This window comes from Pinus tabuliformis, chromosome 4_2 (assembly GCF_031772625.1).
Source record: "Pinus tabuliformis cultivar Carrire ecotype Pingquan chromosome 4_2, CPIR1, whole genome shotgun sequence".
Taxonomy (NCBI): domain Eukaryota; kingdom Viridiplantae; phylum Streptophyta; class Pinopsida; order Pinales; family Pinaceae; genus Pinus; species Pinus tabuliformis.
Genome location: NC_142304.1, coordinates 527,859,710 through 527,931,798, shown reverse-complemented (window position 1 = coordinate 527,931,798; position 72,089 = coordinate 527,859,710). Strand labels below are relative to the sequence as shown.

At 38.8% G+C, this 72,089-nt stretch overlaps 1 pseudogene; it reads right to left on the bottom strand.

Moving 5' to 3' along the window:
• Positions 1-50,862: 50,862 nt before the first annotated feature.
• On the bottom strand, positions 50,863-62,049 carry LOC149170333 (glucan endo-1,3-beta-glucosidase 3-like; annotated as a pseudogene).
• Positions 62,050-72,089: the final 10,040 nt, after the last annotated feature.

Here is a 72,089-nt window from a genome sequence, read left to right as displayed (position 1 = left end):
TTGTTTTATCTATTTTTTAGTAGTTTTCCATTACATTTTAACAATAATAATCCAGAACAAAAAAAGATGACAAACCTTGGAGATTGGTAAATGGTTATGGTTTCCCTTCTGCTACACTTTTTGACTAATTGTCAAATTTTAGTGGGGATAAATATTTGTGCTTTGATTTTCTATTTTGTGTTTTTGTTATTTTAAATTATAGGTTTGCTTCCATAAGAAAAGACAAAAAAAATGTGAAAGTAGAAAACAAAAAAAATTCCTCTCAATCCTTTCTTTTTATACAAATATTATATTAGTTTCATTTCTATTATGGTTGAGGAGGCTTCCTCGAGAAATAATGCCTCAATCTAACCATGTGAATGACACTTGACATTTCGTTTTAATGCAATTTTGATTTCATATATACTAGGGGTCAAATCCAAGGATTGTTCAATTAAGGAGTTCCCTATATGAATTGGCATTCGTAGTACCAAAGTTAGTATTCCCTTGTCTCTTGAATTTTCTGAACCAATTTGGTCACCTTTAGCCTGGCGTCTCTTAAAAAGTGTTGATTAACTACCTTAGGAATATCCAATCTTTCAAATGCCTATTCATATCAAGCAAACGCAAATCAAAAAAAATTGTTCAAACATTCCTCTGAATTGCACAAGGCACTACCACCTCCCAATCACTTTGTTCTCTTCATTTAAAATGTTGAAGCTAAAGGATGATACTACATAATAGAATTTTGTTCCGCATATGAAAAAGTGTTGTGCCAACTGAAAAGTAACTTTAAAACAACATGATTTTCCATACTACTTCCTTGTAAATAAAAATATAAAACTTCATAAACGTAAATAATGTCAATGTCTTAAGAAGTTGTTCACTAATCCACCTCATGAAATTTTTCTGGTAAGATTTTGAAAATCCTCTTCTTAGATTTCCAAATAACACAATTTTGTCGCAATTTGCTTGATTTTCAATCATATGGGATACAAAAAAATGACTAAAACACATATTTTTTGAAACACCAAGTCAATTGTTTTCCATTTGCACTCTATTTTATTAATCAAATGTCAGTAAGATATCTTTTCATGTCGAATCATGTTGTTAAAATTGTCATTTTGAGCACCAAACAATTGTTCACATTTTCTTAAAACAATTACAAACTAAAGAAAACCTAGCATTGAAACCCATATAATTTTTTGTTTCAAATTGTGGTATGAAAAACTCATTTTGTATGTTCTAACAACACTTTCAACACATAAAGTTGGTTGTCCCAATGAAATGTTTAACCCAACTTAACTATATTTCCCCCAATTGACTACTATAAGGACCTAGGGCATAAAAAAGTCAAAATGGATTCTTGTTTTCATTTTTCAATGTTATTTGCACGTTTCAGCTATGACATTTTGGATTTTTCATATCAATCAAATCTTTCCAAAGTGTATGTTATGTTATGATCCATGGGGAGATTTTTGGCATTATGGTGTGCATGGATCTAACTAGCTGATGTTGGCATGAGTTCATGATGGCAGCTAGCTCATGTTGGAATTGATGTCAACCACTTGTAGCCTAGCCTAGATTATGTGTAGATGTCATCCATTGTGGCATAATTGCAACTAGTTGTGTTGGCATTGGGATGATTGTGTTGGCATTTTTTTCAACCTTATGATATCAACCTTATGAGGTAATGCACTTATGTCAAACTCATGATGATGTATCTTGATGGTAGCATGATGGTCATGGGGAAGTTGGAATGTGTTGGCGTGTGCATTGATGACCTTATGCCTGATGATGGTAAACTTGATGACACACTTGATGGAACACTCGATTACATGTGATGGAGATGGTTGATGGCACACTAGTTGAGTTGCAAACTAGGTCTTCATTAGGTCTTCATGTCTATGCTTATGAGGATGGACAGTTGTAGTGATGTGATGGCTTGATGATGGTTCTACAAAAGTGTTTGTAGATCTGTCAGAGGTGTTGCAGGTTGTGGAGATGATTGTTTGAGAGTGGAGGACTTGTTGGCACTCTTGCCAACCTTGTTTGTTGGCCTTTGTAGGTCAAATTGGCAGTGACACTTGGGAGACATGTTTGATCTACTTGCAAATGTGTCAAAGGCCATGTCAGAGGTTTGGAGGCTAGTACAGATGCTGGAGAAGAGGATCCAACTAATGACAAAGGTTCAGGACTGAAGATCCATTGGTTTCCTACTCCTTAGTCACAGTTGCATGGAGCCAAGCCTATGGGTGTGATTGAAAGGCTCCAGTCGTTGGCATACAAGCCTATGGGAGTGACTATATCTCTTAGTTGCATGGACCAATGTCATGCATGTGACTGAGGGATTTGACGAGATTATCTCTACATTCCTCGTGCTGATCGGAAGTAAATTAGCTTGCAAATTCCTAGAGGCTTCCAGAATTGTTTGAAAAGGTCAAAAATGGTTTCAAAAAGTCTTCCAATGATGTGAATTAATTTAGTGCACAAGTAGTGGCCTTAGTGGATTGGTTTGGTCTAATTTTTGCACCTTTGATCCTAGCCCCAAGCTCGATTTCGCCCTACAGGCTTTATATTCTTATCTTGTCAACTTTGTGGTTGTTGATTGTGAGTAAAACGAATGTGTATGTGAGTGATAAGGTTGCAGAGAATTAGTGTATGCTTTAGACCTATTGGAGAGTGTAGATGCTTCAGTCTATGAGTGTTAATTGTTGCATAATGGGAAGATTTAAAGCATGATTAAGAATAGTTCAGAATTGAAGTTGTTGGAGTAGAGATTCATTTGGAGAGTTTTGTATGTTGCTAGAGTATATGTTAGTGATTCTCGCATTTATTTGCAGGAGTTGCTAATGCATTTGGCACATAGCCATAGTGTCTCATGATGTTATTTGTATTATGTAGCATTTTATTGTTGTGAGGGTTTAATTATATTCATATTTGTTGTGGCCATTTTTTTCTAGTTTGGAGAGTTTTTGCTTGTGGTGTTTACATTTTATTTGATGATGAGATGTTGTTGTTGAGAGCATGTTTGCAGAGCTAAATTCTTGTTGAGCAGAGCATCTTGGATCCAATTTGAAAATAGATGAAAAGAGGTCTACATAGTGTAGAGGAGCAGTGACTTCATGAGAGAGGAGCACCGATATTGAAGCTTCAACAAAAAGAATAGTTTCTCAATCCAATGGTAATTGGATAGTCCAATCAGAGTTCATGAGGATTAATTGATCGTGGTGGCTTTAAGTAGATAGTATTTCATAGATCCATGTGAGAACAGATTCTTCTAAGCTGATCAGGAGAATCGACTCTCCTAGCCAATCCGTGTTCGCATATTGTATATGAGGTTGAGTCTCCATGTTGATGGGATTCAACTAGCTATGTAAATGACAAATTTCTTGAAATAATAGATATTCAAAGCAGAGCACTAGTTGCAAGGGTGGTTTTTCTCTCGAAAGGGTTTCCACCAGAAATATTGTGTCTTATGTGTGATTGATGTGATGTGCATGTTTATTATTTTGTAGTTTCTTATGATTTTCAGTTATGCTTATGTGATGCACATGCTATGATGTTTATTAGTTGTTGGTTAACATATATGTGATTTAGTAATTGAAGTTTAAATTGGTAAAAATCAGATATATATCACATTATTGATTCACCTACCCCCCCCCATCAGTAGTTCTCAAAGGTTTCCAACAATTGGTATCAAAGCAGGGCTCTTGGTTGCAGCTTGATCCCTGGAGAGTAGATCTAAGGTTTGTTGGCAAAATTTATTTATTTTATTTATTATTTATTTTTATTTTTACTTATTTATTTATTTATTATTTATTTATTTTATTTTTAATTAATTAATTAATTTATATTATTTATTTATTTATTTATTTTTCAGAATGGTTGTCCTCATTGCTACAAATTACAAGGTATGGCACAAAAATGTAAAATCTCAATTATGATGTTGTGGATCTAACATTTTGAAATTAGTATGTGAAGGTTGTGGCAAGGATATAATTGCAGAAGAAGTTTTTTAGAAGGATGCACAAGCTATATGCATAATCTACAATAATCTTCATGATGATGATATGAAGAAACTAGTGGGTTTGAAACATGTCAAAGAAATGTGGGACAAGCTAGAATCCATATTTGGTGATGGTAGCATTAGCAATAAGAAAAATGAGAAGAAGATCAACAAAAATAAGAACAATAACAAGGGCCTTCAAAAGTAAGAAGCTCGGCCACAAGAGTCTCATTCTTCTAGTGCACATGATTCAGTAGATGATGAGAAGAGATCAGAAAATATTGAATCCAAAGGTATAAAATTAATGATTTTCTTTTGAGTTTTAATTTTGATGATTCAAATTTAGATTATATTGAAGAACATAATGAAGATGAGAATGTTATTAAGGGTCTTAGAGCTGATATTTCTAGTCTAACAGTTACATGCAAGGATTAAGAAAAATTGTTGCAAATTTGTGATGATAAGGAGGCAAAGCTCAAAGAAGAGATTGTTAGCTTAAAGATTAAGTTGGAAGAATAAAAAAAAGTTGAGGAAGAAATATCAAGTGAAGGTAGAATAGGTTGAGAGATTAGAAGCTGAAGTTACTTCCTTGAGAAAGCAACGAAAGATGGAGAAGAGTGTGGTAGCATTAGATAATTTTCTTGAGATCCAAACATCAACATTGGATAAATTTGGCTTTGGATTTCAAAAGGGTGAGCCTAGTTTGCATGCATGTAAAAACACTAAAGAAGAAACCAAGAAACCTATAGCAAACAACACCAACAACAAAAGTGAGATTCAATGAAACAAGAAGCATATCTAACAGCTGAATAGAAAACAAAAGGACCAATAAAAACAGAAATTAATCAAACAGCAAAACCAGTAGTAGAAAAGAAAATCTCAAGGAGCACCTACATTCATAATATATTTTTCTCCTAGATATGATCATGACAGATTTGTAAATTTTCAAAGGAATCAGAGTCCTTTTGTTTCTTTTTTGCATGATGTAGAATGTTACAACTATAACAAGTTTGGGCATATTGCAACAAATTGTTGGAGCAGAACGTACATTCCAAATCAGCAGAGATTCCAACAATATTAGTAGCCAAGGATAATGGATAACAGGTATACTTGTGATTTGTATGGTTATTCTACTCATGTCACATGTTTGGACATAAGGCAATAGATTGAAGGCCTAACCATTGGAAGAGAGACACATTGAATGAAAGTTTTAGATTTGGCATGAACAGAAGAAATTTTGATCCTCTTGGCCATGTGGAGTGCTATATATTCCATAGATTTGGCCATGTGGAAATATATAGTTTGTTACCTCGTTATTAAAGCCAAAATCGACCAAAGCAAAAAAAACAAGAGGACATACCAAAAAGCCAATGAAGGAAGAAAAGAAGCAATCAAAGATTGTGTGGAGAAAGAAGGAGCAGAAACTCTTCAAGTAGTGAAGAGAATCCCCTCCTACAGTCCATGGTTATTTCTTGCATACTTATGGAGGAATACATAATTCATGAGAGGTGCACAACCTTAGGGGGAGCACTTTATCTCTTGATGAGTTTGAGATCATTGCAAGATCATATGCTGAGTTAATTTGAGACTCATGCACTTTCAAGTCCACGGGATTAGCATGTCTTTTGGAGGTATATTGAGCTCAAGGGGAGCTATGTATGGTATGGATTTACATGTGATATTTAGCATTTTATTCATTTCTTTTCACTCAGCCATTTGTGGAAGATGTATATGTTTTTTCATGAGTGGAAAGTAGCATTGTTTCATCCATGTATATGCTTTTGGTTTCCTCTAACAATTGATTGAAAAGGTGTGCAACCATGCATAGGTTTTGATCATTACTCTAGCTATGTATTGAGATGACATGACACATGGACCAGCCATGTATGAGTTGTTGTATGATGATTACTACAACCATGTAATTGATATTGTATCATCATTATGTATTGATTGAGAGTCCAGTCTTTACTATGATGAATCATCATGGTGATAGGCTAGTTATGGAGAAGTATCACGAGTCTATTTTGAAGCCACATGTATGGGCTAATGATGATGTAATAATCATGATGCGTCATGCTTTTGAGTCATTGTTCCATAGGAGATTATCATAGCAACTATGTATTTCATTGAAAATTTATGTAAATTGCTCATTAAGCCATGTACTTGTATTGTACGATCCATTGGGTCTTATATTCATGAGTCATGAGGTCATGTTATGTCTATATGAGCTATGTATGAGGTCTTATGTGACTGCTACAGCCATTTATGTATCATTGTATATGTCATTTGTGTCATAGTCATGTGGAGTCTCAGTACATATGGTGCTTTTATTTGTCAAAGGAAGCATTGTTGTAGTGGAAGCGGCTCACTACATCTATGCAGTGATGTTGGAGATGGCATGTGTTTAGGAGGAGAATTATTTGTTCCTATTTGCTTCAGCCATACATTGTTGGCATTATGATCTGCTTGGAGATGTCATGATGTGCCTCATACTATGCTATGACAGTTCAGGTTTTTGGCCTCATGTGATGAGATATTTTGGTAGTTGTTGTTATGTAGTTGTGGAGGAGATTGTGTGTGGTTACCTCATGTGGATGTTATACTTGATGTTGCTCACATTTTCTATTATGATGATGTTTTTTATGGTTTCCTTATGTTGGCATATCGTTGATTGTTGCTAGAGCTTGATTGGTTGGTATTCTGCTTTGGATAATGATTCGTATATTTGTTGCTTATTGTTTCTAATATGTGGAGAGATAGAGGATGATGATAGGAGGCATGGATGATCTTTGATATGCATTATATTTCAGCTATGTAGAGATGTATTCCTCCAGTATTTGTGGTTCAGTTCTTGTTTCCTTATCATATGGAGTTGGCCTTTTGCCATTGATGTCAAAGGGGAAGAGATAGAAGATGATGGTTTGGAGTTTGTGCGTGGCTTCCATCAATGCCAAAGGTGGATATTTTTGGCATTTATGGGGATATTTTTGGCGTTATGGTGTGCATGGATCCAGCTAGTTGATGTTAGCATGATTTCACGATGGAAACTAACTCATGTTGACATTAATTTCAACCAATTTTATTCTAGCTTATGTGTAGATGCCATTTGTTGTAGCATGATTGAAGCTAGTTGTGTTGGCATTGGGATGATTGTGTTGCCATTGTTTTCAACCTTGTGATGTCAATATTATGAGGTAATGCACTTATGTCAACCTCATGTTGATGTAGCTTGATGGTAGCATGATGTTCATGGGGAAGTTGGCATGTGCATTGATGGCCTTATGTCTGATGATGGTACACTTGATTACACACTCATGATGGTCATCTTTTGGCATTGATTTGGATGATGCAGACTACATGTGATGGAGATGGTTGATGGAACACTAGTTGAGTTGTCAACTAGGTATTCATTAGGTCTTCATGTTTATGCTTATGAGGATGGCTTGTTGTAGTGTTGTGACAACTTGATGATGGTGCTATAGAAGTGTTTGTAGTTTTGTTAGAGGTTTTGCAGCTTGTGGAGATGATTGTTGGAGAGTGGAGGAAGTGGAGGACTTGTTGGCACTCTTTCCAACCTTGTTTGTTGGCCCTTGTAGGTCAATTGGCAGTGAAACTTGGGAGACATGTTTGATCTACTTGCATATGTGTCAGAGGCCATTTCAGAGGTTTGGAGGCTAGTACAGATGCTGGAGAAGAGGATCCAACTGATGGTAGATGTTTTGGACTGAAGATCCATGGTTTTCATGATCCTTAGCCACAGTTGCATGGAGTCAAGACTATCGGAGCGACTGAAAGGCTTCAGTCACTGGAAGACAAGCCTATGGGAGAGACTATATATTTCAATCACATGGAGCCAGTGTCATGCATATGACTGAGGGATTTGATGAGATTTTCTTTTCATTCCTCATGGTTATTGGAAACAAATTAGCTTGGAAATTCCTAGAGGCTTCCATAATTGTTTGAAAAGGTTGGAAATGGTTTGAAAAAGTCCTCCAATGATGTGAATGTATTTAGTGCACAAGTAGTGGCCTTAGTGGATTGATTTGGTCCAATTTTTTCACCTTGGATCCTAGCCCCAAGCTCAATTTCGCCCTACAGGTTTTATATTCTTGTCTTATGAGATTTGTGGTTGTTAATTGTGAGTAGAAGGAATGTATATGTGAGTGAGAAGGATGCAGAGAAGTAGTGTATGCTTTAGACCTATGAGTGTTAATTGTTGCATAATGAGCAAATCTGAGGCATGATTCATAATAGTTCAGAATTGAAGTCGTTGGAGTAGAGATTGATTTGAATAGTTTTATATGTTGATGGAGTATATGTTGGTGATCCTCACATTTGTTTTTTATGAGCTTATAATGCATTTGGCACATATCCATAGTGTCTCATTCATGATGTTATTTGTATTATGCATCATTTTATTGTTGTGAGAGTGTGATTGTATTCAGATTTGTTGTGGCCACTATTGTTCTAGTTTAGAGAGATTTTTCTTGTGGTGTTTACATTTTATTTGATGATGAGATCTTGTTTTTGAGAGCATGTTTGCAAAGATGAATTCTTGTTGAGTAGAGCATCTTGGATCCATTTTGAATAAATATGAAAGGAGGTTTGCATAGTGTAGAGAAGCAATGAGTTCATGAGAGAGAAGCAGTGATATCAAAGCTTCAGTGAAAGGAACAATTTCTCAATCCAATGGTGTTTGGATTGTCCAATCAGAGTTGGGTGAGTATCAATTGATCGTGGTGTCTTTCAGAAAATGATAGTCTGTAGATCCATGTGAGAATAGAGTATTTTGATTTGATCAGTAGAATCGAGTCTCCTAGCTAATTGGTGTTGGCATATTGTATATGAGGTCGAGTCTCCATGCTGATGGGATTCAACTAGCTATGTAAAAGAAAAATTACTTGACATAATAGGAATTTAGAGCAGAGTAGCAACGACAAGGGTGGTTTTTTTTACCGGAAGGGTTTCCACCATAAATCTTGTGTCTTATGTGTGATTGATGTGATGTTCATGTTTATTGTTTTGTAGCTGCTTATGATTTTTAGTTATGCTTATGTGATGCACATGCTATGATGTTTATAAGTTGTTGGATAACATATATGTGATTTTAAGTAATTGACGTTTAAATTGGTAAAAGTCATGTATAGATCACACTACTAATTCACCCACCTCCCCCTTTCAGTAGTTCTCAAAGGTTTCCAACATGTTAGTAGAGAGATCATAATACCATTTAGGTGGCACTATGAGAGCATGTAAAAAATGTTTCTCCTATTTTTAGTTATTCAGGAAACACAAATATGCGAAATGATGGCAGTTTGTCTCTTTCTTGAGGAAATTGGGCTACCAAGGGTAATCTAACTAGATTACAGGATTTGCATTGTTGTTAGATAAGATGAATTTTCCACTTACCGCAAATTTATTCTATAACACCTCTTTTTTCATATATGCAAAGGTCTCAAATAAACTCAAATATTGTTTTATAAGTGGCCTCAATTTAATTAATAAAATATCCTTATATACTAGGAAGATCTTAAAAACCCTCAATCTAATTTCAAAACAACATCATGTTTTTGGTGAAAGTGTAGCTCCCTATGGTGCAAGAAATGCCCCCCCTTATTGAGATGAAACAATGCCTCTTTTTGGTTCAAAGAGGTATCTAATTGTTATAATATTGGGCCTCATTTTGAAACAAAAGAACTCTCTTTGTTGACTCATACAAAATTCTCCTTTGGTATAAATAACCTCCCATTATGAAAAATATGGCCTCTAGTTGGGCTTAAAATAGTTAAAATTGGCTTCAAACAAATACCTTTTCATTACGATATCCTACCTTTTGGTTTTTATATATAAATGTATATATAATATTAGAACTTTGAAGAAATTGGAATAATAGTTTCTATGTTGGTTCATGGGGAGAAAGGGTGGTGGAAGGAGTTTATAGGAGTTGGAAGGGTGGCATAAGGCATGAAAACAAGATGATAAATAGGGCTTTTAAGTTAAAATGTAATGGAAAGAGGGTTGGAGGGGAGGAAGACACTACCAATGGTGGTAGTGGAGTAATGGAGGGATGATTATATAAACAAAGAAGGGGATGAAAAGGTAGGAGTTGATTCTCTTGGTGGTTGTATGGTATAAATACGAAATATTAGGAGCTCAAAGGACAACAAGGGATGAGTGCATGTGGAGTGGATGGTGCAAGCTAAAATGTGTGAAAATCAAGTTGTTTACTTACTTTTCTTTGTAGTTTTCATAGAAATCAACTTTTTTAACAATGTTTAGTAGTAGAGAGGTAAATACACATTCAAGTCATCCCAAGAGAGCTTGTAAACAAGTTTTTTCCTCTCTTTTCTTTATCTTTCCAATCCAAAATATGACCATCTAAAATGCGCGTAATCTTAGAATCTTTTTAATTTTCCTTAGGGATATATTGTTCTTTGCTTTGATAATTGCATTTCTTCATTAGCACATCACATTTTCCCCATAACATCATAACATTATTCAGATTTACATCATTATTCATCAGCATATGCAATTATATAGAAATAAAAATATCATCATCATTAATGCAGCAAAACATAAAGGAACAATAGAAGAAAATCATTTACACATAGAGACACCAAGATTGGTTGGAGACCAGGGAAAAACCCACTATGGGGAAAACCATTTAAAATTCTTCTTCTTATTAGATTTTTATAAAATGATTCAACAAAAGAGAGTAAAATGATCCATAGCTTCATCCATAAAAATATAACTACACAATAACCATGAAAAGAACCTAATAATGTGTATACTCAAAATTCTAATTCTGAAGCTTGTAATGAACTGTCCTTATTTGTGGTCAATTACCGAACATTGTGGTCACTGAGTGAAATATTAGAACAACTTAAATTCCATCAGTTAGGTCCTAGCCACATGGCAGAGTAGTCATGTGTGCGCCTGGGAAGCTTCCAGTCACTCTTTGAAGCCTACAAGTGAGCAATTGCAGTTTGCAATTGAGATTTTGAAACCCTATATGTCAGTCACATGGAGGATGAGTTGTCATGCCACTGGGATTATTTAGTCCCATGGATGAGCCTGGTAGAAAGTGACTATATTCGATATCTCTCTCTCTCTTGTACCTGCGACTGAGGCCCAAAACCCTAAAACAGAAATGTGAGTTTCAGACCCTGCAATTTCATCTTTGAGTGAACCTGTTCTTCCACATATGAGCCTCAAATTTGTGTGAGCCAAAAACCAAGATAGAAGAGTGTCTCATGATGATCTCTAAATGAGGTAGATTTCACTTGTATTTATACCCTTCCAAGGGTTTCCATAGTACTTTAGGGTCGACCTTATCAAATATGCACATGTGGGCTTTTCTTCATAAGTACACTTTCCCTTATCTATTTTGAGTGATATTTAGGTCAATTTTGGTCCTCTCGAAAAGAGGAATTCAGTGAAATCATAATCTCCATAAAATGAGCTATCCAAAGTGGAATTTGACTGTAGTTTCATATTTTAACGCTCCTTCTCAACTAGGGAGAATTCCACTTGTATCAGGTCATGTGTATCCTGTCATCAAATCATATCAATTACAAGTATCTCATCATCACATATCATCATTGTTCATCTTGATTCCTCTCTTTCTTATTCTTTCTTATCTCTTGATTATCCCTGCTCATATTCTAAACATTTTTAAATCTAAAAGAATAAGAATTTTGACATCGGAGGGTAGGTAAATTTACTACCCTCTATCCATCGAGGAGCCACTGCTACCACCCGGAATCTATGACAGTGGGGAGCCCAATGCTACCACCTAGGAAACATTAGCAGGTAGCTAAATCTATGACCTGCATCATCATTAGAGAACATGTCATCAGGGAGCACATATCAACCTAGAACCACATCAGGGAGCATATATCAACCCATAATCTCATGGGGGAGATAAACATCTACGATCCCATATTGAGTAATAGGTAATATAAGGGAGCTACTATTCAACCCATCCAATTGCCTACCAATCTGCCCAATAATGATCCTCAATATTCATGTGGTAGAAAACTTGCATCATAATCAGAGCTTGGGCGAGATAACCAACTTACCAAAAGGTAAGGATCACAAGCCCCCAAGCCTCCTCAACCTGTTGGCCAGACCCGGAGGGACAATACCAATAAGCCCAACTTGTGGGTATGATGCCAACTAGGGTATACTATGCAAAGAACAAGATAGGGTGAGCTACTACTCCAACCCTATGGGCAACAGATAGGGGTGACAACCTATTGTACATAGTTCCCTCAACTCCGAGAGCCCTCCATCTCAATTCCACACCCTGTGAGCTCAAACAAGGGTGGAAGAGTTGGCTCAGTGTCCTCAATCGATGATGCTCTCTATAGATCAGTAACATATCATCGTGATTATATTTGGTAATCATCATGTCTCAGTTGTAGTTGCCTCATGTTCATATAGGACATCAAATAAAATATCATATTAGAAATATATATATATATATATATATATATATATATATATATATATATATATCACAAAAAGGATACCATAGTCATCCTCCCTCTCAAGGAGGTGCCAATCACAAGCCTAATCTTGTCTCGTACATCAACACTATCTCAATATATGAAGGTATTTCAGTCCCAGCTATATATGGTATTCTTTGCCAATTAGATCCCACTCTTTTTCATCATAATGTATCCATGTCATATCCAAAACTTTCTCAAACATCTCTCCAAAAATCTTCTTCATCCTGTCTCATAGCTAGCCATGCTAGCAACCTTGTTGGCTTATTGGGGCCTAGCCCAGGTTCTGAAATGTTTAGCCAAACAAATCCCAAAACTACTGGCCCTTTCGACAATAGTCCGTGGAGCACAGACTGAGGTCTCACCCGAGGTAGTATGGGAGCATGCTGGAACCAAGTTTCCGCACCCCATGGACGTCTTGATGAGGTCTGGACGTTCGTGGACCAATCCTATGCGTTACGCTAATCTTGCGCAACCGTCTGTTAAGAGTACCACCTTTTGCGGGAATACAAGCGTGAGTGCTAATTATCTTTATTGTGATTAATATTATTATAGATCTTAAATTACTTAAGACGGTGCAATGCTTCAGTTACCAATTAACACAACAGACATACGCGCAATCATAAACCATAAACAGATGCATAAACAAGAATCTAGAACAGATACACGATATTTCAAAACCAACTTATCTTTATTAATGCCTTTATCCAGTTACAATCCACTTCCTACCCTGTGCACACAGCTGCAGGGGTCCGCGCACTCAGCTGCAGACTCTAACCAGGCCTCCACGCACACAGCTGCGGACTCTAACTAGGCCTCTGCGCACACAGCTACGAAGCCTCTACCTCCTATTACAACCCAAACTTTGGACTTACAGACTCAGATCTAATGTCACCTTCAGATGCCATATTACTTCTTACCTTAAAAAAATTGTCCTTTACAATTAGAACCTTGCTCTTATTTATACATTCCCATGGTTCGCGGACCATGGGTAGGCCGACACATTCTAGATTGATTTACAATATTTTAGGGTGGACTCTCCTTATACTCGACTTATTACAATTCATGCTCTGCGCGCTTCGCGGAGCTTTTACAATACAATACCCAAAAATGTGGGCTTTAAGCCCCAAAACCATTGCATGGGGGATCTGCTACCCAACAAGCCCCCAACACAATCATCGTGACTCATCCCTAGTCACCTGGCTAGTGCAGTAATCTTCGCGTGAAGTTCATCTAGTAATCTATGCACTTCGCTTACATCCGCAACACATTCCTCCGCTGTCTGCTATATCCGTTGTATGCGTATCTCTGATGTTTCGTTAGCAGGCACAAGTCCTTGCCTGAGTGCATATACAGCCTGCATGTGTGCTAGCTTTCTCTCAATCTTGGTGGTGACCGTGAATGCTTCCTCGAGCAAAGGATGGATGCGTTCTTTAAGCATGCCTCTTTCTGATGCGCAACATCCACCTGGGCCTTTAGGGCCTGGGCCTCTTTCAACTTTTCCAACCACTAAGTAATGGAAATCATCTGTGTGTTCCCCCTAACATTGTCGTAAGCCTACTGCAACTCCTGCGCTTTGGTCTCTAGTTGTTGGAGCATCGGGTCTTCCTACAGTGAACTAAGAGTGACAAGTGACTGATCTAGCAAGCTAGTGCATTCCTGTATGGCATGCTCTATTGTTTGCAATCCTACTTAAATGGCTTGGTATCATTGCTCTTGAACCTCTAACGGCATAGAGGGTTGCGCCTTTAGCCTCAGCTCTGTGATCTATGAGTTGAGGTCCAACTAGATCCTCGGGGCTTCCTCCTTTGCCTCACGGAATCCACTGGTCAATTTGTGGATCTGTATGCCTACTGGTAAGTTGACTGCAATCTCAAGCTCGGGGGTGTGACGACATGCTTCCTCGATGATTTGTTCCAACTACTGATTCTGTGCTACTGCTTCATCGCATTGGAGGCTTAGTTGCTCGATGTTGATTCGTTGTTCGTTGAGCATCTGTACTACGCATCCTTCCCTAGCGCGGAGCTCTGTCGTCACTCCATCCTATAGCTGGTATAATATTTCTCATGGGAGGGTAGCCAAGTTTAGTCCAAGTCCCTTGAGCCGGCCTATTACGGCTTTGTCCTCTGCATTGTCTGCTATCAGTGCTTCTTCCAGTACTGCGACAGTGTTAGCCATTTTGGCCTGAAACAACTACTCGGTTGCTAAGGTACCCGTAGCCCCATAGATGGATATCCTTCCCTACTGTGGGGGTCGCACCTAAAGTTCCTGAAGTTGCATTTTGAGTGCACCCAACATAGTCTGTTGCTCCATCATTGCCTCCTGGAGCACCTCCCAAGCGACTTCACAAACTATATCACTAATGTGACATAAGTCACCCTCGGTCAGTGTGATAGGCTCCCCATCCAACTTAGACGCCTTGGTGTCATGCGGAAAGAGTCGTTAGTGCGGACACAACCGACCTCCCTAGAAGCAAAAGCTTTCTAGTGACAAACAAGACAAATAAAGCTACCTTTCTCTAAACATGCATTGCAAATACAAGTAATCCGGGGATCTTTAACATACCTTTAGTCCAACGCTTTGTAGTAGTCCAGCCTCGCCGATCCGGATGAGCTCCTCCTTCTCTTCGAAACCTGCATTCACTAACAAGCCAAAAGATTAAATAGCATCTGATAAACTCATAAAACAATACATATCTATCATATAGACCAAGGAGTATATGAAACAAACCATGAATAACAATCTGTTGAGAAAAATAAGTTCATTTGCATTAAAAGGTAACAAAAGGAACCATTACAACCTGAGCCTGAGTGTTGTGCAAGTCCCTCCTAGGGTCCAGCAAGAGTTTTCCTTTACTTTGATCAGCTCACCCACTCTCAAATAAGGCTAGGAAAGGATGGGAATCTCTCCTCTCAAGCTTTACAAGGGAGTCCTAATTCCAGCAGCATCTACCCTTAGGAATGTTCAGCTTTCAACCTCCCTCCCTTTGGCCCAATGCCTGTATTTATAGTGCTCTAGAGGAAGTTATTCAGGTCCACCATCAATGGGATAAGCCCCTCTTTGGATGGGATAGCTCCCCTCTTGTGGGATAAGTTCCTCTTTGGTAGGGATACATGAACCATCTGGAGGCGCTTCATACATGTCAAACAAGCTTCTAGAAGGCTCTAGAAATGACCACAAGTAACTTTTTTGGAGTGAAACTTGTGCCTTTTGACCTTTACAGGAGTACGCACCCATTGATTTACATACAGAGCGTACAAGTACGCAGGTATTGTGAACTTGGAGTGCGTACACGCAGGTGAGGCTAAGAGAAACTGCGTACCCAGAGATATATAGATTTTTAATGACTTTCTCTCTTTCTTGGAGTTTGACATGGAGAGCAGAGGTATGAGGCTTGCCAAGGAGGATAGTATGATAGTTGATGGAGCCATACTAACTGCAAATATTCATGGTGACAAATTTTAGTGTAACAGATTGCCCCCTAAAGTGCGAAGCCTGTAGTAGATTAGGGTTTCATATTTTCTAGGAAGGGTGAAGTACTTTATCATTTCAAGGATTATCTTGTGGAGAGCCCAGTCGGAACCTGCAAGTATTCAACACAAAATACATATATATGATCATATCATCGCTGAGGTAGGCATTCCCATACTCAGATTGAAAATTTTAACTAATTGACTATCTACTGCTCTGATATAGGAATGATTCTGCAGTACATCATAATCATAGACTTTTGTAGACACAGTATGGACGCAGCCATCTGTTTATGATTAGTCTACTGTATAATGAATACAAAACTCCTCGCAGCCTGGATGGTGGAAACTAGATCCAGGGTCTTCATTTCTAGTTCCCGAACAGGTACGATTCTATTCATGTGAATAAATGAGTTGATGTCGAACATGGTAGAATCCACTTGATTACCAGTCAATGATGTAAACTGTTAACAAGTGTGAGAGAAACCACCAGTGATGTCAATGGCTCTCAAAGTACCCAGTACAATCCATGAGATGTGAATAAATGAGTTGATGTCGAACATTTCACGGAATCCTTCGAACGAATGTCAATGATGTAAACTGTCGTCAAAGGCAAGAAACCTGCCATTGATGCATGCAGACTTCAAGGTACTGACGATTCCTAGGTCATCTTTCTAGATAATGTGCTGATGTCGATAGAAAGCGACCCGTTGCAGGCAAGCCCACAACACGAAATCATAGATCAAGTTGAAGAAATGTAGCTGTAAGGACTGACTCAGGGATGGTCAAAATGGATGATGAGTATTTTGCAGATGAATGTTTATTGCAGAGACCTCTTGAACACATAACGACACGACAGATGGCTTGGTGACATTTGACCCAAAGTTAATACCCGGCTAAAGACTTTCAATGTGGTTTGATCAACTGTGAGGCAAAGGATTTCCCAACCCAGGTGAATGAAAGTGTCGTGTTCAAGAGTGGTAATAAGGCTTCTTTTGAGATAAAGGATAACAAATGGGCTCATTTTTCTCTCTTTTCCCCCACCATTTCTGGCAAGTACCTCTTTATTTTTTACAAGCTTGAGGAGGATAACATATGCTTGATTATAAGCTCATCCTTCGGATGAGTCCAACTTAGTTTTGATTCGAACCCTAAGAAGGAGTGGTCCGTTCCTGTTTGTAATCGAACAGGTCCTTTACTGTGAAATTTTAACAAGTCCAGTATAGGAGAAACTCGGCGTTTTTCATTTTTAGAGAGTCTGAAAAACTAAAGAAGACTCCAGGTTGAACTTTTTCGTAAAGTTGTGTCTCCCAAGCCCGAAAAAGTATAAAATAATACCTGAGAGAACCGCTTAGTCTTGCGACCAAGGAGTACTTTCATGACTAGTGTCTTTGACTTGAAAAGTAAAAAGCAATCAAGGACACGTCGTTTTATTTCCAGTATCGAGTTTGAAACGACAAAAACCCGGCAATCTTTTCCTGTTTTTACGGTCAGAAAAGAGCTATAAGGGGACCGTCTTTTAATTCCATTTTAACGAGTGTAAAAGAAATGCTCGGCGATCTTTTCATGTTTTAGGAGTCAGAAAAGGGTTTAAAAGATGACTGTTGTTTTGGTTCGTGAAAAATGATAATTTTCCTTGAAAGTCCTATTGTCCTGCACAAAAACGACACATTACTCATACCTATTTAAGATAAGCAAAAATGCATTGAGAAATATCCTTCCATGGTGAAAAATAAACAAATTTAGCATTCATTTATCCAAAAACCCTATAAAAAGACCTTTTACCATGTCATTTTTACCATTTTACTGTTGAAGGAGAGAAAAGGGCTTTTGGCAAGAAACTTCCCGTGGACTTTGCGGAGAATCCGACCGTCGGAATCGAGTGCCGTCTCTTTCAGGTATTTCACAACATCCTCCTCTTTGTTTTCATCTGTTTAGAATTTCATTTTAAGCCCTATTTTGATTTTTTGAGGGCTTTGGGGTTTTAGGATCCGCCTTTCGGGGTACGCAGGTGCCCCATGGGCGACCTGCGTACCCCGACATTTTCGTTCATGGGAAAATGGCAGGAGTACGTAGCCTGCCTTCAGAACAGCTGCGTCCATACGCTCTGTTTCTGAACGCGGGGTGCGTACTCCGCGCAAAGCAATTTCAAAACCCCAAATCTCAAAACCTAACCATTAATTTTTGATTTAATGAATTCTAATGAATGTTTTCTGGTGTGTAGATTGCCCACCATGCTTGATTGGCGCGAAATAGAACACGAAGATGTCGATTTGGCCGCAATAGATCATCAACCCTCCATTGATGCTTTGAAGGCATGCGGTCTCTACAAATACTGGGCCATACCTGGCATGAGGGCCCAGGTGCGATTCTTAGAATGGCTGGTTGAAAGGTGGAACATTCAGGATCAATGCTTCTACATCGGAGGGCACCAGCTCGAGATAGAGCCCTCTGACATATATTTTCTCACTGGTTTGCCTAATAGGGGCGAGCAACTGACTCTGTCCGGGACTAGGCCGCGTGGCCAATCCCTTGTTAGCCTCCAGCTAGAGTGGTGCAACAATCAAAACCAGGAGAAAGGGATAGAAATCAAATACATATCCCTGCCCGAACTTATGGTAATTGCCTTTACAGTTACCAGACTCTGCGGCGCAGCCGCTTTGCACATTGCCACCGGGTCCCAAATGCGGATGGCGATAGATTGCTACCGAGGCACCATTTTCAATTGGTGTGACGCTGTGTTGGCCAATATGAAGGGCCAACTGACTAGGGCAAAGAACGGGCAATTAAAGACCTTTGGGTATGGGCCTCTAGTTGTGAGCTTTGCCCTAGAGAGGGTTCCGATGCTGATCCCACAGCATCTCACTGTTCCAGCTGGGCCTCCTCGGGAGCCAAAGATGATGCGATGGGTTACGGTGATGGCCCGGCATCCTGATGAGGGAGCGGGAGTTGTTCGATTTCCTGCGGGTTACTTTCACTGGTTGGAGGACCAGGTCTTTGCGATTCAGGAATTTCCTTATGCCGGAGTAGATTTTCGCGGTGATCCGGACATGGTTCTTCCACAGGGAGAACAATGGGACGACAGAGGTACTTCATTTTCCACAAGTTTTTAAATTATTTACTTTTTATTTTTTTTTATATTGTCTCAAAACTGACAGTGACAATTTTCAAAATGCAGATGTAGGTCCACAGCGTCCGGCCAATCTCCGGCCATTCGAGAGGAGAGTACCAGTTGCACCAGCACCGGCCCCACAGGATGCGGCCGCAGAGACCTTAGCCGAGCTGGAACAAGACCTAGAGCGTCTCACGACGGACATACCAGAGACGACTATAGACGATATTCCTATCCGACTTCAGCGCTATGTGGTCGCAGTCCCAGGACCTTTCAGGAGGTTCCTGTGTAGGGTAGCGCGGGCAGTGGTCTCGTATAGAGAGCACCACTAGTGATTGGCTAGTCACTTTTTGTAGACACATATGACATTTTTGGTTTTTTGTACTTATCATTTTTGCCGATCATAAGGTGTTTTTCAACCTATGATCGAAGACGATGTATATTTTTGACACACTCCTATCTATATATATATATATATATATATATCATTATTACCGGCTTATCTTGTTAAACATGTATGATGAAATGTTTTTAAATTTACATTTATGATTATTGCAAATGTATGTCTAACATTCGAGAAGCAATTGCATCTGCTAATGTATTTAATGACCTTGGAATATGCTGATATTCAATGTAATCAAATTCACGTTCCAAGAGGCGCACTCTCAAAAATAACCTTAATAACACTGGATTTCTAATGGCATATACTCTATTAAGCTGTAATACAACGAGTTCAGAATCTAACCTCACTATCAAACTCCGAATCCCAAATGAAATAGATTCAGATAATAACTCAATCACTGCACTGTATTCTGCAATGTTGTTTGTTGTTTGACCGAGGCTCACCCCATGCATAGAAACTAACTCGTCAGAGGGCGAATAGATAACCCAAGCTGCGGAAGAGATATTCCGTGTACTACGACAAGCACCATCAGTAAATCCAATGTACGTTTGGAGAGGCGTCGACATCTGCAATATCAAGAGTAAAACCAAGATAAGCCAGAATAACGACGAAAAACACACTCTCTAAGCTAAGCACACTATCTAAACTAACAAACACACCAGCTAGAAAGAAAAACTAACCTAACTAAATCGCCATACCCATCATTTAAGCATAATACCTCTTTAGGTAAAGTCCATTTCTGGGCTTACCCAAAGAGTCCCCATCAAAATCTACCAGCTCATAGGCCCCTTTTGCTAGCTTTCGCTTGACAATGTAGGGCCCATGCCACTTAGGAACGAATTTACCAGCACCCAGTTTATCGTTAGCTTGATCATATAATAGCACTAGGTCTCCTTCCGAAAAATTACGAGGGGTCACGTTGCGATCATACTGAGCTTTCATCCTTTTTGCGTGAGTCTCGATTGCCAATGCAGCGTCGCGTCGAGTCTCATCTAATTTAGCTAAGTATAATAGACGCTTCTCCTCTTCGGAAGTAGCTGGAAGTAATTCGATAGCCATTTGAAGTGATGGGATTTCGCATTCAATGGGCAACACTGCTTCCAAACCATAAACTAGTTGGAAAGGAGTGAACCCTGTTGATGTTTTCACTGAGGTTCGGTACGCCCAAAGCGCTGAAAATAACATGTTGTGCCAATTCGACCGATGAATACCAATGATTCGTCGGATCATGATAACTAGAACTTTGTTGATGGACTCAACCAAACCGTTTGCTTGGGGATAATAAGGAGTAGAACTATCATGACGTAAACCAAGCTGGCTTGTAAGTTCTGTCATCATAATGTTTCGAAAATGGCACCCATGGTCAGTGATTATCGCTTGCGGGACACCAAACCTAGCAATAATATGATTGAATACGAAAATCGCAGTTTTCTTTCCGTTAGCCTCGAATGTAGGCATCGCCTCGGCCCACTTAGTAAAATAATCAACCGCAAGGATGATATACGCATGCCCCCCGGCCGAGTGAGGGTTACATGTAATAAAATCGATACCCCATTTAGCAAAAGGACCAACGGCAATTATAGGGTGGAGAGGAGCAGGTGGTGCGCGCATCTTGCGATCAAACACTTGACAGTTGTGGCATTTTCGGACCGCAATGATACAATCTTTAAACATGGACGGCCAGAAGTAGCCAGCACACAACACCTTCTGAGCTGTGGCATACCCAGACATATGACCGCCACACGCTCCAGAATGACAGTCATTCATAACCCTTTCTGCCTCTTCATGAGTTAAACAACGACGAAAAACTAAATCCGCCCCACGACGATAAAGAGTATCTCCAATAATTTTGTACTGTTGGGACTGGAATCGAATTTTTCGGCGTTCCGACTTTGAAGCTTCGGACCGAAAGGATTGGGTTTGGAGATAGACAATTATATCCCCATACCACGGATCTAAAGTGCTGATGAGAAACAGGGATTCGTCCGCAATGGGTTCCTCTGCCACAGTTTCCGTGTCAGCACGCGGGAAGTCACACATCAATTCCGCAAAAACTAAAGATTTCTTAGACTTAGATTTTTCAAACTCCAAGTCGAACTCTTGCAAGATAACAATCCATTTAGAGTACTTGCCCCCTAGTAATTGTTTAGTCAAAATATAGATCATAGGGTTGCAATCCGAAATGACTGTAGTTTTACGAAGAAGAATGTAATGACGAAAACGCTGGACAGCCTGAACAGCTGCCAGGGCCAATTTCTCCACATGCGAATATTTTAGCTCAGTGGGATTTAACGTCCTACTAAGATAATATATCACATGTTCCGTTTCGAATTCATCTTCCTGTACTAAGACCATTCCAATGGTGGAATGAGCGGCGACGAGGTACAAAAAGTAATCCTGGTTGTAGTTGGGAGGATGCAGCAACGGTGCATGGGTCAACGCGTGCTTTAGCGCATCAAAAGATTTCTGAGCTATCTCATCCCAAGAAAATTGAGCGTTTTGTTTCAACAACCGGGTAAAACCCTTGGTAATCTCGGCGTAGTTAGGAATGAATCGACGTAAAAAGTTTGCTTTCCCCTGCAAACTTTGGAATTGGCGCAAACTCGAAGGAGGAGGCAATTTGATGATAGCTTTGACCTTCGAGGGATCGACGCGAATGCCGGCTTTTGAAACTACAAATCCCAGCAATCGTCCCACTTCGATGCAGAAGACACATTTGTGTGGGTTCAACCGTATACGATAATGCCTACACCTCATAAAAATTGCTCGTAAATGGACAAGGTGATCAGCTCGACGTAAGGAGTGAGCGGGCAAATCATCGAGATACGGTTGCACAATGTGCTTGATGTCATGAAATGCATAAGAAATCGCCCTTTGAAAAGTGGCTTCGGCATTCTTAAGCCCAAAAGGTAATTTGCAATAAGCAAATGTCCCCCATGGACAAATGAAAGCCGTTTTTGGTTGATTGGCAGGTAGAATATTGATTTGGTTGTAACCGGAAAAACCGTCCATAAAGGAAAATATTTCACTGCCAGCACAATCATCAATTATTTGATCGATATAGGGCGTTGGATAGTTGTCCTTGGGACAAGCACGATTGATATCCCTATAGTCGATACATATTCTTATTGTTCCCTGCTTCTTGTTAACTGGAACAATATTCGATACCCAATCCGTTAACGGGATCGGATAAATGAAACCTGCTTTCAACAGCTTCTCAAATTCTGCTTTAATTGCAGCCGCTTTCCGAGGGTGGATCTGACGCAGACGTTGCCGAACGGGTTTAGCGTCCGGGTAAGTCTTGATCTCATGAACAACAATGGAGGGATCAATTCCTGGAATTTCCTCGTAGGACCAGGCAAACACGTCGCGGAATTCTTGAAATAGGGCCTTGTATGTTATAATTTCGTCATCTGAACACGAGGCACCTATATGAATGTGTTCAACAATTCCAGGCTTCACTGAAATGTCAATGGGAATAGTGCGAGAAACATTTCCCAAATTCAGCTCTGAATCAGGATGTTTCATTGGACTCTGAGCATCTTTGACATATTCAGCTGTAAAAATTGATGAGAAATCGTTTTCAAAACGATCATCCTCAGGTAAAAACGACGATCTATGATGGAGATCGTCCCATGGTAAATCGTCTACACATAGGACTTCACAAAGTTGTTCGTCAGATGACACAACTTCGGGAAATGTTATTAACTCCGAGGTTGACGCGAAAAGGGATTCCTCACGGACCACATTCATTTGGTCGATTTGGGTTGAACTTGGGTCGGAAAAAGACTGCACGGCCTCATAAGCAATTTCATATGGACTCAAAGGCATTGCATCACCGAATGAGTCTATCTCATATTCAAATGGGACAATCCAAGGATCATCGTAAATAATAGTGTCTGAAGTAATCATATGAATGGATGCGAATGAAGGGTCTGCGTTGATCGGAGGAAAAGGAAAAGTTCCCAGTAAACCGGAATCTTTAACTAATCCTACGCCAACATCCTTATAGGGGATAGTCGTTTTACCGACATGTTGGATACTCTCTGAAGAGGCTGGGTCAGATGAAAAATAAGCCAGCTGGTCTATTGTCACGATATTGCCATTATGTGGAAAATTTATGACTCTGAAGACCAATGAAACGACCGCTGTCATAGCGTAAGACCAACTTCGACCCAAAAGAAGGTTGTAGTCTAGAGGGGCATCAACCACCTCCACATCTAGACTAACGGTTTTTCCTTCAACCCCTATAGGAAAATCCTGTAAAATGCCAAACGGATGGAACCCACGGCCATCAAAGGCCTTAAGAATAGTCGGGGATTGGTTCAGCGAAGGAGAACCAAGCGATCTCCAACACTGAATCGACATAATACACGTGGAAGCTCCTTCATCAATTACAGTCCGATGAATGGGTCTGTTTTTTACTATCACTGGAATCTGGAAAGCCATCTGATGAGGGAGACGCGGTGTACTATTTTCTAGATCAAAGATTATCAGGTTCGGGTCCTAAACATCAACAGCTCCTATAGCCGACAAAAGTAATTTTCGTTGTGCTGGGCATGATTGCAGCACTTCTAAAGCCGACATTGCTGAGGGTGAAACAGCTATATCCTCAACAATGTTGTAATTATGGGCCGCTCTCGCATGTGGATTGAAAGCAGACCTTCGAAGTACACCCTTGGCGGGCGGTTTTATTACTAAGTCAGGGTTAGGTTTCTCGATCTGTAGTGGATCGGAACCAGGAGCTGAGGTTGATGGATTTGAACGAGAAGATTCTGCTTCTTTCGATCCATCAACAGGACTTTTACTACCATAATCGTGAGATCGAGTCGCAATCCTTACATGAGACATCATCAATATGGGTTCTTCAGTGGTACTCGAGGAAGAACCTATCATCTTACTCTCCTGCTTTGGAAATGGATCTTTCAAAACAGCAGGAGTTGAGGAACCTTTGACGATTTTCACAACCTCGGCCCGATGGGGGCAATCTCTCGTAAAATGATCCTCTTCACAAATTAGACAAGGATATCGAGGTTTGTGCTTTTCGTCATTGGTTTCCGACTTTTCTGTTTTCTCCTTTGGAGTCTTGTCTGCTTTACCCTTCTTCTTACCCTTCTTCTTCCCACTGTTTTTTTATTTAGCCGTAGATGACTCTACAGCGTGAATATCGGCGGAAATTTCAGGAGAAGACTCTCCTGTCGGGGAATCTGGTAAGGTTATAATGGGCGAAGAAGTCTTTGAAGATTTCTTCTTGCTTTTAGTATTTACCGAACCAATCATGCCATCAGCAGCATGAGATCCCGAAGGAGCAGCAGCGATTTGATTTGACTTTGGAAGATCTGGGATCTTTTCATGTAACGTACCTGACTGAGTGTAAACTAAGTCAAGGTACTGCGCTTGAGCAATTACTTGCTCTTCAGTAACTACTCCGGCCTTAGCTACATCTTCAGTAATCTTTGGTAATAATGATTTAACAAACCATTCAGCTAAGATTTGGTCTGGAATAAAAACTTTCACTAATCGCCGTCGACGTCTCCATTCATGTATATGATCGGAAATATAAGTGGAGGTCGACTGTTTTAATGAAGTTAATAGCTCCGTGCCGTTATCGTATCTGACCGGCAACTGAAAATGAGTTAGGAACGAGGTAGCTAACTGACTAAAATTGTAAAAAGAGGCCCGTGGTAACTCAATGTACCACTTGGCCGCGAGACCAATGAGCGTACGCTGGAAAAGACGTAAGCGATCGAATCATACGAGATGGAATTTGAAGCACACCAGAGGTGGTAAGTCATCACATGATTGGACGGATCCTCTCCAGACTTACCTTCGAACTTGGGTATATCACTGGGCAACTTATTTGGCATTGGCGGCCAGAACGGAAGATATTGTATTGGATCGTTCGTTAGGCGCGTCAAGTCTGGTAAATCCAAAGTTGCGATAAACGGTAATTGCCGATTAGGATCCCTAAAACTTTGGGTCACAAGACCAGTCCCAGGAGGAGGATATCCAGGATAACTTGGAACAGGAATCGCATTCGGGATATTATATCCTCCTGGAAAACCAGGATTAACCGGACCGTACTGGGGTTGCTGAGGTTGTTGATAAGTGTACCCAGGATACGGTTGATACTGGTAAACCGGCTGTTGGACAGCAGGCCCGTATTGGTACTGTCCCTGGTACGGTTGATAAGCGAATTGTGGTTGACTAGTGACAACCGTACTTAAACCAGGTTGTCCTGCAGGCATCTGAACCGTAGTTTGAATCGTAGATCCAGACAATGGTAAAGATGTCTGAGGAGTAGTTGCAGAGACAGTAGAAACCGAAGCTGTCGATACTCCAGAAGCAAGTGTGGTGGAAGGAGCAGATGTTGCGGTAGTTGCAGCAGCCGTTGTTTGAGATGGAGTACTAGGTGCGATTGGCGGCTGAGTAACTACCGAAGTTACAGAAGTTTGAATATTAGACTGGACTGGTTGTTGGGATGGACCAGCAACTAAAGGTTGTCCAGCTTGAGATGACAACTGTATACTTGGCTGCAATACCTGTTGAACTTGCGATGGATCCCACACTATGTTCATTCCGGGGTATTGACCCATGATAGGTTGAGGATATTGAGATCCATAACCGGATTGAGGATAGGATTGATAACTGAAAGGCACAGTTCCCGTACCTTGAACATATGATTGACCTTGAGGTGGTTGATAACCTTGACTCAAGTATTGACCTTGAGGTTGATAACCTTGAGGTAAATACTGATACTGGGGTTGACCTTGGGGTACATATTGAGGCTGGGGTTGACCTTGAGGAATGTATTGTACTATGGGTACATATTGTCCTTGAGGTTGCCCCCCAGACGCAATTTTGTACCTTGAGGTTGCCCCCCAGGCGGTAATTGGCCACCTTGAGGTTGAGAACCGGGAACTGAACCTGACATCATGTAAATGTCCCCTACACCCAATGGTTTATTACCATTGTTTCCAGCTAATAACCCATGTTCAATGGGTTGAGGAGATGCTCCCGCAAAGGTACCAGAAAGTGACTGATACCCGGAGGGAACAGAAGGACCGCCGTACAAGAAAGATTCAGGAGATTGAGTGAATACGGACGACTGACCAGACATATTGACAGGAGTATAAATACCTCCAGGTGGAAAAGGAGTTCGAGGTGGAGAAAAACTTATCCCTGAGTTGTCTAAATAATTGGTTAACGAAAGGTACCAAGTAGTACTTCTAGGAGGACTGTAAAAGATAGATTCACGCTCTCTTAGATCAATAGTAGGTTGATCTTCAAGGATAGATACGCCTAATTCTTCCTCTGGAGCAAGTTCTTCAATAGCTATCAAACCAGCAGGAAGATTTTCGGTGATGACTCTTTCTACCCTAGGTGAATCAGGTGCACTAGAAGTTGGAGTAACAGGTTCAGATACTTCAGGTTCTTCGCCTATATCACTAGTAGATGAAAAACTACCAGCAAGCTCGGAAACTGCAACAACTTCAAGATTATAACCTGTTTCTAGACCTTGGTAATCTGGATGAACTACCAACGACGACTCTCCTTCTTCAGGTGAACCTACTTTACTGCCACTAGGAGTTACAAGGACCTTTAAACCTTCGTAATTACTCGGGACCTCTTCAGGAGGTTCGCCCCGCAATCTACGGGAATTCCTCAACAAATCAGCCACGGTAACAATCTCAGGAGACTTGCCCCGAAGTCTACAGGACTGTCTCGGTAATTCAGCCACAGTTAAAAACTTTTAATTACTGCACACGCAAACAAAGTAAAATCTCAAAGCAAACCACCTAAAGTCTCTAAAGAACCAAACAAATTTGAATCACACGCCTAAAGAATCTAGGGCGTCAAACCATGCACAAACAGTAGCCTTCCGGACCGAAAACACTAGTTGGAGATGAAACCCAACATCGCCGAATTCAGTACAGAGGTGGTGGGCGGAACAATTACCCCGTGTTATAGACATTTTTTTGCCTTATAGCATTGAGCATGAAATGTCCATAATCTAAGGGATCCAAAGTCCCTAAACATGTTGTTCCTACCCCTAGAGGAACAAGGCTAACAAACCATAGCAATTCACAGAAGTTCTCCACCAGAAACTGCTCAAAAACAAGTCAATTCAGGATCAATTAAGTGGCTCCACTAGCTGTCTGCGCTGAATGTCAAAGACATCACTGGCTACCTGTGTTGAATGTCAAAGGCAACACTGGCTACCTGCGCTGAGCAAGAGTTGACATGTGGCAAGTTCATTCCACGAGGTGTCAAAACCCAGGAAGCTTCCAAAATCTTCCTCAATGACACTTGCCTCAAGGAATTCGACTGGTGATGAGTAAGAGGTTCCTAATCTCCAAGTGGAAGCAAGAACCTCCAAGTGGAATCAAGAACTGACAGAGGGAGAGGACACTAGTCAGATCTCAAGCTGACTCATCCTCTCTCCAAACATCTATATATGGATCTCTCCTCCATGAGATCTAGAGGCTGGAATTTTGTTATTGCAAAGAATTGTTGTTGGTTTGAGATTGGAATCATTGGGTGCTTAATGCTTTGAAGGGGGTGAAGATAGGAATTCCATTTGCTGGGAAGGAGATGCTGGATTGGAGCCCTCTGGGTTGTATCTCTTCCTGAACCTTGTTATTCATCAATAAAGCTATCTTGGTTTCTCCTATATACTGATGTATTTTTGATGTATGATTGCATTAGTATGTTTAGTTTATTTCTAATCCTGAACTAGTTATGAATATGAATCCATGTCTTGTGTAGTGTTCTCTTCTTGTGATCTTGCAGAAACCTCTTGAAGCTGGGCGAGCGAGAAGGCAAGCAGTTGGGAACTCTCCAAGAGAAGAGAAACCGGATCGAGGGACAAACGGAAGACGTCGGTTAGTCCATCCATCTCTCTTCATTCTTAATTCATAAAGGAAGAATACTAGAATAGATATCTCTGTTTGTTGCTAAGGCACTGTCACACCTTAGGTGGATAGGATCGTCCTGCATAGGCATTTTTCCCCACAACAAATTGGCGACTCCGCTGGGGAGATCTGTTTAGTCATTTTATTTGTGTTTCCATCATTGTTTGTTTCATAGACTCAACACAACAATCGAACTGCATCTGCTATTCTCAGATGCAAAGTAGACAGTTGCTGCTTTGATCCAACCACTGGATTTGTCTATGATCTGAACAATGGACTCACAAATGATTTGATGGTCCTTTGTGATAGATCTTAGTACTCCCTCAAAGCATCCCTTTGATTGCACCTTGCTTGTTGCTTTTATTTGGCCTAAAACAGTAGATTAAATAGCAATCTGTGACCCAGAACCCAGTGAGAAATGAGAGTTTCTCCTTCAGCGCAGACCCTGTGAAGGGATTCTGCATTTCAACGTAGGTCCCGTGAAGGCTACCTGCGCTGAATGTCAAAACCCCTGTGTTGAGGTTGCGCTGAACCAGTTAGGCCTTGTGCAGCTGGGGTTCTCTGCTCTGTTTTTCCTTGTTTTGATCTCTAATTTTTGCAGCCTGTAACCAGCATAGGTACCAGTCTGATAACTCCTTTTCTCTGCTTAAATTCTGCCTCCTTTTGTACAAAAAGACTGTGAGTGTTTTTATGTGTTTGTGGCGTCATTTACAGTCTTCCTTTGCATGAGTGAAATAATCATCCTGTAGCCCTTGATTCAGATCTGTTGATTGTGATCTTAGGAGAGAGTTCATTGGCCGTTTGCAGTTGATTATACATTTGCTTTTGCTTACTGGTTTGAGTTTGTCTCTTTTAAGTGTCGAAACAAGTGTTCATTTCGGAAATCGTTAAGTGTTGTAATCTCTTCTACCCTCTTTGATTTCGGAAAAGTAAACTTGTTTGTATTTGTCATTTAAAAGCAAATTCAAAATTGTACAAAAAGCTTTCTTTGTAGGCATCAATACTAAGAAAGCGGAAAACAAACACCTGCATTGTGCATTTGCATTTTGATAGTTTGCATGTTTGATTTAGGGAAAGTGCATTAGAGTGTGCTAATTGCTCTTTGAGAAAAGATGGTGTCTTTCTTTTCCCTTAGTAGCTAGGATTTTAAAAGTTGAAAAGATATAAAGCTTGCTTATCATCTTTAGACTGCATTTAGGAATTGTATCATACATCTCGTGGTGAACCTCAAAAGGCAAACTTCTAAAAAGATCAACCTAAAATAAATTGAATGAACTTAACAACGCTTTGCAACATAACGCACAACATAGAGGTCTAGGCTAGAGACGTGTTCCGGCGTCGTAAAGCCTGGTGACTGTCGATCTCGTTGATGGTGGGTGATTCCTCCTGAGGGACGATAGCGCCAGTACGGATTGTGCTCCCACGTACCGTCGCGTATATATTGGGAGACCCCTATAGGCATAAAACCTTTATCCTTAGGAAGCCGTGTCGGCCGCCCTACTGATCGCAATGCACTGAACACAGCATTCAGGAAGATCGACCGCCCGTACCCTAAAAAGTATTCTACGGTTTTACGAAAAGTTTGGCACACCCTCTGCCTAGAACTCCAGAGCAGTTTCTTTTGGCCTTTTTCAGGCTCTATAACAGAAAAAGTCCATCCAAGCATTTGTCACTTCGGGCTCGTTAAAACATCGAAGGAGACTAGAGTCATCTTTAGCTTTTTCTCGACTCTTTAAAATTGAAAAAGCAAGTTGTGTCTAAAAGCGTCTAAAAAATTCATTTAATTCGGAAACACACTTTCCCCTTTTGTATTTTGGTTGATCGAGTAATCCGCAATCATGGAAGAAAGTCAATTGAAACCCCGTCATTCGCGGAGGCTTACGAGTCAACCGTCTTTGTCTCCGGAATTGAAAACAGTACAGACAAAGTGAACTCGTTTAACCGGTTCCAAATCTCCTCTTAAAGTTAGAACAAGTGTTCCGACAACATCGGAGGTTCCGGTTACTCCAAACATTTCTGGAAACCCTGCCTCTATAGAAGAAGTTCAATAGCCACAGAGGGACAGTAACACTGATCCTAGTCTGGGAGCAAATACTTGCGTTACTGAACCAGTTCCATCTGTGACCGGTTCAGAGAGTCTTGCTCCTCAAACAACTGTCGCTGTCGATTCAACCCCTTCTTCGGCACCAGAAATATTTTACGGACCTGACGGTCTTCCCCTTCCACCTGGTTTGATTGCGATAGAGGAAATTGTAGAGGATCCGCAAGCAAGTACTCCAACACATTTTGGAGTAGGGGTCACTCTATTTCCTTCTACATCAGAAGTTAGTCTATCACCAGTGGAAGTTCCTGTAGAATCGCTAGGAAATCTATTGGATAGACTCAAAATGTCTGAACAACCGTCAACATCTAGGACTGTGTCGAATGACATAGCGACAGCAGAACTCCCTGCCGTCACTCCGACAATGTTTGCCGGCATACCATCTGTCCCGACTAGCTCGCAACCGCTAGAAGGAGTCCACCCAGGGACTATTTCGACAGTGTGGTCTGTTCCAGTTTGTTCCTCCGGAATAATATCCGGCAACTCTTATGTTGAGACTCGCCAGATTGATCCATTTGGAGGTCAATTTGGGCAATCCAGTCCCCAAGGACAAACAATCCCCTTGAGTTCCGGATTGCTACCGTATGGGGGGCAGTATGCCCTTTCATTACCCCCTCCGGGGGGGCATCCATACGGGAGTTCACAACAGTATTCAGGTTATACTAGAGTTACATCAAGTGGTTGGGTACCTATGCTACCTCAACAACCAAGGGTTGTATATTCCATGCAACAGTGTGTACCTATGTCGAACATCCCGACCACACCGGCTATTGTGACAGTGTCGCATGTTCAAACGTTGCCTGTTGTATGTCAACCTCATATTTCTCAGGTTGTAATGCAACAGCCCCTTGACTCTGTGACTCAACCACAATCGCCTACTGGTGGGGCGACACAGGTCCAAACGGGTACAATTACCCCGCACCTTGGTCCAACGGTTAGTATAGCACAACAGAACATGGCTTTGCAGCCGTGGCTGGTGCAGTATCAACAAGCACAATTCCAACAAGTGTACCAAGGTTCTGAGCAGCAGATCTTTGCGAACAGTGGACAACCGTATATTCAAAACGGTCAAAACCAACTGCTTTACAGTGGTCAAGTCCAACCGTATCAGTCATACCAGCATCAATTACATTATGCTGGTATGCAAAGGCCCACTGCTCAGGCAATTCCATCGTACCCTGGGTATGCTTCACCTAACCTGAATCAACAGTTACCATTCGTGGCAACTTTAGAGTTACCCGATTTACACCGATTAACCAACGATCCGATTGCTTACGCCCCTTGGTGGCCAGCGATTCCTCACAAACTTCCATCTGACATTCCTAAATTCAATGGAAATCTAGGTGAAGACCCATCGAATCATGTGATGACTTTTCATCTGTGGTGTTCATCAAACACCCTAAATGATGATTCGATAAGGCTTCGCCTTTTCCAGAGGACGCTAACGGGTCCAGCGGCTAAATGGTATATTGAATTACCTAGAGCCTCATTCGACAATTTCAGCTCCCTAGCCACGACTTTCTTAACCCATTTTCAATTACCGATAAGGTATGAAACGGGAACGGAGATCTTAACCAACTTCAAGCAGACAACGACCACTCATATATCCGATCATATACATGAGTGGCGTCGTCGTCGTAGGATGGTAAAAACGTACGTTCCCGATCAGTTATTAGCTGAATGGTTTATCAAGTCGTTACTTCCTGCCATAACGGAAGATGTGGCCAAGGGGGGAGTCGTAACGGAGGAGCAAGTTATTGCTCGTGCACAATATCTAGACTTAGTCTACACTCAGTCTGGCACGCTCTACGACAAAATACCTGACGCTCCTAGACCGGAATTCTCAATTCCTCCTCCTCCTAAATCAAATAGTGACTCTCATGCTGGTGATGGTGTGATTGGCACGGCGAACGCGAAATCGACAAAGGCTTCGTCTAAGAAAGCCCGTAAGACTTCAGATCAAAATGCAAAAGAAGAAATTCTTGCTTCGGAAGTAAATGTCGTATCAGCAGATAAAGGCAAAGAAACCAATCAACCAAGAAGCAAGAAGAAGCAAAACAAAGGGAAGAAGAAGAAACAGGGTGAGTCATCCCCCGAAAAAACTTCCTCAAACCCTCCTAGGAAAGGGAAACCAAAAAGTCCATGCATGATATGTGACGAGGATCATTGGACAGCCGATTGTCCATACAAAGCTGAGCTGAAAAGGTTCTTCAAAAGTTCGCAAACCTCAGCTGTGTTAATTGATCCGCTCCCAAATCCAGGTCAAAATCTGGTTGATAGTGGAAATGCTTCCCCGTCGCAAGTGCTTATGTTGTCGGTTTCAAAACAGCAAAATGATGCTTTGATTTCGACAAGGAACAAAGATTACGGGAATCCGAAGCTGTCGAACGACAAAGGTAAAGATCAACCAAGTAGTTCGACAACAACTTCGACAGAAGTTGTACCGCCCATCATTCCTGAATTAACAATAAAACCGCCAAAGGGAGTAGTACACAAGTCGACATTTAATCCTCGCGCCAGAGCGGCGCAGCATTATAACATAGTGGAAGATTTGGCCCAATCGCCATCCGCTATGTCGACTCTTGAAGTACTACAAAATTGCCCATCCCAAAGGCAGGTTTTGTTATCGGCTATTGGTGGGGTTGATCCTAAGGATTCCAATCTTGTATCCTTCGACCACAAAGGATACGATCCTCAGTTACCAGCTCAACTAGCTTTCCTTATTCAAGTGAAAGCCCTCAACAAAACTGTTCACCGAACAATTATTGATGAGGGGGCATCCACATGTATTATGTCGATGAGTTGCTGGAAAACTTTAGGGTCCCCGACCTTGTCGCGATCTTCGACGACATTGAAAGCATTCGACGGAAGGACCTATACCCCGTGCGGTATCCTTAATAACTTGAAAGTTGAACTGGGGGGAAAAACAATAGAAATAGATGTTGAAGTCATCGATGGGAATCTTGATTACAACATCCTACTGGGAAGACCCTGGATATATGCCATGGCAGCTGTAGTGTCGACTTATTTTAGGAAGATCGCATTCCCTTTTCAAGGAGGGATTACGATCGTCGACCAACAAGACTTCCTCCCTAATGGTTCACAAGTTACGGGAAGCATTCCCATGATCCATGGAAGCAACCATTCGCTTCAAGACATCGGAGTAGGCCTACTGAAAGACCCCACATTAATGGGAACTTTCGCACTTCCACCTCCAATCTATATAGGAGAAGTAGCATTGGTAGGAGCCTGCAACATGATATCTTCCACGAAGATCTCAGAAGACGATATCGACATGGATCATGCAATGGTTTTGCCCCCAAGCCCAATAGAAATATTGTAGCAATCAATGTTTCAGGCATGGGAGGCGAACCCAAATCAACGCTCATCAAGCGTTTGGGTAGATAGGTCTAGAGAATATGGTACCCCATTAGATCCTTGGTCGAAAGTACATGGGACTGACGAAGGAATCCTACAATCAATGTTGATTGAGGGGGCACCATGGAATGATTGCCACCATCGTTCCCTTCTTCCAGATTATGAAGAAGATACTCAACATGACCTTTATCACCCCTCAGTTTTTGAATTCCTATCAAACACTGTAAATACGGTGGATTCCGAGCGAAACTTATCCAATATTGAAGAGACTATAGCCATAAACATCTCGACTAAAATAAATGTTGTAGAGAATATTTATGTCGGCAAAGGTTGTTCTCCTTCAGAACTGGAAATATATAACGCTCTTTTTCGCGAGTTCAGAGATGTCTTTGCTTGGTCATATGATGAAATGCCAGGCATTGACTCGAGTATCGTTGAACACGAGATTAAGATGTATCCTGATGTCAAACCAGTAAGACAACGGCTACGGCAGGTGCACCCCAAGAAAGCCGCTGCCATTAAAGCAGAAGTTGAAAAGCTCCTCCATGCTGGTTTCATCTACCCGGTTCCTCTAACCGATTGGGTATCGAATATTGTCCCTGTTATGAAGAAACAAGGGACAATTAGAGTGTGTGTCGATTATAGGGATGTAAACCAAGCTTGTCCGAAAGACAACTACCCTACACCCTTCATCGACCAGATAATTGATGAATGCGCCGGATGTGAAATCTTTTCATTCATGGATGGATTTTCCGGGTATAATCAAATAAATATCCGCCCACAGGACCAGTCAAAGACTGCATTCATTTGTCCGTGGGGCACATTCGCTTATCGAAAATTACCCTTTGGTTTAAAGAACGCAGGGGCGACGTTTCAGAGGGCAATGAATTATGCCTTCCATGACATCAAGAACATCGTTCAACCATATCTCGACGACCTTCCGGCTCATTCGCGAAAGCAGACTGATCATCCGCAGCATTTAAGAGCGATATTTCTACATTGCCGACACTACAAGATAAGACTCAATCCACACAAATGTGTGTTTTGCGTCGATTCTGGTCGTTTACTTGGCTTTGTAGTCTCTAAGGATGGGATTCGTCTCGACCCTTGCAAGGTTCAGGCAATCATTAATTTGTCTCCACCTTCAAATTTGCTTCAGATTCAGAAACTCCAAGGGAAAGCAAACTTTCTAAGGAGGTTCATTCCAAATTACGCAGAACTTGCTAAAGGTTATACTCGTCTTTTGAAAAAGGATGTACCTTTTGTCTGGGATCAGGTGGCGCGAGCTTCCTTTGATGCTCTGAAAGATTCTCTAGTAAAAGCATCATTAATGTATGCCCCGGACTATCAAAGAGATTTTAACCTGTATCTGGCTGCAGCAGATACGACCATTGCGATGGTTTTAGTTCAAGAAGTCGATGGAATTGAACATCCTATATATTATTTAAGCAAAAACTTGAATGATACAGAAAGCAAATATTCTTACGTTGAAAAGCTAGCACTTGCTGTTGTTCAAGCGATACAAAGATTTCGACATTATGTCCTCTTTCGGAAAACTACCATTCTATCAGATTGCAACCCCATGACTTATATATTGTCGCGATAGTTGCTGGGGGGCAAGTATTCGAAATGGATAACGATCCTTCAAGAGTTTGATCTGGAATTTGTAAAATCCAAATCAAAGAAAGCTTTAGTTTTCGCAGAATTATTGTGCGATCTCCCATCATCGTCCAACGATGAAACATCCGAAGAATCAATCGTGGACGAAAGTTTGTTTCTGATATATGCAAGCAATGAGTGGTATGGAGATATAATAATTTATCTCCAAACCCAAAAATTCAGGCCTGACACCTCTCGCTCAGAACAGAAACGTATACGATACCAAGCGAAAGACTACATGATCGTCGGTGATGTTAGTGTCAGTCTTTCTAGCCTTCCTACAGTGATCAAATATGCTCTTACAAAGTGATTTTGAAGTGTCAAGGTCAAATTTTGTCATTTCAAAGAGTTTTCAAGCAAAATTTGGTCACTAAGCATTAGGTCTAGGGTTTGCTTTCACTCTGTTCAAAGTTGCCCAAATGTCAGTCTATGTCATCATTCAGCTGAGTGTATCATCATTCAGAGGGTTGTCATTATCATGTCAATGTCTAATGAGTCATTTGACACCTTGTTCATGCTTCAGTTGCCACCCAGGCAAGGTCATTTCCCTCTCCTAGGGTTTTGAAGGCAATTTTTCTTGGATGGTCAAATCACCGGAAAAACTTGTTTCCTGATGTTCATACACCTTCCCCTATCCTTAAAGTACCTTAACAAACACTTCCCATCCCTTAGATCCGCCAAATTCCTCATTTTTGTACAAACCCTAGTTTCTAGCTACAATTTGGCAATTTTCTAGGTTGGGCCTGTGTTTTGCTCTTTTCGACCCCTTCCCCTCACTCAGTCACTGAGATTCCACTTTCTCCTGCTTCCTAACATCCCTCCCCACTTCCACAAATTTCCCCAAGAATTTAGAAGCCCCCTATCCCCTTCATCTCGCTCCATTTCGACAAAATTCCTTGCTTCACACATCGGGACAAGTCGCACTCAAATGATGTTCCAGAGAAATCAAAGATGAATTTTGGAAAACTGAGAGAGGTTTTTGTCCATAACATGCCAAAGAAGAAAAACCTCCTTCACTTTTTACACAAGTGTCATGGTTTGAGAGAAATGTCAAAAATACCGGCGAGAACGAAGGTGCTCCAAGGACGGTTGGCCAAAGCACAAAAACGAAGGAAAACGCCCGATCCACTCCAAATTTTGGTCAAAGCCTCTTTTACTGAGCATGGTACTTTATTGGGGACTCCCAGCCCAAATTTCAAGAAATTTGGAGAAAATTTTGTCATTTGTGAATTTTTTGTGCAATTTACAGGTTTTGGCCATTGGAATGGTCTCACCCCGGGTGAGACCATTTTGGAGGACTGCTCGGAATTTTGAAAACTTGGCATTTTTGGAAAGGGCATGCAAAGAGAAAAATTACCAATACTTGGGAGAAGCCTGATTTTGAGATTTGAGCCTCCAAAAGCTCAAAATACATCAAAAAAATGACTTTCTGCCCACTTTTTGAGTTGCAGAAAGTGACCTTGGGAGAAATGGTTTTTGAGGGGGCAAAACAATTCCAAATTCAGAAATTCCACTTGGGATGGAAAGTAGACAGACCAAGATTTCCAATGAGCCATCTTGCACCTGATTTGGATCAGTGGAACCCACTCAAAAGTAGCTGCAAAGGGGCGCGACCATTTGAACAGGGGGCGCGACCATTCGAGCCAGCTTTACCAGAATTGACCTTTTTTGTCAAAAAACACTGTTTTGACTATGGTTGACCATTTTTACTTGTAGATGATGGATAAATGTAATATTTTCATGGCACTTTGATAGATTTTATCTCTCTTTACCCTTCTAGAAGCTTCCATGATGTAAAAAGTGAAAAATTAATGCATGGATGAGTTAGCTAAGTAATAGAGGCAAGTTGTTTGGCTGCCTATTTTCTAGTTCTTAGTTTAGAATTAGTTCAAACTGCTCCTAGGAAGCTGAGCTCGACCCCTAGAGGTGGGGAAAGGAGTTAGATGGTCTAGATGGTCTATATTATGCTCTCTCCTTCTCATTTTCATGGTTGGACTCTTGTGGGAGAAACATTATTGTGTATTGTACATCTATTTCTGCAAATTTAAGGAAAGGAAAGCCAGGGTTTTGCAGATTTCATTGTGGATTCTTGTGGATCATTGTGTTGATGGTGTGTCTTCTAATTGTTACTGTAAGTTTGTTTATGTGTTACATATCTCTTTCTTTGCTGCTAATTGGACAGATGAAGTGGTAAAGTTTGAATTCATGCTTTGACATGCTCAACTTTTTAGTTTGTTCAATATTTATATTTTCTACTATCTAGAGAGGATTCAAAATGGTTGTTTTCCCTCTTTAGCTCCTCCTCTATCATCCCTGATCATCCATCTCAGATTAAGGCATCAACGCTCACTCCTACCTTGCCCCAAAGATCCCCCTGCAAAAACTGTGCTCAATCCCCGCACCCTGAATTGCACTCCCTCCAATTGCCACCAAAAACCCCAAAAAATCATTAAATCAACCCCCCTATCAATTTACTAGCCTAAAATATTTATTCTTAATTGGTCAGCCTAATCATATTGAAAGATCTATCAAATCTGACCCGAGAGAGCCTTCTCATACCTCGTAGGGCTAGCTACGAGGTGAAATGGTTTGATGTAGCCTTGAGAGTTTGTCTATCTCAGCCTAGGTGAATTCCAAGCACTAACAGGTGATACGCTTTACTGTCGTGGTATCAATACAGTTCTGAGGAGGTGCCTCACCCATGAAGAGGCCGAAAAAGCCCTGAATGAGTCTCATTCAGGCGCGTGTGGGGGGCATCAATCTGGATATGCTACAGCACAGAAAATCTTACGAGCAGGATACTTCTGGCCAACCATGTTCAAAGATTGCATAACCGCAGTCAGAAGTTGCCATGCTTGTCAAATTTTTGATAGCAAAACCAGAAGACCACCCGCACCTTTACATCAAATAGTTGCTGTTGGGCCTTTCGCCAAATGGGGCATCGATTTCATGACATGTAACCCCACCTCGACCGGGGGGCATGGGTATATTATAGTCGTCGTTGACTATTTTACCAAATGGGCCGAGGCGATGCCTACATTAGATAACACTGGTGAAACAGCTGCCCTTTTCTTTTTCAATCATGTAGTCGCCAGGTTCGGCGTACCACAGGCTATAGTTACAGATCATGGGTCGCATTTTCGCAATCACATGATGGTTGAATTAGCTGCCAAGCTTGGGCTATCTCACGACAGCTCTACCCCGTATTATCCGCAAGCCAACGGACAAGTTGAAGCAATCAACAAGGTCCTGAAGCGTATGTTGCAAAGGATGGTCGGAGTTCACAAAAGAAGGTGGCACCTAATCCTGTACTCAACCTTGTGGGCTTACCAAACATCGGTAAGGAATGCGACCGGGTTCACACCTTTCCAACTGGTGTATGGCCTGGAAGCAGTCTTACCAATCTAGTGTGAAATTTCGTCTCTAAAACTCGCAATTGATCTCCGCCCCGGAACTTCGGAAGAAGAGGCCCGTTTCTTGGAATTAATCCAATTGGATGAAACCCGTCGTGACGTCGCTTTGGCTAACGAAGCCCATAAGAAACGAGTCAAGGCGCAGTTTGACAAAATGTCAAACCCCGTGTCTTCTCAGAAGGTGACTTGGTCTTGCTTTATGACCAAGAATCTGATAAATTGGGAGCAGGTAAATTTAATTCTTTATGGATGGGCCCTTATATTGTTAAACGAGTGTTAGCAAAAGGAGCCTACGAGTTAATGGATTATGACGGAATTCCATTGGCGCAACCCCGTAATGGGTTGTACCTCAAGCGTTACTATGCTTAAATAGTAACCTATATGCTTTTGTTGTATTTTGTTTTCGCTAAAGTGTTTGTTTTGGTCGAGTAATCCACCTTTTTACATTTATTGCAGATGTCAAACCTTCTGGAGACATGTGTTGGATATGCCGACGGAGCGAGTCGTAGTTTGCAGAACCTGTCCTCCGCAGCCTGGGCCATTTTTTATCCAAGCGGCGAGTTAGTAAGTTTCAGAGGTGTATGTATTGGGCAATCAACGAATAACATCGTTGAGTATAGCGCGTTGATAGAACTACTCTCTGATGCCATCACCCATGGTATACGCCGACTAATCGTCAGGCTAGACTCACAACTCGTGATACTACAACTCAATGGTATATATTTCGTCCGCAACCCAGCTATTTATCGCATGTTCCTAAGGGTTAAGATTTTGGAAAGACAATTTGATTTAATTCAATACCAACATATTTCCAGAAACTTAAACACATTAACCGACTCATTAGCAAACTATGTGTTAGATAGACATTTGCGACATTTATAAAAAGAGACACATCATCAATGTTGTACATATGGATCATATAACTCAACCAAAATAAACCCCGAAAATCAAAATATATATATAAGTTGTTTATCGTTTGTACATAATGTTCTGTAACCAAGACAAAAATCGGTCGCATGACCCAAAAACTCAAAAATGCTAGGGGGCACCCTAGCCTAGTGATGCTCATGATAGCACGTCACGGCCTGTGCAATCATGCGTAAGAGACGAGTCCATCGTCTAGGCACACCAGTAGTATGCCACTGCAACTGTAAAGGTAACTCGTCGATCCTCACATCAGGAATGCCGAGAGTAAGGCTCTCAACCTGCTCCTGCACAGCTGTAAGGGTCTCGACCACATCAAGGTCACGAAGAATAACCCTCCCAGCAGTCTCCCCTACTGGGGCAGCAACTGGCGCTCTTGGGCGAACTGCTGGACGAACAGGACCAACATCTGCATGCACACATGAGTTTGATTAAAGTCTTGATAGAATAAAGCACAAGGACATTATAAATAAAAACAGTAAACAGTGATATGGTCAAAGATTTTACCGATAGCGCCCCACTGTTCGCCATCCGGCAGTACCAAGTCCGGATCACCTCAGAAATCCATACCAACATATGGATACTCGGAATAGACCATCTCCTGACGCTCGAACCACCTGAAGAAGGTATCAGTGAAAGAAATCTGAGATTGACCAGCATGCCTAGACATGTGATCAACCCATCTCTGCATGCGTGGCTCGGTAGGAGAAGGCAAGTCGAGTGCGATATACTGAGGCTGCATCAGTGGTATCTTCTCCAAGGCAAAGGCAGTCAAAATAGAACCAAATCCAAAGTTCTTCAGCTTCCCGTCCTTTACCTTGGTCAACTGACTTTTCATCTGAAGAAGTACTGCATCACACCAGTTGAATACTTTCGGTTGGAGGCACTCCAAGGCGTGCTACACATAGGATCTGTTGGCAACATGAAGAGATGTGCTACCGGCCATCCTACCAATAGTATACAGAATGGACCTGAGAGATCTGTCAGCAATCTCACGGATAACGACCTTGCCGTCTCTGCTCGGCTGAGATCCTTCCCTGCAGTACTGGTGGACATAATCTCTCACTGAATCATTCCCTCGGGCCGAACCTGACAAAGAAACGGGAGCACCCTGCCTCGACAAACCAGTCAAGAAGTAAATGTCTACTACGGTCAGGGGGATAGATTTGCCCCTAATCTGAAATACTTGGTTGATAGGATCCCAAGCATCAAGCATATACTGCAGTAAGGAGATCTGTGCTCTCATACTAGAGATACGGAAGAACTTCAGCAGGCCACAGTTCCGCAGCGCGTTCACCGTGACAGGGTCATGGAGGGCAATCATGTCCTCTTCTTCATGTTCTCATTCTCGCCATGTAAGGGTCATTTTGCTCAAAAGTCCCTGCAAAACAAACAAGAGAAAGAGTAAGATCCTGGATTTGATGAGAAATTGGCAAAATTTTCATCAAAAAACTGTGCAACAAAATTGTTTTTCTATGCCCAACGCAACTGGCTAGTGTTCCACCTGCGTTGAAGGTCAAACTGCCTTCATGCAGCTTGACATTCAACGCAGGTTTCGAGTGAACTACCTGCGCTGATGGCAGAGCGCCCTAGCAAAACCCCAGGGGCTCAGGGGGACAGGAAAACAGGCACAGAATGGGAAAAGGAAACCATGAAAAGAAAGAGCTAGGGTTTAGCTCCTACCTGGTCCAGACGGCGCCGAAAATCGTCCGCAGAATCTCCCAGAATCAGCTGATGAAAATCAAGGGGGAAGAGGCACCTCCAAAGCTCCAACAAACCAAGTTCAAATGAAATGGTAAAATGAGAGGTAAAAACACTTTTTAATTGCTTTTTACGTAGTTCAAAGCGAAATATTAGGGTTCTAATCTCATTTTCAAGCAAATGTTATTCATTTCTAACTAGTTTGATGCAGCAATTGAGGATACAGTACTATCTTTGAAAATGGCAAAGCTAGTTATGGTAAAAAATCAAAAATTTGACCATATAATATCGAGCAGTTTTAGCACACAGTTCATGCTCGTTAAAAAATAAACACAAGATCCGAGCAGTTTTAACGCGGACTTCATGCTCGTTAAAAAATAAACATAAGCAATGAGCAAGTGTTTCCACCAGCGTTTAAGCTCATTTTAAAATAAAAAATGAACCACTACCCGGTAAATAACCACTGTGAATGTAACCTCATCACCCATTAAAGCCTTGGTCGTGTTTGCACCGTCACCTCCACTTTTCCATTGGCCGATCGTTCACTTCCATATGTTTGTTTACCCATTTTGAGGAACAGCTGCGAAGAGTGATTTCACCTAGCCATCCTTGTGACACTGTCGTGATTGGAAAATTCCAACCTGTACCTGGAATCAGCTGCTAACCCTGTTTATCACCCGTTCCTCAAAAGACGAGTCTTCTTTAAGCTCTTTTCAACTGACTCGTAAAATATGAAAAGATTGCCGAGTCCTTGGCCTTCCAGCTCGTTAAAGGGACAGGAAGAGCTACCCTCTTCTAGATTTTAATCTTTTTGGACCTGAGGGATTATTGCACAAAAAGATCGAGCGCTTGTCTTATTCGGCTTGTTAAAACTATCGAAAACTCATCCCTTCTGTATTGTTTTATACTTTTTCGGACCTAAGGGATTAGATGACGAAAAAGGACTTTTGGAGTTAACTTTATGTACCTTTTCAGACTCTCTAAAAATGAAAAGGACTGAGTTATCTTTGTCGTTAGACTCGTTAAAATCATTAAATAGCAACAAACTTGTCTTTAGATGAGAACGAGTTTCACTATCGCTAGGCTCGTTAAAACATAGCAATGGGCTTGCCCGAAGGGCGGGTTATAGAACAAGCATATGTTATCCTCCTCAAGCTTGACAAAAATAAAGAGGTACTGGTCAGCAATGACTGGGGAAAAATTGGGAGAAACTCAAGAAAACTTTGATGGTAGCAAGTCGCTCTTGAACATGACACTTTTCCTCCATACCACAATCGGGTTGGGTTTTTTCATTCACCAGTCACATCACCATGGTCTCGTCATACCATCCATATTTGGGGTAATGCTACCGATCCATCGCATCAGTGTCGCCATATGTTCAAGAGAAGTCGTTCAGAAAATTCAAGCGTGTCCCATCCACTGCCGTACATTATCCTTCATCCTTTCATGACCGCCACCCTGAATCATATGTCACAGATCGTTTTCACCTCCATTAAAATCATTAGCTCCGTTCCGTGTCACTGATGTGGGATTCATTAAGGCCCTCCTTTGACGGATCGCTTCTTGTCGACATCAGCTCATTATCCGAGAAGTTGATCTAGGAACAACCCCTTCAGTACTTTGAAGCTTGCATGCCTCAATGGCAAGTTTCTCACTTCCGGCGACAGGTATACATCAATGACCTTCGACCAAAATATTTTGCGTGGTGTTCGACGCCAAGTCCTTTATTCACACCACGTGAATTGTACTGCAGTACCTTGAGGGTCATTATCATTATCGGTGATTCCTCTCGCGCTTGTTAACGGTTTACCTCATTGACCGGTAATCAAGCGATGTATTTCCATGTTCGACTTCAGAACATTTCTCACATGGATCGACTTGTACTTAGAGTGAAAATCGAACGAGTTTGAAGACCCCGGATCTAGTTTCATCCATCCGGTCTGCGATATATATTCAGGAAAGATAAAGACATTGACATGTACATCATTGCAGCAAATAATCATCCTATCCAAAGGATGATAATTTCATCAAAATTATCAGTCTACCATCAGACGATTGTCTGTTCTATGTACAGAAAAATGAATTTATAAAGCTGAGCATGGGAATGCCCACCTCAGCTAGATCATGAAAGCAGTATGAAAAATAATGTATTGTATTGTATCTTATTATAGGTCCCCTCCCAGCATTGGATGAACTTCGGATCCCCCTGATAAAGCATTTCACCCGATAAACAGCCTCATACTTTAGGGGGCAACTGTTATAGACATTTTTGTGCCTTACAGCATTGAGCATGAAATGTCCATAATCTAAGGGATCCAAAGTCCCTAAACATGTTGTTCCTACCCCTAGAGGAACAAGGCTAACAAACCACAGCAATTCACAGAAGTTCTCCACCAGAAACTGCACAAAAACAAGTCAATTCAGGATCAATTCAGTGGCTCCACTAGCTGTCTGCGCTGAATGTCAAAGCCAACACTGGCTACCTACGCTGAATGTCAAAGGCAACACTGGCTACCTGCGCTGAGCGAGAGTTGACATGTGGCAAGTTCATTCCACGAGGTGTCAAAACCCAGGAAGCTTCCAAAATCTTCCTCAATGACACTTGCCTCAAGGAATTCGACTGGTGATGAGTAAGAGGTTCCTAATCTCCAAGTGGAAGCAAGAACCTCCAAGTGGAATCAAGAACTGACAGAGGGAGAGGACACTAGTCAGATCTCAAGCTGACTCATCCTCTCTCCAAACATCTATATATGGATCTCTCCTCCATGAGATCTAGAGGCTGGAATTTTGTTATTGCAAAGAATTGCTGTTGGTTTGAGATTGGAATCATTCGGTGCTTAATGCTTTGAAGGGGGTGAAGATAGGAATTCCATTTGCTGGGAAGGAGATGTTGGATTGGAGCCCTCTGGGTTGTATCTCTTCCTGAACCTTGTTATTCATCAATAAAGCTATCTTGGTTTCTCCTATATACTGATGTATTTTTGATGTATGATTGCATTAGTATGTTTAGTTTATTTCTAATCCTGAACTAGTTATGAATATGAATCCATGTCTTGTGTAGTGTTCTCTTCTTGTGATCTTGCAGAAACCTCTTGAAGCTGGGCGAGCGAGAAGGCAAGCAGCTGGGAACTCTCCAAGAGAAGAGAAACCGGATCGAGGGACAAACGGAAGACACCGGTTAGTCCATCCATCTCTCTTCATTCTTAATTCATAAAGGAAGAATACTAGAATAGATGTCTCTGTTTGTTGCTAAGGCACTGTCACACCTTAGGTGGATAGGATCGTCCTGCATAGGCATTTTTCCCCACAACACCCCGGCAACCTGCTTAATGAATAGACCGGCACAAGTTCCTCCACTTTAACCGTCTCGAGTGAAGTGAACCCCCCGGAAAATCCAAGTGAGTCTAGCCGACGTCTGCTCCGGGTAAGTGGGATCTTCCCTCCACCGTCACCTCGGTAGAATCCTAAAGATAATGGTCACTAAGGTTACCAACAACAACAAATGCACCTGGGGGAACAGTCTACACTCCGACAGCACGCAAGGGCAGAGTATCAAGCTCAATCCCCTTGCCGGCTCCTTGAAAATAATCCAAGGTTTACCGACAAGTGACCCCTGGCTCCTCGACAATGGTTAATCCGAGGTTTACCGTTTGTAATACGTGCGTATCTGGCATCGTTCCCAATGAGGGAGGATTGATCCCCTCACTGGTTCAGACACGAGCTCGTGCTTCTCCTTTAAGAGGAGCTTTCCCAGAGTACAAATGAAACAGTTGGATTTATCCTACCACAAGATCAGCTACTTGTTTGGTTTTGCTATCTTGGAGAGTTAATTACTCTCCTACTCCAAGACACTAGCCTGATCTATATTGGTGTTTCAAAGCCCTAGTAAATAAAAGTTACTAAGTTGATTTTACTTTAAGCGTTAATTTTATGGCTTTTTTTTAAGACAAAAGGTAGCGGAGATGAAACTGGTGGTGTGTAGACTCGACCGAAATCCACTAAAAAGATGCACTTAGGATGATTTACACTAATTTTTCCTTTTTCAATGAGTTTCCTAGCTAAGAGAGTTGGAGAATGCAAATTTGATATAAAACAACTTTCTTGGCAATGAAAAACAAAGAAACAAACTCTTTATCTTTTCAAAACACACAACTCATGACCACTATTCACTTCACAAAAATTCCTTTTTCTTTCAAAGACATAAATGCTACCAAAGCAAACTTTCCTTCAAAAGATATTTTTGTATTTTTTCCTAATTAATAAAGCATGTAAAACTTACTTTAACAAAAATCAAATTTTAAAAAACTATGGCAATCAAATCAACTCAATTCCACTCAAAAGCAAATCTAAGAGAAATAAATATAAAAGTAAATCCAACGAGTCAAAAGCTTACTAAAGATGATTCCTGGATGTTTTACTCAGTCAAAATGTAACGAAGGACTAGTTAATGCAGAACCAAAAACTAGTCAAAACAAAAATCGAAATCTTTTTGTTCTTTTCTCAAGAATAAAATTCAAAGTTCAAACAACAAACTTTTTCGAGATTCGCAAAGAGAATACACAAAGGTAGGTCTCTCACGAGGGTGATTTCTATGACAGGCCCGACTCCTAAGAGGACTGAACAAAACCAAGGAGATCCAAAGTTTGACAACCTCTAACGCCAAAGTCACTACAGGACCAGTTAAAAATCAAACCCTAAGGCAAAATCCCTATGAATTTCACTAAACCCTCGACACTGACGAAACAAGCTTAGGTGAAGATTTATGGCAGAAAACTAGTGGATCTGGGCAGAAAAACAAATTAAAAACAAAATGTAAAAGGCAAAAAAGAAGGAAAATGAAATTTTCTTAGTTTTGACAGTGGTACGCAGGCGACCTATTTACACAGGTGCGGGTACGCTCTGTGCACAAAGCGACAGTGTGTACAGGTACGCACTGTGCTCAACTCAGAGGCTGCGTACTTCTAGCAAAACAAAGAAAAACTAAAATCTAATTTAACCCTAAGCTAGCCCACCCAAATACACAGTCAGACAGCCAAAAACCAGAAAACAAATAACTTTTCTCAGATCAAAAGTTCATACAAAGGAAAAAACATTCACATTAATGGAGTCCCCAGTGGAGTCGCCATTTTGTCATGCGGAAAGAGTTGTTAGTGCGGACACAACCGACCTCCCTAGAAGCAAAAGCTTTCTAGTGACAAACAAGACAAATAAAGCTACCTTTCTCTAAACATGCATTGCAAATACAAGTAATCAGGCGATCTTTAACATACCTTTAGTCCAACGCTTTGTAGTAGTCCAGCCTCGCCGATCCGGATGAGCTCCTCCTTCTCTTCGAAACCTGCATTCACTAACAAGCCAAAAGATTAAATAACACCTGATAAACTCATAAAACAATACATATCTATCATATAGACCAAGGAGTATATGAAACAAACCATGAATAACAATCTGTTGAGAAAAATAAGTTCATTTGCATTAAAAGGTAACAAAAGGAACCATTACAACCTGAGCCTTGGTGTTGTGCAAGTCCCTCCTAGGGTCCAGCAAGAGTTTTCCTTTACTTTGATCAGCTCACCCACTCTCAAATAAGGCTAGGAAAGGATGGGAATCTCTCTTCTCAAGATTTACAAGGGAGTCCTAATTCCAGCAGCATCTACCCTTAGGAATGTTCAGCTTTCAACCTCCCTCCCTTTGGCCCAATGCCTATATTTATAGTGCTCTAGAGGAAGTTATTCAGGTCCACCATCAATGGGATAAGCCCCTCTTTGGATGGGATAGCTCCCCTCTTGATGGGATAAGTTCCTCTTTGGTAGGGATACATGAACCATCTGGAGGCGCTTCATACACGTCAAACAAGCTTCTAGAAGGCTCTAGAAATGACCACAAGTAACTTTTTTGGAGTGAAACTTGTGCCTTTTGACCTTTACAGGAGTACGCACCCATTGCTTTACATACAGAGCGTACAAGTACGCAGGTATTGTGAACTTGGAGTGCGTACACGCAAGTGAGGCTAAGAGAAACTGCGTACCCAGAGATATATAGATTTTTAATGACTTTCTCTCTTTCTTGGAGTTTGACATGGAGAGCAGAGGTATGAGGCTTGCCAAGGAGGATAGTATGATAGTTGATGGAGCCATACTAACTGCAAATAGTCATGGTGACAAATTTTAGTGTAACACTTGGTATTTTTCCGAGGCCCTGTTTGGTCTGTCACGCGCGGCTGTTTTAAGGGCGTAGAGGTGGTGCTCGGGTCCGTGCCTTCTGCCATATCATTTGCCCCATTCCTGTGGTCAAGTTCAGGCCTCTTTCTTCCTGTGTCGGAGTGACCCCTACTGTTGCTGTCTTTTCCACGGCGGCCTTTGCTGCCTCTCAGGATGCCCGTACTTCTTCGACTAGCTGTTCATTCCGCTTTTGTTGTGCCAGACTCTTGACAACAGCCTTCTGTCTTTGAATCTTCGTCTCATCGTGCACCACCAAATCTAGTGCACACCATTCCGGTGGCCACGTATCAAGCACCACAAACACAACGTCATCTATTACGATGAAGGGGAGTGTGGTCCACTTCTGCTCTGGATCCTTTCATGCCCTAATATACACATGGTGCATATCTGCTTTAAAGTCTACAAAATTCTTCACACTGTCGTAGACCGTGGCGGACAGGCGTGGCCATTTAGTGATCCACAGTTGTATTCTTGCCTCCATCAGTACCCATAAGATCTTGGTTTCGTGGATTTGCATGGCATCCTTCGTCGCCCATAGCGATGCATATTTTTCTGCCTCTGGCCAGTTCTGGTCAAGGGGAGGAAACTGACTATCCTCAGGAAATTCGCCTGTAACCAATAGTATGGATAAGAGAAACCACGCGTAGTGGAAGGTCTTACCCTGTTCTTGGGCCTCCCTACAGTTTGTCAGGAACTCGTTGCGAAGGAACTGTGCCCAGTTGAACTGTACCCCATCTGCACATTGCTCGGCTAGCGCAATGACCGTTACTGGTACCTCATTGCCCTTGCATTTTCTCATCACCTTTCCTACCAAAAACTAGGTGGCGACACGGACCCCTTTGTTCTGAATACTAGTAATAATGTACCCCCTCTGCTTTTTCTCCAACTTATATTTCTTTTTCATGGCCTCCATAAGCGTCAAGTCTCCACTTGTGCCAGCTATTTCTGCGGGGTCCCTTCCTGCACAGGGAAGCCGAGAAATCCTATGAATGAGCTCCACCATGATAGGAATGGGCTCTTCCAGCCATAAGTACCCATCATGCACCAAGAAAAGTAGTTTCCTGATGACAAATATTGTGATCGATGCCTGATGAAAGTGTGGAATCGATAGGAGGTGGAGTAGCCCGGCCTCCTCCACCCCGTGCAGCCATGTCTGTGGCTGCAGTGTTGTAACGGCCCCTTCCGTGCTTTGTTCCATCAGCTCGCTAGTTTCTAAATGGGGAAACTTCTCGCTATCCACGAGGTCCCAATCTTCAAATTTCATAGAGGGAATGTGGCCCACAGCCATTCCTTCAAACAGAACCCCTTCGGGGAGGGATGGAGTGTTAAATGTGCTGTTAACGACATCCAAATCTTTAGGTACCTTTACCCTCCCTTTCCAGGGAGGGACATACTTGGGTAGTTTTGCTGTGGCACGTACTAGTTGGATGTCTTCGTTCGTCTCTTCTTCTGGTTCCATCTCTTCAACAAAGGTCAGAGGATCCTCCTCCTCATCGTCGCTCTCAATATTAACTATTTTTCCCTTTTCTTCCATCACAATTTGCCGAATCACGGGTTTCGTGGAGACATATGGACCAGTCCTGCTACCTGCGGATCCTTCTTGGGCCTTGGCGTCCGTGGTGATTTAGGGATTTCTGGTGCATCCCCTACTGGTGGCGTAGAACTCTGCGGGGCTCCCTTGGTTGTTGACATGAGTCTGATCAGGGACTCCTGTGTATCCTTCGGCAAGGCTTCAAACCATGGACTCGCTCTTACAACCTCCTCATTCATCAGGTGCATGCCTGCTTGATAACACAATAACTGTATTCGCAACATGCCAAGGGTTTTTTGATAGGGGGCCATCCGTGATTTATAGGCCCGTTGTAATTCCAACTCAACCATCCCCCCATTTTCTGGCTCATTAATGCTATACTGGCGGCAGATCATTTTGAATCGATTTCTGACTTTGTGTCTTAAATGCCCACTGCCCACTTCTTTTTTCCTTAATTCGGACGTCTTGTCATGAACAGTGGCACCAACAGTCACTTCCTTGTTTATCCGCGCAGTAGCGTAGCCCATTCTATGCGACCGCGATCCTTGGGACATACTGGCCCTCCGTGCACCCTCATTGTCACACAGCTTCCTAATAGATTGTTTTATAGTCCTGCACTATCTTTCAACTGTCCTCGATCGATGATGCTCTTTGTAGATCAACAACATATCATCGTGATTATATTTGGTAATCATCATGTCTCAATTGTAGTTGTCTCATGTTCATATAGGAGACTATAGTCGCACCCTTAACCTTACTTCCATGTGACTGAGAGGCTATAGTCGCATCTATAAACCTACTGTGTGACTAAGATTTGGAGTAACAAAAATCTCTCTCTCAGATCAGAACTTTGCTGCAGACCAACAATATTGAATATTTGTCTATTCATGTCCATAAATAATATTTCAACAATAAATAATATACATATAATGCCAATGGTAATAGGAGTAAGGATCTTATGGACAGATTCTCCCTCTAAATGGGAATTCACTTCAGTCATCTTTATTCAAGCCATCAACTTGTCTATAACACTATCATGCATTAGCAGATTTGTTAGATCATCAAGTCAAATTATATCATATAGTTAGTACCAACTAATTCACCATTACATCATGACATCAATCTTTCATCAATGGTTAGTGTCAAATAGCTAACAAAGATTGTACTTCAAGAATCATGATCACAACATTACTTCTTTGTTACATGAATCAATAAATCAAGTCAGGGCATTTAATTTTAACATATGCCATAATTATTAAACACATCAAAACATAACCATGGTGTTGTAGCGGCTACAACAACCCTCCAAAAATTTTCCTATGCTTTGCTTTTGGAGTCTTCCTTCTTAACCATAGCAGCTCATCTCACACTAATCCAGGTATTCGTGCTTCGACTAAGACTTATCCTTTTCATTTTGGCTTGGGTTTTCTTACTTAGCTGATTTTCTAACTCATGATATGATCTCCTAACTTGGTCCCACAACAGTTATGGGCTTGCCCCCAAAAACTACAAAATCCTTGAGGGAAACCAGCCTTACTAATGGGAATTGCGTAGTCCTGACTGCCAATGAGCCATGAGCTCGGAAAATGAATAGTACTGAGGAGGCAGCCCATCACTAAGCCCAGAAATTGTGTAACCCCCATTGAGCTCAGAAACTGCATAGTGCACTCAGCCGGAAAGTTGCTTAGTTTCCCAAAAATTCGTTGTCTTTCCCGATAGTGTACATGGCAAGTTTCCCCGAAAAAATAAAAAACGTAAAAAACATCCCTAAAAAATATGGAACTATTATAGTATCTCGAAGGAGGCACTTGTGCTATTTTTAGAAACTTCTGCCAAGTGTCACTTTTTCCTTGATTTTAGGCTTGCACGTCATAAACCCTAATTTGTTCAAATCTATTTAATCAATGCTACTGGAGCTCATTTACACACTCGATATTGGATATCTAGCATTCCTAAGGAGATCAAGGAACCTTCGGTGTGATTGTCGTAAATTTTCCGAGTGAGTTTTGCTTTTGTCGTCTTTTGTTGCTTTTTCTATCTCTTTTTGTTGTTTGCATTGTGTGAATGTTGTTTCACTTCTTTCTCTTCATGGTTGTTGGAATTTTAACTTGTTTTAACTTATAGAAGTGTTTTTTCAAGTTATAGATTTCCTTTCCCAAGTGTCGCATTAGTTTTCCTTTTTTTTGCACCAATGGTCATCGTTGCGGTGACTCTCCTCACTTACTTCGTTTTCCTTCTGTTTGATCAATTGATGCACTTGATTCACATGCATTCATCTACACTTAGCTAGAACTAGACTCAGCTTCACACTATCTCTCAAACCTTCTTGTTTTTCACACTTCCCTTGGGCATATCTGGGTTTCCCTTGGTTGAATCTCACTTTACACAACTAGCACTACGCAATCTGGAGGCTCAAACCACAAGCCTAGCCTCTGGTATTGTACGGTGCATAGTCTAATATGGCTCCAACTATGCATTGCGCAGTTCCAGGAGCCAGCCTATCATCTTGGCCACTGAGACTACGCAATTCACAGTCTCTCCCAGACCTCTACCTAGGTTGAACTACACATTGCAGAGTTTCATCTAGTAGGATTCCACCTTGGCCAGTCCCCCCCATCAGAAAAAATTGCGCAATCCTTCCCATCTAGTGCCTAGTTTGCTACTTGAACTTTCCTTGTGAGTTGTTTTGCTTTAAACTAGAATTTTCTTTCCATGAGTGTCCTCTCAATCCCATAGGTACAACATTTGTTGAGCACCTCTCCATAAGTCACTATTACCATGGCATCTAAGAGATTTACATCAAAGGAAACCACCGAGTGCAGTACAGGGGAAGTAGTTGAGAATGCGTCAGTTGATTTTCCAGTGTATGCAGATAATAAATTGTTTATAGAGAAGGGATGTACTAAAAATTGCCAATGCCCTAATCTTACAAAATATATTAAATATATATTTAAAATAAATAAAGTTACATTTACTAATTCATAACAAATTTTGAAATCATCTCCCTCCCCCTATAGAATTTATTTTTTAGAAAACTGCAAATGAGAAAAAAACACTTTTAGCAGCTAGTTCATCTCCAGTCTTCCCTTAGACATGACACATTTAACCCTTTTCCTTACATGTAGGCCTATAGTTTAAGTTTGGTCTTTGAAAATTGCACCCACCTATATTAAGTTTTAATTGAATTTCATCAATATGTCAGTCCTAAGGGCAACAATCATTCCAATCCATTCCACTGTTGACTTTTCAATAGAAAAATAATGTATTCCAAAGAAGAAGGCCAATAAATATACGGCCATCTTGTGAAAATACGAGTTGCATTACACCATTGTTGGCAGTTGAATTTGAAGGGGATCCAATTATGGTGTTGGTGGCATTGGCCAAAGTCTCATTTGCACCAATATTGTAACCAAATTTTCAAATAGCAAGTTGAGTTTCCACTCTAAATAAAATTGTAAAAGCAAAATTAATTTTCATGTTAGATATTATTTTATGAAACCAGATAAATGAAGGACAACAACTATGAAAGTAGTAAAGGTCTCCCATACTGGACAAATGTCAATTACAAAAAGGCCCAAAAATTATTAATACCAAAAATTCACTCAATTTTAATCTCAGAAAAGTTCATACCTTCTAAGATAAATACACGAGCCATGACCTCCAAAACAAACAAATGGAGTATATCAATTAATATTTGATTGTTTGCTTTGAAGGCTTGGTTAGAGAAAGTAAGGAGATAACAAGAAATGCCCTGCAAATAGATAGTCCATTTTGTTTTGAAACTATCGTATATGTATCATATAAAATAAATATAATTGATACGTGGAAAGCAATTTTCTTCAATGGAAAGTAAACAGTGGAAAAAAAAATTAGATATGTGATTACACATAAAGTTAAACAAATTAAAGAAATGAATTTGTTGGATAATTACATAGCATACTTAAAAACCATCTATGTTCAACTAATGAAATTATTAACATAGATTCATCTTAACCATGGATCTATTAAGTTCGTAGAGAGATCAAAATAATTGAGTAAAAACATATATATACCCTTAATTTATTAACCCCAAAGAAATTAAATAATTGAGTACAAGTCTCTCCACACTTAAAAAATCTAGTGTGTGTAATCAATTTTATTTTTCCTATCTTCCACTATTAAGTACCTCGAGGATAAAAAAACTTCAATACAAACCTCTTTGCACTTAAAAGATCTAGTATGTGTATCTAATCAGTTTTCTTTTATCATCAATCTTGTATATATAATCAGTTTTGTTTGCACTAAGAGACCTAGCTTCTCTCAGCGCAAACAAGAGCATATGACTAGTAGACTTAACTAGGAATGTTTCTCTATTGAACAACACTAGGTTCTGCACTATATTTTCAAGGATTGGAAAAGCCAACTTACTTGGGTCAGTAGTGGTTATGGTAGCCACACCGTTAAAGTCACAAGATCCGGCTACCATGCATGTCTTGTCATAGTAGATATCGAAGGCATAGGAAACATGTTGTCGAACATTATCAGGATCGTAGTATGGTTGACACTACAACAAAGTAGAGAAATCAACTTGGCCAGGAATGCAATCCCAATCCAAAGAAACTTGTACAAGTTTAGTGTCATCCACATCCATTGATATGCAATAAGTCTGATTGGCAGTTTCATTAGCAAGAAATATACCGGTTGTTAAATGTGATGTGTACACTGACATTTATTTTCATTGACGGGTCCCCAATTCTGCTCAGAAAAAGGGCATGATCTCAGATCCTCATTGAATAATTCATAAATGTATGTATTGACTACAATGTCAGGATGCTTCGGAGTTCTTGTGTTGTTGAGGACATGCCTAACTTGATTACTATTGTAAGTGTCAACATTATCATCTATGGCATTAGGTTCACTTTGGTCACCCTTTGAGGGTCATCCTGTCTCAACACCACCAGTGGAATGTTTGTTAAATTCAAGTCGACCACGGCGAAGTTTACAACATCAATCATGGCATAAAAAATATTAGTGTAATGTAGAATTGTATTGGCATCCACTGCCTCTTTGTTAGTGGGGAGGGGCCAAAAAAGGGCATAGTCCAATCCCACCACTCCATTGCTTTGTGTGTACACATAATAAGGATAGATGTTGAGCATGAGAAAAGAATCAGCTTTCTGTAAAAAATCCAGCATGGGCACAAGAATTGACTTAAATCTCCCATTGCAGAAGGCATGAGAGGGTGGGAAGGAATTTAAGATGGTGCTGGAAGAATGAGGACTAGAAACTTTGACCCACCCATCCAGAATGGTTATCACCAGAGACGAATGCAAGAACTTCATGGCAGACACCAGAACTAAGGCGGCCTTGGGAATAGTAGTAAGAACCTCGTTGACCGCACAAATTCCTTTTATATTGGTTTATGGAAGGTAGGTTTCCACATTCCTATTCACCCAACTAGATGCAATGGAGTTTGACTACCCTATCCCTAAAAATTAGTTGTTGGGCACTGTTACTACAACATTTATTCATTTTTTCCTTAGAGTTGTCAACATTCCTCGATCTACATCATAAAGTCCCACGTGGTTCACTTATTGTACCTTGACATGAAGTTCACTCTTGCTGCATTCGATTACAATGCCTCTGAAAATGGTTCGTCCACCTGAGTTCCCAACCAGACAGCCAACATCAACTCGCCCTTGACCTGCCCTTCACCTTGCTTGTCCTCGATACCACTAAAGCACAAGAAACCATAGTGAAAGAGTAGGCTCACATATAGCTTGAGACAGATGGTGGAGATGATGAACCATGAAAACTGCTTGCCATTCACATTCAATCAAATGATGACAACTGCGAAACCCTTTCCATGCGTAAGTTTTTTCCTAGATAGAGGATGGAAATGAGGTGCTCAAATTGGCCAGTGTGAACAGTGTTTGCCCAGTCAACTCCACCCCACAGAAGAGAAATAGATACGTCCCTGGAAAGTGTGCTTAGCTTAGCAAGCACCATCGGAGAAAAGGCTCCATGAGTGAACACCTTAGTTGTAATTATTGTTGAGAAATAGATATGTCCCTAGAAAGTGTGCTTAGCTTAGCAAGCACCACCGGGGGAAAAGGCTCTATAAAGTGAACACCTTCGTTGTAATTATTGTTGTAATAATGTGTATGTTTATCATTACTACTCATTTAGTATTATTGTTTTATATTTATATTTAAGTTATTATATTATAACATTTTTTTTCATCATTATAATTATTAATTAGGATTTCTAAAATGAACATGTCTCAATATAAAATTGTATAAGTTTAATCTAAAATTTAATGAATTTAACTTTACAACTAACATTGATCCATCTTAAATATGGATCTAACATGAGCCGAGAAGGATCCAAAAGTTCTTCACTTGAAATTTTTTTATGAGTGGATATTATTTAAATGTTTTCTATAGTTATTTAATTTTTTTATTTTTAGATTTTTAGATTTTTTATTTTTATTTTTTTTGGCCAACATGAGCAAAATTTCAACTTTGATAATGGACGCACAACATTACACATCATATTAGGCTGTAGAATGAGCATCTCGACTCAATAATAATTTTAAGACAATTTATTTTTTTTATTAAACAATATAAAAAAATATTATAAATAATAGTTATATTAAATATTTTAATTATATTATTTCAATTTATAAATGGTTTTTTAAATTATTAATTTAGTTTAAACATTATATAATCAACTAATTAACTGCAAATAAAAATTTGAAAATTGGCTATACTTCCATTTAAAATTTATTGTACCTCATTTTAGATATAATTGGATTCAAAATTAGTTATTATGTTATGTAATTTTATGTAAGTAATTTTTTCTTTAATGTATGCAAAATAAAAATAAAAAAAAAATATATATATATATATATATATATATATCAGTTTAGATTTATTTTAATTTTGGATTTGCAAACATCCAGAGATTAAATTTCTTTTTACTTTTTCTTTTAACATAAATGAGTATTGATTTGTATTAAATAAATGTCTGACCACGATAAATCCCCGAGAAAATTACATAACCAATTTTCTCAGAAACATTTGGGATGTTAAATTGCATCTAATTACCCATGCCCATATTACAACAAAAAACTTCAATTTTGATTGTACTTTTATTTGCCAAGAAGAGAAGATGCAACAAAATTGGAACAAAAAACATGAGCATTTGAAGCAAAACATTACAATTATGGATCCTTTGAAGGATTTGTTGGCCTATAAAGATCAATGTCACGAGAGGGCTTAGTGGGTTCAGTGAATGGATGGACAACCTGTAGCTGGAGACCCATGAGAATGTCTCTCAGTGCATCCACCTTGTCTTCCAGACAAGATATTCGTTGTTGCAGAGTCATAATTATGTCCAACGAATTGCATTCAAAAGCCTGTTGCTAATACATCATTACATGTAATCAAAGATTTTTAATTTAATTTCCTCATGCTCTTTTTTGCAGTGGTTTCACACCGTGGAGGCCGAGGAATTTGATTCCATTGAAGGGTTAGAGTTTTGCAAGCGATAAGCGAAGAGGTCACATGATTCGAGGGAACTGTAGGTGGAAAGCTAAGGGAAGATAGGAGAGGGCTCAATAACTGGGATATTCCAAGACAACCACTGGGTTACATAAATGAAATTGGAGAGGAAGCTTAAATTACTAGGACTCGAATAGAGGAAGTGAGCTACCACCAAATTGGAAACCATAATGAGGGCAGATGTGAAGCCCAAAACATAGAACTTTCTTATTCAAAAGGGAATTTTCCCAAAACCAAGGATTACAATAATGGGGAAGTTTAGCCCAAACCCTGAAATACCAAAGCGCCAAAGCACCCAACTACAATGATCCTGCACCCAAACACTGTTCCCACCAAAGGAGGTAGTGCTTTGAATTACACGAAGCTCATCATCGAGCTTCCAATTTTTCCAACGCCTAGACGCCACCCTTGAAACAAAGGAGACTCGCTGTCAAATCCACCAAAAACTCTACATGTTGGACAACCTCCACTCGCAAAATATAGATGAATCTGAGCCTCCCTGGTCAAATTTATTCCCATCACCCCATGGGAGGTACAATCTGCCTTTCATTTCTTCATAATTGCTTCTAGCACTTTGAGGTGGAGAAACCATCATAAAGCAATCCAAGGTGATGTAACAATAGCTATCAAAATTATTGATATTGCAAGCAAGAGTCTTCTACATAGGGGGAAGTAAGGCAGGAAAACTTGTATGGAGCATGAGGCCTACATCTGCCACATCCTTCTAACATCAAAATGCCATGAACAAACTTGGGATATTAGTGTTATCTCTTAAATAGATTAATTTTGCAAGAGAGGGGAGTAAAGGGTGCGAGATGGGGCACAAGGGTTCATGGGGGAGGGACAAGGAAGGGGTTGCGGGGGGGAAGTGGGGGGTGGGGGTGGGGGTGTTAGGGAAGTAGATGTAGATTTTATTAGGGTATTAATAATACATGACCTCTCAAACCACTAATTTAAATTTGACCTTCATCCATGAGACAAGATTTATTATCTTGTTAATCCGCCTCCGGGGTTAAGTTTCTGAGAATATGAAAGAATGAAGAGCTAGTGAAAGAGAGAAGGGTTATTTTAATACAACGATACAAAATATTTAAGGTATTTTCCTTAAGAGGAGTAGTAGTTATCAAGTAACAAATAGTTATAAAAGAGTCTCCTAGAATAATAATGTCTCTAATGCCTCATTCTTGGGCTAGATATAACCCCAGGAATAGTTTATACATTTCTATCTGATTATTAGGATTTTGTCCAAGACCTCACAAAATGTATCCACTATGTTTCCATTGAGATTTAATAATATCCATCGCCCTCTTATTGCCCCTCAAATCTCTTTTCACTTTAAAATAGAGGTTTGCACCTTAAGAAATTTGTTCTCTCTACCTGATTCATAAATACATAATTAAGATGGATCTAGGTTGATTATTTTTTAATCATGCTAACATAAAAATATTTACAAACAAACATTTACACCATTACAACATCATTCCCATACACCACTGTAGAACACCTTTCAAAACAACTTTAATTTTATTTATTTCAAAAATATTATATAAATAATTATCATATCAATAAAGAAAATTAAAACTTAAAAATATGGTCCTTAAAGCAATAATACTTATTAAGGACTTGTCTATTATATGTTTGTGGCATAACATTTATTACGATGAAATGTTCAATTTATAAAATTATGTGGGTCAGATTGTAACCTCCATTTATTAATATTTAGGTTTGCTATAAATTTTGCAAAATAATATTTAGTTATATATAAATATTAAAATATAGTTTAAATTTATATTATGGGGAAGGGACCAAAATTCTAGAAGCAGAGATTTAATTTTTACCCATCTACATGTTGAAAGGGGTTTATCACTTTCAATGTTTGATGGGTTTAAAATTAATATGGCTTACAAAGTTTGATTTTATTTAATATGAGAATATCATAATGTTTTATAATTAATTCATAATATTTGTAAAGATTTTATTCTATTGAAAAGTTATTGTTATGAGAGGATATTTATTCTACAAGAAGCGTAATATACAACATTGTTGTGTAGTATTTGCCTTTTACACAAAAGGTAATTAATAGTAGAATATTTGTGAGAATAATTATAGGGTAGAATAATATAGATTTACTATATTAAAAAAAGTGGAAATCCAATTAGTTAAAATGGTACCTACATGCTCATGCGTGAAGAATAAATAGTGACAGAGTGTTTTATTAAGGCACTCCGTGGTGAAAAGGTTACTTGTTTGAAACCCTATGGGTAAAAATCTAGCCATGTTAAGGGTTGGTCTGGTCCATGCCAGTTGTGATCCGAGGTGATTTTAAAGGATCAGAAGCCCCTAGATCCTGATTACTCAAGTTATAAGATAGTCATGTCAGTCATCTCAAAACACACAACACTTAACAAACAAAAAAATTGATCACATACATGAAAAACTAATTGTTAATTATGTAAGTTTTTTTAATAATTATATAAAAATTAAAGTAGCAAAGTGTAACTATAAGGTTTTTCTTAATTGTAAAAATTATTATTAATTTAATTACTCCTCAAAATTGTTTTAAATCAATTAAAACATAATATCATATATATAAGTATTATAATGTTACTATATTAATTATAATTGCTATATTAACAAGTTATGCTTATAAAATTGTGTCCCATACTTTTCGTTTCTATCGTTACAAAAAAATTAATGTAATGCATTTCTAGTAAACACATTCAATATTGAAGGGGAAAATAGTGATAAAGACAATAATGAGTAAACGCTACTATCAAATATCATAGATACTAGAGTTGACACTTTATAGTTTGATATATTGTTTGGTTTAAATTATGTTAAAAAAAATAGTCTTATATGATTACACATAAGATACAAAATTGTGAGAAAGAAAACAAAGGTTTAACTTGTTTACTTATTGTTTGTTTTGTCATTATGTTGTGCCCACAGGGTAAGTAAATTTGTTCATGTAAAACACATCAAACTAAAAATTATAATAACATGTTGAATTTTGAAAATCTTAACTATACATCTATAATAATTAACAATAACTTGGTTTTATTATAAACATCACTTTTAATTATGAAAACATGAGCCACTTTGCACTTATTTTTCACAATGCTAAGTTATATTATTTATATGAAATAGTTAAATTGAATAGTTAAGAATGAATTGACAATATATTATATTTTTATTTAAATTGACTTAAACATTGAATACCACCATTTATTTAAAAGTGAAATATCATGTACAATATAACTAGTGCAAATTTAATATTATTTAATTATTGTAATTGTTTTATTATTTTCGTCGAAGTCTTGTTTCTACATCCACAGTTAGGGTTAGGGTAAATCCTGTGCAGAATAGCTAGTTTTCAGTTGGTAGTCAGGTGAACAAAATGAAGGTTTGAGTTCGCAGTCATGGTGAGCAGGGAGACACATCTTTTCCGAGATCTTGGAGTACCTGTCAGTCAGCCTGGAATTTTTAGCAGAGGAATGTGTCTTCTTTACTGAGATGGATGAGGAGTTAGTCAATTATTCCTCTCACCCGTTAGAATCAGAGTCCATCTGGATAGAACCTCCACATCAACCTCCTGACATGGAGCTACCGGGATCGTCTAGCTCACCGGCGGATCAGGTAGTCGCTTCAAGGTCTCCATCGGTAGAGGCTTTTGACATTTCATCGCTGCTCAGAATAGAAACCCTATTCTTGAGTGACATGCATCTTTTGCAAGGGCTTCACAGTGAAGTGTGCTTGAAGACCCAGGCATGGGATGTGGGATAGATTCAAGTGGAGATCTCAGTTCCCTCCCCATCATCTCTTTAATTCATGGATTCTTGTCTAAACCCTAGATCAGAGAAGGAAAGGGACGAGGACTTACCCCGTGGTGATGGCACAGTAAGGGAACATGCATATCCTGACAGACAAAGTCCAATTTGTTTGACTGAGATAGACGTTGCTACCACTTTGAGAGGGTTAGGAGGTTCATCTTTGTTGCAAGCCTCTGGTTGTTTTGAGGGTTATGTTAATTGTGTACTAATTGAAAGTCAGTCTGAAGCTAGGGAAAGTGGGGAAGACGATAATTTGCCCAAGGATTCGGGAAGTGCGGAGACAAGAGACCCTCGGCCGAGGGGGGGAGAATCAAAAGCCACAAAAGTGAAGGAAAGAAGGAGGAAATTGGTGCTCAGGGAGGGCATAAAACTAGGTGACGTTATGGGCACGACTGATAGAATGCTCATGGGTAGGGTTTGAGGCCGCAACTACACATCAGCTTGTCTCAAGAAATGGGTAGTGGAGGTTTGGGGTAGGTTTTGGATGTTCTGCCCTTTATGGTTACCATGACCAGAGGTTGGTTCATGCTCAACTTTTCAAACCTGGCACATGCTCAGTGCATTCTCACAAAATTTTGGCATATAGATTTGTCCCCTATAATCCTGAAGACATGGTCCCCTTTATTTGATCTCAAGTGTGAACAATTAGGAGCTGGACCGGTTTGGGTATGGGTTTTTGGCTTGCCACTACAATTCTAGACTGAGGATGTATTGAGGCGAATTGGGGATGATTTGGAGACTTACTTAAATTATGGTAAATCGTTTGTTGAGACAGGAAAGATGGCATTTTCCCAGATTTTGGGTCATCTTGACACCAGGAAGGGATTGTTGGAAAGATTCATGCTTAAATGCCAGGGTTTCTCCATATTACAGAAGTTGGAATACGAGGGTGTCCCTTTTAGGTGCAGAAGGTGTCATAAAGTCAAACACCTGTACAAAGAAGGTCCACTATTGGCAAAGGAAAGGATGGGAGATGATAATGAGGGTGGGAAGGATGGTGAATAAAAATATATCTTGCATGAACCTCTCAAGGAACCAGCCTCCCATTACAAAGGGTTAGTACAATTTGTCGGTCGAAAAGCTCAAATCCTAGGAGGGCCTCCTTCAACACCTTTGGTCATTGCCTGATCTTGTGCGGCGGTATCCTTGGTGGCTTCGAGTACTTCTCTTCTCTCCCCTCCCTCAGAGCTTCTTTCTTCCTATCATGATGGTTTTCTCTCCTCTGTTGCATGTTCTATTATGTATGATAGGAGATCCTTTTCATGTCATATACCCTTTGTTGCATGCCCCATGGCTTTGGCCCCTGATTGTTGTTTGGCTCCCTTTCCCATTGTACCGACCTTTCCCATCGTGTCTTTTCCCTTGATGAAGGAGTCCTCATCAGAGTCATATGTCAGCCACAGATATTATTTTTTCTCCTTAGCCAAGCAAGCCATAGGTCCCGATGGGGGTTTAAGTATTTCATCATCCCCCAAGGTTGTTAAATCTGGCAGAGGTAGACAGTCACATATGTCCAAAGCTATCCATAAGGCTATTGTGGATGTTTCTGAAGGAAGGCAACTTTCTATTGATAGGGTTCTTAGAGCAAGAAGCAACTCAAATTTGGTTACCAAATGAAGTGGCTCTCCTTAAATTGTAGAGGGTTGGCTAGCCCTGATAAAAAATTAGCCCTCAGACGATTAATTGCATCTGAAAAACTGGATGTAATCTTTCTTCAAGAGACATTAGGGCATAGCGAGAAAATTTTCTCAATTCTTGAATCAATGAATCCAGGGTGGACTTTCCATGCCCTAGATGTAAAAGGACGTTCAGGAGGCATGGTTTTGGGGATTAATGGTAAAACAACGAAATTTTTGAATTTTTTGGGTCACGAGGGTGCGCTTGTTGAAGACATATTATCAGAAGAGATAGGCCTGGAATTTCGATGGATAAATATTTATGGCCCACGTCACAACAAAGAGTCATTTCGAGAGGATATCATGGGTGCAACTTTCATGCAAGTGGTAATTTAATCCTAGGGGGCGATTTAAAATTTTCCCTAGGTCTTGCAAAATCCAAGGGACACAACGCAAGTAGACTCTCTCGCCGATTTTTTTGAACATATGATCAAATCCAATAAACTCATCGATATTGAATCTGCATGTACATTGCCTACCTAGAGAAATCGCAGAATAGGTAATGCTTCGTTGGCCAAACTCTTTGATAGATTTCCAATTAAGGAACCCCTAATGGAAAAGTTCAACCTGGTTAAACAATGGGTTGGATCGGGGGGTATCTCTTATCAGTCTCCTATTTTTTTGGAAATTGCCAAAAGGACCCCTAAACCACATGCCCCATTCAAGTTCAACTCGACCTGGTTGGGCAATGAATAATATCACGGTTTGGTTAAATCGGAGTGGCAGACATGGAACCCTTTTGTTCATACCTCTTCAGCTAAGCATTTGGCACTGAACCTTTATCATCTCAAAAAAAGGATGATTGGATGGGCAAAGGCAAAGAAGAAGAAATATGAGGAAGCCCTCAGTAAAATTGAAAAGGAATTAGCTACCTTATAGGACCATGTTAATGATGGTTTTGTATCACTGGAAGCAAAACAACACATCTCCCAGCTTAAGGCAGACAAAATCAAGTTGTTAAGGGATAGAGAAGAAATGTGGAGACTTAGAAGCAGAGCTATAGTGGAAGTTGATTTGGAAACTCAAAGGCCCCCCTAGAACAAAGTTGTTTATGTGGTGTATTTTAAGAAATAAGGTTCCTACAGGTGATAATATTCAACGTTGATTCTTTCAAAGTACAACCTAGTGCACTTTATGTAAGGAGAATGCAGAATCTATAAATCATCTTTCTCTTAAGTGTCCCATGACCATACAAGTATAGAACCAGATCTATCATTTTTTGGTCGTAAATATCAGGTGCCAGGGTCAATCAGTATCAGAAGCATGGGAACCCTGGTGGAATCAGAAACACCCTACTAAACTCAGGAATCTGCCCCTTTTGGTTTGTTGGGCCATTTGGTTGGGCAAGAAAAAAAAATATTTTTATACAAAGAACAGAATTGGTTAACCTCCAACTCCCATACAGTGGCTACATATCAACTGATTTAGGAAGATGGTTAACAACATAGAACTAGGAACATTTGTGTTGAAATCATAGACAAATCCATCCCATGGGCCTATTTTGATTACTTTGCTTGATCAGAAGGCTATGGTGGTGGGGTTGTACTGTTCTTAACTGAAAATCACATTTTTAAATTAAAAATGGAATTAGGGAGAGGCACAAGCAATTATGAAAAATTAAACAACCTTAGATTATTGCTTATTTTCTCCCTTGAAAAGTTGTTGGCGACTTCTAGTTTATGGGGATTCAAAAATCGTCATTAAATGGTTCAACCAAGAAACAAATTGTCACATGCACACACTTAGAAATCTGTTGGATGAAGTTATGACTTTAAAATCGCAATTTGACTCGGTGATATGTCATCACATCTACGTGGAAAGGAACTAGACTACTGAGAGTCTATCAAAAGAATTTGTGGAGCAACATTTAGGTTCATGGTTGATACAGGAGCAGATGGAGCAGGATCATTATCAATACTATCACAGGCCTTTCATCGAGACACAAGGACCAACATCTTCTTGATCCCTTGGGGATTATAATTAGGACATTTTTTTATATTTTCTGCAAATAACATATATATGTTATTTTTCTCTTTTGTATATATATTCACACAACTACTTATATACAATTTGTGTTTCACTGAGCTTTATGATGAAAGTGGCAAATGTAGCTACTATTTTTGAGATACACTCCCTTACAATATCTACAACATGTAATTTTCAATATTATATATAATAAAAATTATGATTTTTTCTTAAAAAAACAAAAAATTATTTTATTAAAAAATTTAATACTATTAATTATTATAATATTTTTAAATATTCCATTTAAAAAAAATCATAACATTTATTATTTAAAAAAAAAACAAATTTCATTAAAGATTTAAAAATATATGTTTAAAACATCAATAATAAACTCTAAATTAACTTTGAAAACAATTCATAATGAGCCTATTAAATGAACATAATTATTAGCTTAATAAGAATTGAGTCATTTTTTTTTTCCACTCATGCCTTTCGTGGAAACTTTTGCTTTCAATAATTAGCCATATTTTATTAAATTAAATAAGGCTATGGGGTTATTGGGACCTTGTATGTTTTAATGCATTTTAACTTGGAAGTGGTGGGATTTTGTATGTGTTAATTCATGATATATGGTCGCTTTCAGTCACATCGACGCAGAATGTCAAGATTTGTGAAAGGTGAATTAGAAAATATGTATTCGATTATGGTTGTCGTGTTGGTCACGTTAAATATGGGTTACATCTCCACACTGCCATGAAGATAAAACGCTGAAAATAAAATTATTTAATCTAATTTAATGAAAATTATAAAAATTAAAATTAAAATTTAATTTGAAGTTAAAATAATTTTTTTTTTCTTTCATATCAAAATATACAAGTCAAAAACACATCCAATGATATAGTGGGACTTTGCCTATGATATTATATTTATGATATAATATCAAAGGCATTATATTAATGGTACCATATAGAATTAATGCTACCATATAGATGTGATAGAATATTATATTAATGGTACCATATATGTGAAGGATGTGACATGTGGAGGAATGTGATTAAGTTAAAAAGAATATTTAAAAAAATGAACCAGAAGTGAAACATGGAAAATTGATGTATTAATTAATATGATCCTAATAATAATGGATTAACATGGGAAAGTTGATCTATCAATTAATGGTTGAAAATAAATAACATGCTATAAGGCGGTATTAGTTAGGCGATGGTTGTATATGTTCATGGAAAAATTGAATTGTGGGAATATACAACCACCACCCAATTAATACCCTATAGCGTGCTCAATATGTGTTGCTTCAATTAATATAATCCTAATAATAATGGATTGTATATGTGTAAGTTACATATGTAGTAATGATGTTACAGTGTTAAATTTTTGTATTTTTTAAATATATATTTTATATATATCTATCATTTTTATGTTTTTTAAATATATAATTTATGTGCATATCTATAAAAAATTACATTTTTTTAATTAATTTTATTTGTTATAATAATGGTACAGTGTTAAATTTTTATATTTTTTAAATTTATATTTTATATGTTTATTTATCAAATAATTATGTTTTTTGGATAGGATTAAATTTGTTTTTTTTTTTTAACAAATATATGGTAAGCCTCATAAAAATTGTCAAATAAGTATTTATAGCATATCAAAAAACATAAATTTAAATTTTTGTATTTTTTAAATATATATTTTATGTGTATCTATCATTTTTTATGTTTTTTAAATATATAATTTATGTGCATATCTATCAAATTAAGATTATAATTAATTTTTTTGGGATAGGTTACATTTTTTTTAATTAATTTTATTTGTTATAATAATGGTACAGTGTTAAATTTTTATATTTTTCAAATTTATATTTTATATGTTTATTTATCAAATAATTATTTTTTTGAATAGGATTAAATTTGTTTTTTTTTTATGTTTTTTGTTTTTTTAACAAATATATGGTAAGCCTCATAAAAATTGTCAAATAGGTATTTATAGCATATCAAAAAACATAAATTTAAATTTTTGTATTTTTAAATATATATTTTATGTGTATCTATCATTTTTATGTTTTTTAAATATATAATTTATGTGCATATCTATCAAATTAAGATTATAATTAAATTCTTGGGACAGGTTACATTTTTTTTAATTAATTTTATTTGTTATAACAATGGTACAGTGTTAAATTTTTATATGGGTTAAAAAATGAACCAGAAGTGAAACATGGAAAATTGATGTATCAATTAATATGATCCTAATAATAATGGATTAACATGGGAAAGTTGATTTATCAATTAATAGTTGAAAATAAATAACTTGCTATAAGGTGGTATTAATTGGGCGGTGGTTGTATATGTTCATGGTAAAATCGAATTGTGGGAATATACAACCACCACCCAACTAATACCCTATAGTATGGTCAATATGTGTTGCCTCAATTAATATGATCCTAATAATAATGGATTGTATATGTGTAAGTTACATATGTAATAATGAAGTTACAGTGTTAAATTTTTGTATTTTTTAAATATATATTTTATGTATATCTATCATTTTTATGTTTTTTAAATATATAAGTTATGTGCATATCTATAACAAATTACATTTTTTTTAATTAATTTTATTTGTTATAATAATGGTATAGTGTTAAATTTTTATATTTTTTAAATTTATATTTTATATGTTTATTTATCAGATAATTATGTTTTTTGGATAGGATTAAATTTGTTTTTTTTTTTTTAAACAAATATATGGTAAGCCTCATAAAAATTGTCCAATAGGTATTTATAGCATATCAAAAAACATAATTTAAATTTTTGTATTTTTTAAATATATATTTTATGTGTATCTATCATTTTTATGTTTTTTTAAATATATAATTTATGTGCATATCTATCAAATTAAGATTATAATTAATTTTTTTGGGACAAGTTACATTTTTTTTTAATTAATTTTATTTGTTATAATAATGGTACAATGTTAAATTTTTATTTTTTTCAAATTTATATTTTATATGTTTATTTATCAAATAATTATTTTTTTTGGATAGGATTAAATTTGTTTTTTTGTTATTTGTTTTTTGTTTTTTGTTTTTTGTTTTTTGTTTTTTGTTTTTTGTTTTTTGTTTTTTGTTTTTTGTTTTTTTTTGTTTTTTGTTTTTTTAACAAATATATGGTAAGCCTCATAAAAATTGTCAAATAGGTATTTATAGCATATCAAAAAACATAATTTTTTTTTTTTTTAATTCAAATTTCAAAATTTTGTTTTAATGCAAATTTATGAAAAAATTTATAATTTTTTTTTAATTGAAGTTAAAGATTTTTTTATTAAAAACCAATTACAATATAACATGCATATTGACAAGTATAAAAATTTGATGAGAATTATCTTGATCTCAAACACTTCAAATAACTTATTGTACATGGTTAAGATAAGGCAAGTATGAGGGCTAAAACACGTTTGTAGAGAAATATTCTCAATATTCTCTCCTCCCCACCCCACCTTCCTATATATTATGGGAATTCAAACTTTTATTAGTGTAAAAAAAATATCTTGAGAGGAATATTCTTAATATTCTCCCCACCCCACACTCTTATATATTATGGGGTTTAAACTTTGATTAGTGTAAAAAGTAGTTCTGTTTTGCACTTTAAACAAGTAGCTATTAATAACGCTCACTAAGATTCATTTAACCTTGAATTTATAAAGTATTATGAGGAATAAAAAGGAATCATGACATAAACCTCTATATTTTTAACAAATTTGATTTATGATGAAGTTATGCTAGTGTGTGTGTGTGTGCATGCATGTGTTTGTTAGGTAAATAGTGGTATATCCCATTGAGTTAGCTTGAGTAATTGAGTGTGTGAAATAAAAGTAGGAGGTCATGAGGTCAAGTCCTCGAGTTGCATACATTTATGGATATTATTGGTCTCGCTTGATGCCCCTATTAGATTAAGTTGTCAAAGCTACAACCAATTAATTTACCCTAGGTACTATCCTCGAAATGAAGGGAAGCGCTCGAAGGGTTCCCCAAAAATGTGTATTTCATCAAAAAAAATTAATGGTCAATGATTTTATTTTATTTTCACATTATGAAGCTTAACAATTTATTTCATTTTATTTTTTATTTATAAATATTATAGATGGACAATGCATGAATATGAAACATCTCATTCACTGACATTGTAGTGTGCACCTTGCTTTCCCATATGTAATGACTTAAAAAAACTTATCAATCACACTATCACTTAAGAGCCTTTCTATGTGTCTATGTATTGGGGAAGGTATTTGACCTTCTAAAGTTGGTTTCCCTTTGTTAAGAAATGGGCCCATTTAATCGTATATTAAACTTATCTGTTATTACTAAGATTCAACAATATAGGAAATTGGAGTTCCATTAATCTAGATATAAAATGAATGGTGTAAATATTAATTGTGAAATATCAATATTTGCATTAAAAAACTTACCAAATTAAACATAGACCCTAAAAACATGTTGAGCGCTACCATCTTATGCCATTTTGAACAACTAACTAAAGATCACATTTAGGAATATTTCCAGATTATTTGGCCAAGTCAATGTTGATGGACAAATAAGAATTAAGTGTCACTTCTATCATGTACTTGAATTGTTGGTTATTTAAAACTATTTGTAGGTAACAAAAGGATGGACTAGTTTAATGGGCTATCTTACGTGGTTGAGTTTCACGCAAAAAGTCTTAGGGTTGACTCCATAAGCTAGATATCCCACTTGATGTCCATATTGGGTTAGGATTCACAAATAAGGTTTATGGTTTTACATTAGATACCATCTGCGTAAGGTAGGGCAGTGTTCAAGGGTTTCCTTGCAAGATTTTTCATAGAAAGAACAACAAAAGGATGGACTAAGGAATCTGCACTTCTACTTGCGAGACTCTTATAGAAGAATATCATAAAGAAACTATAATGTTGTAGGCAAACTAATCAACTATAACATGGGATTTATGTAGGCCAACATAATGTTGAGTTGTACTATCACATGTGTAGACATTGAAAAAAACATTGTGAAAAGTAGCTGTTGAAAATAGTGGTGAAAGAAGGCACTAAAAAATCCATGTACTCTAGTTAACGTAAGCTCAACCATCTCCATTAGGCTAGAAACTAGGTTATCCAAAATTTAGGTTGCTTGCACATCCCTATTCTAGCCTAAAATGGTGATATTAAACAATATTGATACAAATGGCATAAATAACATACATTCTTCTTTAATTCTATATAATTGAGACAACATTGTATATAAAAGGTAGACTCACAAATTATTTCTTTAAGACTCTGATTGAATACTTGGAGAAGATATATTTTTCAAAAGCTTCCTTATTGAAAAATTCCTTAGTTTAAAATCAATGTATTCATATTGCTAAGGACCCCATGTGTAACAACCCTTATCAAAAAGTTTTCTATTAATATAAAAAAAGTTTGATACTAAGAGCATATCATTGTCAAAAAAATTGATATAGGAGTATAAGTCTCCAACCAAATTTTCCAAAGAGAGCATCAAGACATAAAAAATCAAAACCAATATTGATCAACATTTACTTTCATTGTTCTTTTAGAGAGATTGTTGCCTATAGCTTGTAGAGTTAATATAAGATAACAATAATATGCGTACTCTAGAACCACAAAAGTAAGAACACCAGTAGTAAAAAAACTATGACTGAGGGAGTGATCCTTTGTTGTTATCTTGTTGTGCTAAGAACCATCCAAAAACTTTGAAATGGAAAACCACTAATGTTATCTGCTAGCACAAGAGAAACAACTAGAATGTACATGTTGAAGTCTGTTGCATGCTATAGGAAAAGTGGCAAAAAGGTCTTTGCAAACAACACTACCACTGCTTGTTAAGTAGCAAGACATAGATACCAATGTTGGCAACTCAATCTGAGATAATCACTTGAGAGAGGGGAGATGTATTAGATAGTGGAGAAGTATTGGTTGGTTGAGCATTGATAACAGTAGGAGGTTCAGTGGGGTCCTCCGAGTCAGAATCAGAAACAACATATTTTTCAACCCTTTGCAAACGTGAAAGTATATCATCCAAGCAGAAGTGAACATTCCTGAGAAGGCACTTGATATCCTCTTGACTTACAAAAAAATTGTAATTTTCTAACTGCTTATCTCTTAGAACCAAACGAAAGAGAGTATCTAATTGTTGATGTATTGTTATAGAGAGTAGAAAATGCAGTCTCCTCCTTTTGAATTTTAGGGTCAGGAATCCATTTAAGGCCTTCGACACCCACCTCTAAATCAGAGAAGGTCGGTCTATCGCCAAACTCTCTTGATTTTAGATGTCGAATTTCCTTTCTAATATCCAGAGGGACCAAATCAAATAGGGTTGCAACTGAAATCCACCCAAATAATTGTCTTCATTTAGAAGTAGAACTGCTAGCACACCCTCGTCAACTCGACATTCTCTGTTGAGGTGGCATAATCACAAAGAGGGGTGTATGAATATCACTAACCCAACTTACCCAAAGACAACTGACTTGGCCAACGCAAAGAGAATTTGGACAATACCCCAAGTTTTGAATCCTTGACCTGAGCAAAATTATGTCATCAGAGAAGCATAGTAATTGGATTTCATGAACAATATATTACAAACTATAAACCCCAATTACCCTTCACATAACACTACCAAAGGTATTAGAAACATGACCCAGATAATAACAATACCCAAAATCTTGAAACCTTAGCCAAAACAAAGACTTATCAATTTTATAGAGACAATAAGATACAACACGGCGCTTTTGGATACTCCTCACAAAATATGTAACATGTCTATATAAAAGTTGTAGAGAGTTACGGACTAGAGACCATATTTGGTCACAACACAGAGACCTCAACCAATATAGACAAAGACCAAAAACATTAAACCACAAAACTCCAAATTTCCCTATTAAACTACATGAGTAGTAGACATTGCTAAAAACATATGGAGAAGTTCCCGGGATACTATACCCCACAGACCAAGACAGGATAATCAAATGATATACCTGGAGAATGAGTTCATTGGAGCATCGAGGAAGGTAGAACCATGACCAACTCAAAAATTAGCCCAAAGGTAGTGTTCTGCAGGAATAGGTGATCAGGTGCTAAGTATTTAGCTCAAAATTCAAATTTCTCAGATTAGCTCAAAAACTATACGACTATGTCTGTCTCATCAAGACGATCGCAACGCAATTCGTTTCACTGAAAACCGAGTCCGGATGAAGGAGAAAAACCCTATTGTTCGTTTTCCTAAACAACTAAAAAAATTGCAAAATGGGACAAAATGATGACATGGATTTCCAATCAGCAAGGAGAATCTTCCTCAGTTTTCACCCAATGGGGTTGTGACAAGTGTCACTTCGGGATTCGCCAATTTGGCTGTGTGAAGGTGAAATTACCTACTTGGCCTCCAAGGTAGAAATTATGTTTTGTTATATTATATTATACGATTTTATTTTTTTTAATTATATATTATAATATAATTATTATATATTATATGTTAAATTAAATCAAATCAAATCGATGGTAAATTAAAATGTCAAAATATGGCGGTAAATTCAAATGTTAAAGCGGCGGAAAAACCTTTGTATGGGACAGGTGGAGGCAAGTTTGAACCCGTGACCTCAAATCAAATCAAATCGGCGGTAAATTCAAATGTCAAAATCTGGCGGTAAATTCAAATGTTAAAGTGGTGGCAAAACCTTTGTATG